Source organism: Barbus barbus, assembly GCF_936440315.1.
Source record: "Barbus barbus genome assembly, chromosome: 18".
NCBI classification, from domain to species: Eukaryota; Metazoa; Chordata; class Actinopteri; order Cypriniformes; family Cyprinidae; genus Barbus; species Barbus barbus.
The window spans coordinates 20,425,619-20,497,707 of NC_136746.1; the positions used below are offsets into that span (position 1 = coordinate 20,425,619).

Consider the following 72,089-nt stretch of genomic DNA (forward strand, 5'->3'; position numbering starts at 1 on the left):
TTATTTACTGTATGTAACGCAAGTACTTTATAAGTAACTAATTAAATTACCTAAAAATGAACAGTAATCCTTTACTTTTTCAGTGGATAAGTAATTTAATTACAGTAATGCGTTACACCCAACACTGATTAAAATGTTAGAAAAGATTTATATTTCAAATAAATGCTGTGATTTTAACATTTCTATTCAAAGAATCCTGAAAAATGCATTATTTTTTGATTTCCACAAAAATATGAAGCCATTTTCAACCACTAAACTGAATGCTTCAACTGTTTTCAACATTGATAAGAAATGTTTCTTGAGCAGCAAATCAGCATATTAGAATGATTTCTGAAGGATCATGTGATCATGTGAGCTGAAAATTCAGCTTTGCAATAAACTAAAATATTTATAGTTAAAATAATAATAGTTATTTGAATTTACAACATTTCACAATATTGATGTTTTTACTGTATTTATGATTAAATAAATGCAGCATTTGTGAACGTAAGAGACTAATTAAAAAAAAAAAACTTGACTGCAAGTGTATATTAGAAGTTTATTTTATTGTTTCAATTTGGTTGCTTTCAGAACAGCATCAAGCTATGTGGCGTTTGTATACAACCTGATGATCACGCAATACAGAATGATTTGAGAATGTGGAGTTCACATGGTCACTTTGTTTACAATTTTTCAAAACCAAAACTCAATCAAACTCAATTCAAACTCAAAATGTGAAACGTTTCAAAATTGTGTTTATTTTCAGGTCTAAATTAGATTTTTATTCCCAGATGTTCAATGTGGTCTCAGACTTTGGACCCCACTATATATATATATATATATATATATATATATATATATATATATATATATATATATATATATATATATATATATATATATATATATATATATATATATATATATATATATATATATATATATAGTCTGTGTGTGTGTGTGTGTGTGTGTGTGTGTGTGTGTGTGTGTGTGTGTGTGTGTGTGTGAGTGAGCGAGAGAGACCAATTTGGAAAAGAAAAGAAGAGCAAAAAGAAAGTGAGAAGCAAACAATCTGTGAAATGTCTGTCAAGAGACAGACGGTGTAAAACAACGTCTTATTTCTGACCTCTGACCCTTAAGCCTCTGCTGTACCCTATACTGACGTGAATCCCTTATTATAACACTCCTGTACTCAATTGAGCTTTTGACCTCAGCAGATCTGTGATCTTTCAATGTGCACATGCATCTTTACACATGCTCGAACAATAATAAAAACTATAATTCATCTCACTCCATAACCAAATAGCACAGCGATGACGTACAGGTTAATCTTGATCAACAGGCCACTGAGCAAGTGCTTACAGAGGAAATGACGCTCTAAAGCTGATAGACCTTCTAACAACTACCAGATTTCCTACAGCAGACCCAGACTTCAATTAAACCCTCACTTTTATATTAAATCATGTTACCCATTTTGTTTTCCTGCTTTCTGGTGTGTTGCATCCTTGATGTCTACATCATGCTTTGGTTAAACATAAAAGAACATGCTGGTTGACAGACTTTGATAATTAGATTTTATTGGTTAACAACCTGTAGACCAGTACCAAACCAGCATAAACCTAAATTCATTCTGACCTAACATGGTCTTCTCAGTGGAGTTGTTACTGTGTTTTTCCCTCCATTCTCCTGTTTGTGTAGAGATTGTAGAGTTTGTCGCCCCTCTGTGGCCAAATATTATAATTACCAGCTAGCAAAAGGTTTGTGTACAACAAACTGGCACAGATTCTGTTTTTTTAAACGTCTTTGATAAGGAGAGACCAGCTAGTCAAATTCATCCTGATTGGCATAACGCAGCGAGTATAAATACAACATTTTCCAGCAAGGTCTGAGGATAAACATACTAGATTTACCAACTAGTTTTGCCAGGAAGCATTTTGGATATAGGGTTATAGGAGCATGCATGTTTCCCCTCTAACTTGTGTAGCTGCTCAGATTGCTTACATCACTGTTTTGGCTGTAGCTTGCACAGCAGGGGATCATGGGATGGTGAGAATGTGGCTACATCATGCCTGCTTAAATCCATCTCTCTTTCTCTCGCTCATTCTTCAACACAAACAGTTAGAGTAAAGTACACCACACTCGTTACCTCAAGCCCTGTTGCCAGAGAGGGGATATAAACAGACAAAATAGGGACTGTTTGGACTGAAATAAGATGAGCGAGAATCAGATTCGGTGCTGCTACGTTCCCCAGCGCTGCTCCGCTTGGATCATCTATTAAACCCACTAAAGCTGGAAAAATAGAGCGATATTGATGTTGGAGAGTGAAGAAGAGAGCAGAGTGTGCAGGTGTAGCATTATGTCAGAAATACAGAAAAATGAGGGAAGCAGAAGCATGTGATTGAGATGAGATTCTTTTTCCCACAATTACTCATTCACACATTCTCGAAGTCAAACACACACGTACACTCCTTTTCCACATTTGACTTACACACACACCAGAATCCCTCCAGTTTTTTTACTGTCAAATATGATCCTTCCGCTGTTGTGAGTTTCAAGAAATTTAACTACCCTCCAAAGATTTGGAAACACACTAGGATTTTTAGTGAGGTTATGGACAATATTAGCATTAATCTTCATAATTTCATAATGTAAGTGCACATCACAGAGGATCTCACCTGGACCACCAACACCATGTCACTCTCCAAAAAGGCACAACAGCGCCTACACTTTCTCCACTGGCTGAAAAGAGCAAGTCTCCCTCTACCCATCCTCACCACATTCTACAGAGGCACAATTGAGAGTGTGCTGACCAGCTGCATCACTGTCTGGTACGTGAACTGCAGTGCTGCTGACCGCAAGACCCTCCAGCGGACAGTGAACACAGCAGCAAAGATCATCGGTGCCCCTCTCCCCTCCATCCTGGACATTTTCCTTACACGATGCTCCAGCAAAACCAACAGCATCGTGAAGGACTCCACCCCTCCCTCCCACAGTCTCTTCCAGCTCCTACCATCAGGAAGACGGTACCGGAGCATCAGAGCCCGCTCCGCCAGACTGCTCAACAGCTTTTTCCCCCAGGCTGTGAGAGCCCTGAACTCAAATCACCCTGCCCCCCTCTGAAACCCCGTGCAAACCCCTACCTCCTGAAACATGATTGTTCCCCAACCAGCTGCTTGACTCCAAATGTTTCTCTTTGCACATGTACAGTATTTGTGAAGCATTCCTATAGTTTTTATTTAAAGTATCTTTTAATTTTTCAAATGGGTGTTTAACATTGTATGTCTTATATATCAAAACATTATTTCTGCATTTGTAACTGCATTCATGTCCTGTATTAAACAGTGTGTAAATAATAAATAAATCACTCCTCTCTGAATTCTCTGCTAATTTCTCCACTGCTAAAAGGACATATTATCATGACAAAATTAACAATTTGCCTAACTCACATACTCTTTAAAACATTTTCCACCCTCCTTTGTCCTCCTCCTCCCCCTCCTTCTTCAACTCTAACAGCTGACGACTTTGCCACATTCATCGTTAATAAAATTACAAACCTCACTGCACAATTCTCCACACCACAAACTGGCAAATACATCCAGCAAACATACACTCGTTCACATCCTTCTCTTCACTCTCTGAGGCAGAAGTCTCTAAACTCATCCTTTCCAATCATCCTACTACTTGTCCTATTCCATCACATCTCCTTCAAGCCATTTTTCCTGCAGTTGTACCTGCACTCACTCACATCGTTAACATATCCCTTCATACTGGAGTTTTTCCCTCAGCATTTAAACAGGCTTGTATAACCCCACTTCTAAAGAAGCCCACTCTTAACCAAACTCTTTTAGGGAACTATAGACCGGTTTCCCTTCTACCTTTCATTGCAAAAACACTTGAAAGAGTTGTGTTCAACCAAGTCTCTGCCTTTCTCACACAGAACCACCTCCTGGAAAGCAACCAATCTGGCTTCAGAAGTGGACATTCAACCGAAATTGCCTTGCTCTCAGTTGTTGAAGAGCGGCTTCCAAGTCTTCATTACTTATCTCGCTGGATCTGTCCGCTGCTTTTGATATGGTCAACCACCAGATCCTCCTGTCAACCCTATTGAGAAAGGGCATCTCAGGAACCGCACTCCAGTGGTTTGAGTCTTACCTCTCAGATTGGTCCTTCAAGGTATCTTGGAGAGGTGAGGTATCCAAGTCGCAACATCTAGCTACTGGGGTGCCTCAGGGCTCAGTTCTTGGACCACTTCTCTTCTCTGTCTACATGACATCACAAGAAACATGGCTTTTCATATCACTGATATGCTGATGACACTCAACTCTACCTCTCATTCCATCCGATGATAGCTGCTCGCATCTCACCATGTCTAACCAACATTTCTTTCTGGATGAAGGATCATCACCTTCAACTCAACCTAGCTAAGATAGAACTGCTTGTAGTTTCAGCAAACCCATCGCTTCATCACAATTTCACCTTCCAGTTAGGCTCATCAAACATAACTCCTTCAAAAACAACCAGAAACCTTAGAGTTGTGATTAATGTTAAACTGAATTTCTCAGAACACATTGCTAAAACTGCCCGGTCCTGCAGATTTGCTTTATACAATATTAGGAAGATCAGGCCCTTTCTCTCAGAACATGCAACACAACTCCTTATTCAAGCTCTTGTTCTGTTTAGACTTGACTATTGCAGTGCTCTCTTAGCAGGTCTTCCAGCCAATTCCGTCAAACCTCTACAATTAGTCCAAAAAATTAGTCTGGTTGTTTGATGAGAAAGTGATGAAAGTTGCAATAAACGCATTTAAGAATGCATACAACTGTAGCAGCAAGACTGTTTTCTGCTGTGCAGATCTGCGCAAGAACTAATGACGGCATGGTTTAATGTTTGGTTGACCTATCAGGGGAAAGGGGCGTTTTATTCCCTCCCACATGCAAAGATCAAAAATTCAAGCTGTTTATTCATTTTCTAGCCCTGAATGTAAAAACAAAACAAAAAAATCAAGCATAATTCTTGTTTTTTTTTTTTTAAATCTTATTTTTCTGTTTTTAATATAAAAAAAACCTGAATGAACGGAAGATACCCTGATTTAACTCTAACACTCTCAATTCTAATTCTATTTTATTAAAAACACACACTTGACCCTCTATCAATTGCATATTTATTCTCTAACTGCTAGCTTTTCTTAAAAAACTAACACTAGCTTTCTTTTTTCTATTCTTTTGATTCTACCATCTCTTAAAAAAAAAGTAAAAAAATCTAGTATCTATCTACTCGTTTAAAAAAAAAAAAACCTTGCTACGTGTACTGCATTAGGCTACCCGAGACTTGTCATGTCACTTGCATGTTGTTGATCTTTTGTTAGTTTTGATTGCTTCTATTGTCCTCATTTGTAAGTCGCTTTGGATAAAAGTGTCTGCAAAATGATTAAAATGTAAATACATCTAAATGCCACTTCAGATGAAGCTTCTGTGTTTCCTCTGCATTGTAAAGATAAATTTTGTTGATACTGATTTAATTTGCCTGGTAACAGCAAATTTATTTGGAATGTCTTCTTATTCTAAATAAATTATTCCTTTAATTAAAAACAACTAGTTTGAGATTTATAGACCTATTCCAGGGGAGTCAAACTCAGTTCCTGGAGGGCCGCAGCCCTGCAGAGTTTAGTTCCAACCGTGCTCCAAGACACATACCATGTAGTTTTCAAATAAGCCTAAATGATTAGATTAGCTGGATCAGATGTGTTTAATTAGGGTTATATCTAAACTGTGCAGGGCTGTGGCCCTTTTGACACCCTTGGCCCATTCCATTTTTGCCTCCTTCCCACTGTTAAAATGTAACTAAATAATTTTTACTCTGAGTACATTTTAAATTAACTACTTTTTACTTTTACTTGAGTAGATTTTTAGACTGGTACTTTTACTTGTACTTAAGAAAAAGTTCATGAATTTAATAGTACTTTTACTTGAGTAGAATATTTTCGTACTCTTTCCACCTCTGTCTAGAACCCTCTAGAATCTCTAGAATCACTATAGTGTGAAGCACAGAGTCTTGACCTTTTCCTATAAATATGAGTTCAATCATGAAATGAGCAGGAAAACGATCTTACTGCCTAAGTTCACTTATAAAACACAGACCACTAGAAGAACATTCCTCCAACTTCTTTACTCCAGACCTCCCTGCTTTCAGGAAAAGCATTGCAGTTCTGCATGGTCACCTGTATATATTCCATCTGCAGATATGATCATCTTCCAATGATGTAAACACACACTGTAAGTAGTTGCTATGGCTTCTGACTCCCAAGGAAGCTGATGAGCTCCTGGCAGCATCTTCTCAGTACAGAAGCCAAGGGGCAATCAGCAGAACAGACCATGAAACACAGAGCTGAGATTCCTGAGGCCCCCACACACATTCACTGGCATGCTTCACAGGTTCATGAGCTCATTTACTGGCTGGTATTGGATGAGGATTTTAAGAGAGCCAGATTTAACATGTTCATTTCAGAGATTAATTAAACATGTAATGCAACAACTTAACACATTTATCAAATATTATTACTCTTTCATTATGCTTTCTTAAACACTCCAAGTTGCTGAAAGGTCTAGTACTAATGTGCAATTTTCTGTAACTTTTTTAGATCAGTAAATATTGTGAGAAGAGCTATTATTATATAATATAATACAGAAATATAATATAGAAGTATTATAATATATAATACTTCATTACATAATCTTAAAAATTTGGCTTTAAATGCAACTATTATTATTATAAAATATTATAATATTATTATTACTTAATTATATAATATTTTAAGAATATGGCTTTAATACAATTACATTATTATTATTATTAGAATTAATTTTAAGAAACATCTTGTCTTATATTATCACAAAATATATATCACTGAGAGGAGAGTCAAATCCTGGTCAGTATTTATTAATTTTAGGTGCACATATTCCAACATTCCAGATGTAACAACATCATTTCACAATGTTAAGAACTAGCTTTTACTCCAGAACTAGCTGACTAAATTCAGGCCTTCTAAAGGTTGATTTTGTAAGGCTGCATTTCACCAGTACTATAAACTATTCAACACCAAGCCTACAGTCTCCAGTGGACATTAAAGACAACATAGGACGGAGTGCTAACAGGGTCACTGTTGATCCTCATCAGTACTGGGCTCATATCTGTCAAGCGTCCCCTCTGGATCAAGAATCAGCTCCCAGTTGTCTATATGATTATGTTTGTCAGAACACAAACTGAAAACAAACTGATGCTAGACCAGCACTCTTCACCCTGAGAAGTTAAATGGGAGCACAAGAAGTGAGGAGAGGGGTAGCAAACCACCAAACACCATCATTATTCACAGCTCAGCTCCGGCCAGAGTCACTGACAGTCCATGACCACTTCAGTCAGCCAGCCCATTTGTTAACTCGGCTAAAGCTGGTTTTTATTAGCTACATGACAAACCGACTTCTAACTGTTTTAAGTATTTGGGTTCTTGGTCCTATGAGGGAACATTGGGCGGATCGTGGGAATCATGCAGATTTCAAGCTGGTTCTTTAAATGCTGTGAATGTTCAGTTCAGTTGATCAAACCAATCATAATTTAGTACTACTGCAACGAAGGGTGAAAACACTACAAAGGCTTTCCACAATTTCTGATGAAGACCAGCTACATGCTCTAAATGTGATCTCAAAGGCAGCCGCTTGTGACTTGGATGGGACTTTAAAATCTTACACACTGTAAAAGAGTAAAGACGTTAGTGATTTTGGCTGATATATCAACTTCTATTGGCAGATGTTTACAATAAGCTGTCAACTACACTTATTCTGAGAAGGTCAGAGTTTAGATTTAATATGGCCTTTGACCTTTCTAGAAATTACTCAAAAGTTGGACCTGCTTTCCTACGGTTTACTTCAGACTAGTGGTTTTTAATATGCTTGATGCCAAGGATGGCCAAAATGATGACCTAAAATATAAAGAAAACTATGTGCTTTCCTGTTTAAATACTCGTTTATACTGTACGAGAAAAAAGTGATTATAAAGCCATATTGTTCACAAAATTAAATAAAATCGCTTTTGTATTTTTACTGTATTGAAGCCAAAGCAAATTACATTAAAATGTTGTATAAAAATATAGACTGTTTTGTATCTTCTCTTCTCCACACTATTAGAATGCAGTGCTATTTTAGCATTATTTATGTATTAATATTTTGAATTCGCTTACATCTTGATATTGTTGTTTTCATTTTAGTTTGTTAATTTATTATGTGCTTTTGTTATTTTTTTTTTTTAATATTCCTATTTAGTTTAATATTTAAAATAAATAGATATTTAAAAATATTTTTTTTAAATATTCAAAAAAATTGTAATACACACGGATTTTAGATTTATTTTTAGAACTTATTTATTACAGTTAGGTGGCAAAGCAACATTTCTAATTTTTGGGATGTTTTAATGTTTTCAAGTGTTTAATCTAATATTTATGCTGTATTTTATTAAATTTTTATTATATAGAACTCTCTTGAGGACCCCCTGTGGGGCCCCCAACCCGCTTATTGAAAACCCTTGCTCTTAGAAAGACTAAGAAATTATCTTGTGTAGTATACTTATTTCATGCATTTAAGCATGCAAATAGTGTTTTGTCACATGATCATACTAAGAAAATATTACAACATTCTCACTACTCCGTGACAGTCATGTCCCCTCTTAATAATCTTGTCGAAATAAAACCAAAATCCATTCTCAGCCTCAGTCTCAGGTCAACTTGTAGAACAACCTTTCTCTCTCTGCATACACTACAAACCCTCATTTCTATGGCCTTAGTCACAAGTTAAATAAACGGCAGCTGCTGGCCGTACCACAGAGGGTGTTATGTAGCGGGAAACAGAATCAGGACTGATGACAGAAATCGGCCTCCATTTATGTGCAAGAGATTTCCAGGTGTGCCTCTGTGTGTAAGTGTGTGTTAATGTGTGTGAAGTGAGAGACACCCCCACAGGATTATGGGTAATTACATCACTGCTCTGAGTCTGAGAAAGCAGTGATTTGAGAGAACTCTCACTTTTAACAGAGATTAAAGTGTTGAATCTAACAAAGAGTACTGTATTCATTTTGTGTGGAAACACTTAAATACACACACATACAGTAACAAAATTCAAAGATGTAATACAATTTCATGTTCTGACGATATTAACCAGATGTTGGCTTACTGGCACATTAAGATCAATAACCCTGAATAAAAATTCTCCAAATGCACACACACACTCACACACAAACTGATATAGATTTACCAAGAAAAGCACAAGGACTATGGTCTATTATGAAAATGTGGGTATGTTTTGGTTGGTCATCAAGAGCATATAAAGTGTTCTGTTCATTTTAATTATGATCAGGTTAACCACTGTTAAAGTAGAAAAAGGGACATATTAAATAAAAAAAATAAAAAAAAGAGCTCAGTGTTTTAACTGTACAACCTAAACATCAACCCATCAATGCTGAATTCTGCCCAATAGAATTAGAAATGGTAGCGACCAGCAGTAGATCCTAAAAAAAAAAAAAAAAAATCTGCAATGATCATGGCCACTGACTTATCTACTGGTAAATGTCTAGGGTTATTGATCTTGCTTCATAATGTAAATCATGTGCAGTACACAATTCAAGGCACATGACAACAAGGCACATTCTTCACAATGTATTTCGTGTAGTTTTCATTACATAATTTTCCAGCTGATGCTGAGAAAACTTGAGACTAGTCCAGGGGTGTCTAACTCCGTTCCTGGAGAGCCGCAGCCCTGCAGAGTTTAGCTTGTTACCAGAAACAAACACATACCACAAAGCACAAAAATAAAACCCATACAGAATCACTTAACCTCTTGATTAATAAATCTAATCGCAGCAGGTGTAAAGGATTGTAAATATTTGTCTTTGCTCGAGACATTAAAAGGGACATAACACACGGTTTCTGCCAATCAAGTTAATCTTGATTACCTATAGAGTAATATTGCATCCTTCACATCTCCGAAGAGTCTTTAATAGTTTTATCAGATTTCTAAAAGAGAGATACAGCTTTACGCTTTTCTCCAAAAACAGTCAAGCTCCTGGAGGCATGTCGTGGGCGGAGCTAAAGAGTCACAAGCATGCAAAGCTTTTGCGTAGAGATCGTCTGCAAGCTAAGACATTGATATAAATAAAACCGAGACAAAAACTTTATTCACTTAAATTTGAATTTGTTTATAAATCATTCATCACTGAAATGCCAGGAACAAACAAACTTCCATAACCCGAACAAAACACGTTGATGGGCGTGCGCTTGCTCTCGCTCTGGTTGATGTGTGCGCACTCTTCCGGGAGAAGTGTCCAAACAATGAATTCTGCCCTTTATGATGTCATACAGAACTCTAAAAATGAACCCTAAAAGACATGTCTGTAAAATCACTAACACCTTCCAGAAAGCTGGGGTGATGCTCTGAAAATCTACTGTCCTCAGGAGACTTTGACACAGAATTACAGATGCTACACAGCAAGATGCAAACCTCTGACCAGCACCAAAAATAGAAAGACAAGATTAGAGTTTGCAAAAAAGCACAAAGGTGAGCCAGAAGAGTTTAGGAACTGTGTTTATGGACCGATGAGACAAAGATGAACCTCTCAACTTTACTGATGACAATGTATGATGACAGTAGCAGAATGAATTTGGAAGGTTTTTACAAAACCATCTTGCCTACCAATATTTAAGAAAATGCCACCAGATTCATTGGCAAGTGCTTCATATTGCATCAGGACAATGACCCAAAACACCCTGCCAGTTCAGTCAAGGAATTTATAAGGGCAAAGAAATGGAAAGTCTTAGATTGCCCAAGTCAATATCCAAATTTAAATCCGATTGAACATGAATTTCATCAGCTGAAGAGGAGAGTAAAGGCAGAAAAGGCTGGGAAAAGTATTTCAAAGGATGAGACCAAGAGTCTGGTGATGTCTATGGGTCACAGACTCACTGCTGTGATTGTGTGCAAGGGATCTGCAACTAAATAATAGCTTTTAATCTTTTATATCTGCCTTATGTTCAACTGTCCCAATACTTATGCTCACATCACTGAGTGGGATGAACTCTAAAAGTGCTGTTCTTTGTATTTGGTAAAACATGTATGTGTTGAAATGGCTAATAATCAAATGTGACATTCTGTAGTTTTGTCTCATATTCATCTTTTAATCATATTTGCAAATGTCTCCACAGCCAACAGAGCAATTTTGTCTTTACTGTTCCAATACTTATGGAGGGCACTGTATAACATTATGGTCAGATTGTCCCAGAGGTAGCTGACACAATGTTTTATACAAGTATACAAAATGAAAGTAAAGAATGCAAGCAGTGCTATTCAACTTTACTACTTTCACAAGTTTTACTTGATCAGCTATTAAAACTAGGGATGCACCGATACTGGTATCGGGCCCGATACTGAGCTCCTGTACTCGTACTCGTTAAAATGCCTGATACCAAACACCAATACCACACAGCATGTGATAAGTGCCATATTCAGACAAAGTAGTACAGACAACAGAACAACAGACAGCAGAATGGAGTTATTAGAGATTAAGGATGTCTACGAAGTATATGCATGCAATGAAATTAATGTTAAATATTCAGTATTGACGCCTGTATAGCTGATGTGCGCGAGATGATGGGCTAAGCAAAGCACGCTGAGTGGATTGAGCGCGCGGCGGCACAGATGAGCGAGCTCATCGAGTGAATATCCCTTTCTCACAGACATCACTGGATAGTTTGTAGTTCAGTCGGATATGTCAAAAACAAGTAAAACAATACACGAGTTACTTAACGGTAGGTATGGGAGGGAGAGAGAGAGAGCGTGCGTGCACTTCTGTTGTGTGATCTTTATTGATGTTCGCTCACTTGCCACACGCATCATTTGGCTTAAAACTAAATCGTAAATATAAGACAATTTATAGGGGTATTCACTATAAACCATCATTTATTTTCAACCTTAAGCATACACGACATTCTGGCGAAAGTGAAACTAACAGCTTATGCGCTATGTTCTGTACTTGTTCCTCTCATTCTGCACCAGTACAAAAACGTGCGCATGTTTTGCTTGCTTCATGAGTGATTATGCATTATATGAGTGGCTTTGGAATATAAATTGCAGCACGTTTCAGATGAAAAAAAGCAACGTTTATTTCTGAAAATATCACAGTTAGGAGATTTATAGCCAGTGGTTCCCTGCATTATTACAGCAAAACGCGTAATTACAGTACTGAGCCGCTGCAATGGAGCAGCTCTAATGCTATTAAATTAAAGATGATGTACCATAGAGCAAAAAAATTAACAGTCAAAGTAACAAAACTTGTAAAATACATTTTAATGGGCATAATTAAGTGTGAAAATAGATAGAAGATATTATACAGTCAAATCAAAATAAAGTAAACGGTGACATAACCAAAAATTCTTCATACAGTGGACTACCAGTAAAATTGGTACAAATTTGGGACAAAAAATGATTCAGACCGAGTCTGGGAAAAAACAGAGTCAGAGTTCCTAGTGTGTTGCTGTGTTAAATGGGGGTGAAAGAGGGGAGGGGGGGCAAGGACGGGAGGGAGTTCAGCTTCCTGACAGCCTGATGTATGAAGCTGTCCTTCAGTCTGCTGGTCCTCGCCTGGAGACTGCGCAGTCTCCGAGACTCCGAGTATTGATAGTTGTGTAAATATTGTCATACTAACAGCTGTCTGAATCATCCATTATGTACTGTGACGAGTCGGCTGCCTCCCCCCTTATTATCATCACCACCCCGTCCCGTATTCGCCGCCCTTCACCAGGCTCCCGACAGGAGTGGGTGTGTGAGAGAGGAGGGGCGCTGAAACAGCCAGGGCTGGCGGCGTGTGATGAGGCGCACCTGATGTGAATAGAGCCTCATCACCGCCGCCGTTTAAATGCCGAGCGCGCCTCTCCTCGGGAGACCGGTCTCTTCCCCGTGCATGCACGCTGGTGTCCTTGTGGGTCCAGGAAGGGAGCGTTGAGAGGATTCCCGCACCGCTAGAGACGCGAGCTGCCGGACCCGCAGTCCGGATAGAGCCGAGCACCCGTGAGACGGCTGACGGGCCAGGATGCCGGGCCGTCGAATCCCCCGGAAGGGCCGAGGACGGACGTTGGACGAAGCCGCTCAGGAAAAGCCGCCGCCACTCGCGCCCCGGTTCCGAGAGGGGAGCGCGTGCCGCCACCGGACTCCGCCCCTTCCCTGGACCCTTCCCTTCCGAACACCGCCTCCCTTCACGAACCCCACAGCACGACGAGGACACCAGATCCCCTGTTTATTTTGAACACTTTTACCCCCCTTTTGGACACTTTCTTTGATTATTTTGTTTAATAAAAATCTCTCAGAGGCTTGACGCCACACCCACTGTGTCTGTCGTTTGCTCCTCCCGCCACAGTACTTTTCTATCAAAGTTGTCTGACATTATCAAGCTGGATTTGTTCAGACACAGTTTTACTCTGAGTTCTTGTCATATTTTATTACCATTTTCTAAACTATAGCGAATAAACCGTGATAATGTGAGAAATTTTAAATTTGTTTGAATAAATTTTGGTTTGACTATTTATTTGATAAATGAAGTTAACCAATTAACATTATACATACTCTTTTGGTTTCTGTACCCAATATTTTAAAAATGTATAAATGCAATGAAAATATCAGTATCTGTACTCTGTATCGGCAAGTACCAAAAATAAAAGTATCATATCGGGCGAGTACTGGAAAAAGTGGTATTGGTGCATCCCTAATTAAAACTATTCTCATTATCAGCTGTCAGCTGATCTAACAAAGTTCTCACCTAAATATGCAGCCTGTGCATTTCTAGTACCTTCATACACACCCAGAGATATCTTTTAAACAATAAGAAGCCACGTCTACTAATGACACACCTTGGTATGTGGTTTTCAGCAAACCCATACAGCTGTCAAGCACAGGTGTGAATTCAAAGCATCAAATGATGTTGTGGCAAAACAATTATCACCAAATTATTATTAAAATGAATAGAGCAGAGCTAGGACATGCAAAGCATGCTCAGATAACTTTTTTCTTTATTGCATAAGAGAGTCATTTTTAGAAATATAATTGGTAGATGAAGTAACCTGTGGTCGCTGTATGAATAAAACATAATCCCATGCTCTATGGGCACTTCCATTAATAGAGGCTAAAGTGAAAGTTGTTTTACACCATGATAGACGCCTATTACAGACCTAATTTAAATACTAATTTTACATTTATGTATTTCATATGGCCAAAATCAAGGTATAACTTTAACATTATTTAATGATGTTACAAAGCACAAATCTACAATGATCAGATTGTTGTGATGAGGCCTGTGAAGTTAAGATCTGGGCCCATATTTATCAAGCTTATCAAAGTGCCATTTTAGTCTTAAGTGCTGAGAATTCATGAAACTTACTCCTACTTTCAAACATATGTATAAAAGCAAGTTATCAAATTTCTTAAAGCTAAGAATCACTCTTACTCTCCCAGTTATTTAAGACAGCTCGAGAGGTCTCTGAAGTGGTTAGGAGTTGCCAGCAGGGGCCTGTGATGAGGAGACAGAGACGTGCGCGAATCTTTCAGGAGAAGAAGAATGTTCTTGAAATGTTTGGCGACGAGCACTTAATCAAATGGTTACATTTCCTCAGTTATTCAAAACGATCAAAGAACATTTACATTACCAAAGAACATCATAACTGACTTCAGTCTAGCGCGAGTATTATATGCGATCTACACTCTGTGATGAATAAATCTCTTACCCTTTATTTACACTGCACGTGTCTGCGGCGCATTACAGCTCCACGGCCACCAGAGCTGATCAGCCGCGCCGTGGGAAGTTTCTGAAGCGGCTCTCTGCACTGTATCACTAAAGATAGGCACCTAGTCTATTTTTTGATGGATAATAATAATAATAATCGTCTCACTGTTGTCAAAGGCATCAGCAACAGGCGATATCCTTGACTATCGTCAATACACTATACTATCATCTATCAGCACCCTAAATTGAGTTATTGATGATGCTTCGCTTCCTTGCTGTAATGTACTCTTGAAAATTCTTTGTCAAATGTGTGTTGAATGTAAACTCCTATTAGGAATTTAACCATTCAATGTGAATTTATCTGAGAATATTCTTAATTAAGGAAATTTATTCAGTGATTGGGCCATGCTTATGTCATCATCCAAAATCCTGTTTGTGGCACAGAAAAGTGTTGTGAATCATCTCTAAGACTGACACTTAAGATTTAGTCCAAAACTTTGCTTAAATTACAACTGAGATGATTGATAACTAACTTTTAAGCGCAGCTTTGAGCCAAGAATGTTTTTTTCACTTAAGTCAATTCTTAGCAGTGTTCTTGATAGTAATTCTTAGAGGCTTGATAAATACAAGCCCTGGTCACCGAACACTACACCCAGGATCTTGACTGACCTAGATGACGTGTTTGTCATCAATCCTAGCTGAATACTGTGATGATGTGTTGAAGTGCTGGGCTAGATGGCTTGATTTAAACGTGAATTAAAGATGTTAATTCACGATCAAAACCTGTTTTTAGTAAAATATGTTTTACTAAAAGTGTAAAAGGCAAAATAAATAATGGGTTAATAAAACTATCCCCAGTAAGAATAATTATTATAGCACAAAGGACAATGCAAGTAATGCAATCCTGAAAAACAGGATTTACTAGACCAGTCAGAAGTTCATTTTTTAAATGAAACGCCTACTTATATAAATCACAAGCATTGTTCCACTGTCTATAAATATTGCAGAAGCATCAATTCTTCAGTATCAAACAAGACCATGAGCAATTCTAAGGCAAGTTTTTCTAATGTCACTCAATTGTCACATGCATTTGTGTCTTATTTAAACTACTTTTTTAAACCTTTTATTTGAATGCTGTCAGTTTTCATGTCTGTTTCTTGTATGAGATTAACGATTATCCAGATGTAAAAATCAGCAACCTATTCTTATATCAAGGCTTACATAAATAGTTCTGATAAAATTAAAACTTTACGAAATGCCTAATTTAAAGCATGAAATAAGTGTTTTGTTGTCCACAAACAGAGAAAACTTCAGTCAAGCAACGAAAGCAGGAAAGAGAAAAACAAGAAAACAAGTGAGCTCCCAAGTATGTTGTGTGTTCAAGTTTCCAATAACAACATCTAAGATAATACTGTTGTGTTCTAATATTTAAGAAACCTTAAGCATGACTTAAATATTTTGGCCCTTCTTAAACCACTCTGAATTTTTATTTTTCAGTGACACAACTGACCATTGTAGTCTCATCATGCGCGTTATTCAGACAAGAGACAGGGGAGACCTACCCTACAGGAGTTGCTTTTCCATTGGTCAAGGTAGCAGCAAATCATCTGTATCAATAATGCACTTTTACCTTGTAGATCCAGTTTGGAAATGAAAAGGTCTTTGGAATTAATTTCTATTATTATTAAACATTTGCAGATTTTTTTCTTCATATGCATCCATTTTCACTGAGACTGCTTTTCTCTATCTGACACAAATGAGTACTGTAACTTAGTTAAATCTAGCAAGAATATTAAGTCACCTATTTTTTTATCTGATATAACTATTTATTGTGTTTGGTGTATTTAATGTTTTTCACCACCCTGCTCTAGGCTCTTAAAATGGTGAATCAACGTTTGAGTGAGCTGGAACCACCCATTGAAGAGAGGTTCAAAATTGTGTTGATACCTAGCAGCAGTCAGGACACGGATCATCTAAAAAGAAGCATCGTAAACTACAGTAAGAGTAGAGGAGCGCTTTATACAGTAACTAGAAAGAAGTTCACCAAAACTTTCTTTTCTTGCATGGAACACAATGAATAATTGTGAATAATGAAGAATGTTTAAAGTGCTTTTTCTCATACAATAAATGCATGCAGTGACCATGGGATGTCAAACTAGACATTACGTTTCAGGTTGTTATTCACATTAAGATATGTGATCGTGGACCACAAAACCAGTCATAAGGGACAATTTTTCGAAATTGAGATTTATACATCATCTGAAAGCTGAATAAATAAGTTCTCCATTTATGTATGGTTTGTCCATTGATGTAAGGACATTATTTGGCCCAGATACAGCTATTTGAAAATCTGGAATCTGAGAGTGCAAAAAAATCTAAGCATTGAGGAAATCGCCTTTAAAGTTGTCCAAATGAAGTTCTTAGCAATGCATATTACTGATCAAAAATTAAGTTTTGATATATTTACAGTATGAAATTTACAAAATATCTTCATGGAACACGATCTTTACTTAATGTCCTAATGATTTTTGGCATAAAATAAAAATCAATAATTTTGAGCCATACAATGTATTTTTGGCTATTGCTACAAATATACCACAGTGACTTAAAACTGGTTTTGAGGTCCAGGGTCACATATCTCATGGGTCTGCAAAATGCTCAAAATATTTAATTTGTTTGAGAAGCGCAAACTTAAATTTAACAAAAGGCAGCGGCTATTTGCGATAGATGCTATTTACACTAAGTGCAAATAGCATATTTTCTTAGCGAGAGATGCTATTTGCACTAAATGTATATAGCAATGGATTCTATTTACACTGTTATAATAGCATGAGTTTCTGCTATTTATATACTACTTATTGCAAATAGTGGCAATTATCTGCACCTCAGTATTGCAGTACATTATAAAACAGTACGCAATAATAACGTATTGTGTGTAAATTAAATTAGTTCAGTCAAATTAACTTTTTTACGCATTTAGAACTTCCTTTTTCTTTTGAGTTGACAAAACTGACACATTTGAAGTAATTTGAACTGTTTCATTGTTTTGAGTTTTATTAACTAACTTCTTTAGACTTCGACTTAAACTCAAATTTAACAGAAACTGGGCTGGGATTATACGTCCCGGCATGCTTTGCCATGACACTCCAAAGGGAGAGTAAATGCTAAAATTAAGTGTTATAAAGTTTTTTTTTTGTGCAAGATTAATATTAATTGCGATATTTAGTGGTGTTTAATATTTTGCTATGATAATAAGAATAGTTTCTGTTATGTGTGTGTGGGGGGGGGGGGGGGGGTTACCATGGTGACAAGTGGAGAATGTGGCTTGGTTTGAGAACAGATATGTTAAATGTTCTATATTGCCATGCTCATTTAACAGTTGCATTGCTATGTAGCATGTGCACAAATTAGTAAGTTTGCTTCTATTGTATTAGCTTGTTAGGGTTCTACTAATAAAAGTTGATATTACATGGCAATTTTAAGTTAAATGTATGAATCAGCTTACTTACACATTTGTTAACTTGAAATATTTGAGTACAAAATAAAAGTTCTGCTTGCTTCAACTTTGAATTTCTTAATTTTGATGTAAATGATCACCTCAAATGTTTTGAGTTTTGCCAAATTATTCAGGTTTACAGTGTCTATTCAAATAAAGAAAGTTGTATGGGTTTGGAATGACATGAATGTGTAAGTATAATGATGACAAATAATGACAATGTTCTTTTTTTCTGAACCATCTCTTCAAGCTGTAGACCCTAAAGAAACTAATTTTAGTATAAATATGAATAAAATAAGATGTCATTTTATTCTACTACAATGTTGTGATGTTGTCTGTGCAGATCTGAAGGTTGAGATTGCTCATGAAAAACCCCTCCTTGATCACCTTAATGAGATCAAGCCTATTCTCTACCTTTCCACAAACGCACAGAATGTGAGAGAGGCCATCAGAGAAGGTGATGCTTCAAGTTTTTTCATTGGGTGCATGAAGTTATTTACAGTATAAAATACAACAAAAGTTACTTCTATAACTTTTAAATGAGCCATTCTTGTTCAGGATTCGGAGCAGCCACTATGTTCCAGAGTGATCACCATGAACACAGTGATGAAGTGTTACGCGTGGCCTTTGATGGTGATGGAGTCCTGTTTTCAGATGAGTCTGAGAGAGTCTTCAAAGAGAAAGGTCTAGAGGATTTCTTTAAAAATGAGCGTGACAAAGAGGGCACATCTTTGGCACTGGTAAGGCTATTGGTCTGAAACCACTTGTTAGTACAGCTAAATCTCAGATGGGTTGGCCCTTGTTATATTTCACATTCACAAGGCACACATCCCACATTCAAAGGAAGCTTCTACTGAAAGTTTAACTGTAAAAGTGGGTCTACTCTACACACATTGAGAGTTTAAAGTTGAAACTGTCGGTGATAAACGCATACCACATATGCTATAGATAATCGGTCAAATAAACTGTTATAGGCCTATGCCTTAAAATAATCGTTTTGACCAAACATTTAGTTATTTCATTTAACACACTGCAAAATAATGAAATAATTGTCTCGCTCTCTCTTTCTAAAAAAATTAAATAAAAAATAAAAAATGTGTGTTAATTTATTTTGCAGGGTCCTCTAAGAGAGTTTTTTGAAGCATTGGTAAATCTCCAGAAGAAGTTCAGTAACACAAAACAAAATCCAATTCGTACCTACTTGGTAACATCACGCGGCACAACAAGTCCTGGATTAAGAGCCCTACGGACGCTTCGGGAGAACAATCTGGAGATAAATGAGGCATGCTTTCTGAGTGGTGCCCATAAATGGCCTGTGCTGAAAGCAATCAAGCCTCACATATTCTTTGATGACCAGATGCCACATGTTGATGGAGCCCTTAAAAATGGGGTTATTGGTGCTCATGTACCCTATGGTGTGAGGAATGAGTGAGAATAAAGTCTTATTTGTAAATGAGCAACATGATTTATAATTGGCAATTGTTTCCACTAGTGTTTCTTAAGGCTTAAATTGTAAATGAAATTAAGACAAATGCTGATTTTAAGGAATTGTTGAGCTGGTGATTATATTTGAATGGTAAAATAATCAATAAATCATTACCTAAATGTCATTTTTTTCTTAATCCCTTTTGATCACCCATCAAGAGGGTAAATTAGATGTGGGCTGTAGATGCCCTCAAGGACAATGATGTGGAATTTGAATAAATAAATAAATGACTACAAATACTTTCAAACTTTCACAAAAACCAATGGTTCCTTAATTACAAAAATTCCCTTCAATAATAACAACAACAACAACATCTATTTGGGGAGACAGGCGCTAGTTAATAAGTCAAAAATACAATGAAATATAAATGCTTTTTTTATAGTGGCTTTAACATCTAGTTCAAAACCATGCAGATCTTGAAACTAAAACAAAACATATCATATTTTGTAAAAGCTGTTCAGTAAACAAGCAAACAATCGAATGTATTCAGATAAGAGTCAACTATATAAAGAATGAACATGAACATATTAACCTGAACCCTACTCTCAGAACAACGGTATTTATTAAGATGAGGTATGGGGCACATAGTAGTAGGCTATTTGTTCACTATAATTATAGCCTTCACATTATTTCTACACAACTATAGCTCCAGATTAATGAGCATCTAATCTTTAGCTTATTTTATATTTAGGCTGTCTGTGATATGTAAACACCTGATAAGTAAAAATACATCCGTCTCCAGACTAAATGAGTGTTAAATTGAAATGCTCTACTCTATGGTGTGCATTTACAACGACACTTTTAGAGCACTTTAAAATGAGAAACGGGAGCGCTGTAAATAGTTTTTTTATTATTATTATTAATTTTGCTTTTTTATATTATTTAAATTTACTGGTGGAAAAAATAAAATCTACAAAGTCTGACACTTGCCCGGGGAAGGTGACGTCACGTGGTCGCGTTGATTCTGATAGAAATTCAACTAACTTACCGCAGAACAACAATTCAGTCTCCTGCCACCATAACAATATGAGCAAACCTGAAGGGACTGAGAGAGGAGGACAGTCCAACTCCGACAACAGCGAAGAAAAAGACTGGGCAGCTGTCAAAGCATTATTTGACAACGCGAAAACAACGAAGAAGCCCCGTCCGGTAAGAGATTGTTTGTGTAAGTTACATGTGAATGACAGCAGCGTCTCCCGCATCCGATACCCAATCTACAATGCTAGCGACAATGCTAGAGAAAAAGCTTATATTGTACCAAAGATATATGCAGCTGCACATACATACAGGTAACTGACCACATAGAGCAGCTTGGCTGTCGTCTACTGCTGTTGTAAACATTTGCTTGCTTTTAACTTGCAGCCCAAACCCAGCAACGCTGTAACCATTGCGGTGTCCTCGCGAACGCTGTTTAAGATGGTGAAGGAGAGGCAGGTGTTTGAAGAGGAGGGGCTGGAGAGGTACGTCGTGCACCAGCTGGAGCTCGAGGACCAGCCTTTTACCCCAGGGGTCTCGTTTCCTTTCGTTAAGGTAACAACAGGTTTAAGTACTACAAAATGTTTTTTTAAACAATATGCATAATAGTGATACTACTATATTTTAAAACTGTCTGATCCTAACACTCACCCTGCCTCCAGCACCTGTCAGAAACCGGATGCCACAGGTAATGCAGCCGGACCTGTATATAGAGTGCAATGGTGGCCACCCTGCCTTTTCAGGATTTTTCCCATTAAGTTTTTATTTGAAGACTTTGGTTTTAGGTAAAATGTGTACAGCTTTATTGCTTCGATCTCATGAAGCATTGTGAATGACAATCAAATGAAAAATGATGGAGGAATATAAAAACTGTATTATCTTTTGGCATGATTTGTTTGTTTCAATGCTCTGAATTGGGTAGATTTTTTTGCAGAATCATGAGTAATGTAGTACTACTGTTATTTTTAATAATATTGATTTAATATATGAATATTTAAAAGTTAATACATGCATATACCATCAATTTACAATCTCATAGCTCTCAGTTGGTCTGCATGTCTTTTTAGATTATCATTCAAAATCAATTACTCGATGGAAAAAATGTGTAGTATTTTTTTATGTTCAGAACCCTACTGACTGATGCACTCTATAGTAGCACCTCACAACACACTTCAGTTCACATCACATAGGTATATTACTCCTGAAATCTCCTTTGGTTTTGATTACAAATGACACCACTAAAAACTCCACAAAAAGAAAGAAAGAAAGAACAAACCAACCTACACTGACAACACCTAGCACAGGTATGAACCATCAGATAAGCTGGTTATGCCAGTTAGGGCCAATTAAATGTTCACTGATGCAGATCTCGGGGAAAATATGTAGAGCAACATGGAAAACAAATGTGTGCTTTCACTTTTGTTCATGAATGGACTTAAGTCCTTTTTATTGCAGGGCAGGACTCACACACTAACAAACAAGACTCAAACATAAAATGATTGTGTCCTGTCCACTCTTTATGGTTAAATAGCATATATTGATACACTAATCTACCATTAATCAAAGCAGTATTGCCTAACGTGGATATCTTCAGATATCCAGGGCCATGCCTTTAGTATTTACTGTGTTACTCTAATCGACAGGCCCTGATGAATGTAAATGCTCGTTTGAGAGAACTATACCCAGACAGCGAGGAGCTGTTTGATATTGTGCTAATGACTAATAATCATGCCCAGGTCGGAGTTCGCCTCATCAACAGCATCAATTACTATGGTATGGAAATTAACTTCAGTAATTATGACTGTCGGCTCTCTGACTTGACTCTTGGTAATGTATTTTGCCCCGCCCCCAAACATATGATTCGACTATCGGCAAGATTCGAAAATTCAGATTCGAATATGAAAATCCTTAGTCGGGGACACCCCTAATGATCGATATCAAAGGCTAAATTGTAGGCTAGTGAATGTTCTCTAGTTGAATAGTAGCTTAACACACAGTAACTGATGCCTCGCAAATAAATAATGACATTAAATGTCAGCGAAACACTAAGAATTCACAACATTGTTTACAATAGTGCTCTCATTATAACGTTATGTAGGCTATATGACAGTAGTTATCAATAAAGTTCTGCATTTCTGTTTTGAGCTGCACGTGCTGAAGATGACCAGAAGAATGAAGCATTTAGCAGGTTTTGAATCAATGGGATTTAATTATTTATCTCATATAGAATACACTTCGTTATTTATACAACATACCGTTAATATTACAACTTACAGGCTATTTGCACAAAATGCCCCAAATGCACATTTCACGTAACAATGTGCAGAAACACGGCAACTAAACTCTAAAAATTCACAGCGTTTTATTATAATAGTATTCTCATCATAATGTTGTGCAGTCCCAGTCATAGTTATTAATATTCTGCATTGCTGTTTGTCTTGCTTGCGCTGCACGCTGAAAAGATAAGCACAGTAGTAGCCTACTACAATGAAGTGCTTCACTGCAGCGTAACTCAACCGAATACATCTTATAGGCTACGAAATAAATAATATACACATACATACATATACATATATATATATATATATATATATATATATATATATATATATATATATATATATATATATATATATATATATATATATATAACCTGCTGAAATGTTTTGAAATCACTTGTACCCTACCAGTTTTTCACTCTGCCTGTGTCGGTTTGAGTCTTGTTAAAGTTTTAAATCCATGCCGCCAAGATGCACCTCTGTCGGTCACGGATCATGCAAAGTGAAACTTAAATCTATTGAGGTGGTTAGATTTATTCACGCACGTTAAAATATTTAGATTATCATAATAGGCTGAATTTATGCTACAGTTACATGTTAGAGTTACATGAATTCTCTCTCTGCAGATCTAACTATAGAGAGGTTTTGCATGACGGGTGGAGAGAGTCCAATTGATTACCTAAAGGCCTACATGACCAACCTCTACCTGTCCAAAGATTCAAAGAAGGTACACGTAGCTATTGAAGAAGGTATTTTAAAAAATGTATGCATTGTGATCCAACTAGGATTTTCTTTTCACTGCAGAAGTAAAATTCTAATAAAAAAAGTCTAATTAGTCTAATAAAGTCTAAACTTGCTTTAAATGGCCATTTTCACAGGAATAGCAGCTGCCACGATGTTCGCCTGCAACAGTGAGAATGAGCTCAGTGACACCCAATTGCGTGTAGCCTTTGATGGAGATGCAGTTTTGTTTTCTGACGAGTCTGAGATTATTGTAAAGGAACATGGATTGGACACTTTCTTTAGGCATGAGAAAGAGTTTGAGAACAAGCCTCTTGCTCAGGTAAACTAAAACTGGGTAACAATTACAACTACTAGGGATGTAACGATATCAAAATCTCACGATACAATAATATTGTGATATTAAGTCTTATATATTATACGATATGCGATATTAAAAATAAAATAAAAAAGAATTGGAAAAAAAAACTAAATTTGTACATTTTAAAGTTAAATTATTCTATCTAATGCACTTTGAGAGTTCAAAATTAAGAGCTGCAACCCATGTTCTTAACTAAGAAAACTTAAGTCAGAAAAAAGACAGTGAATTGACTTGTACCTGAACTTTAAAGGGGACTCAAACCCCTTTTTATTTGTGATATACTGTCTCAGTCTAAATTACATTCACACTGGTGTTTTACGAAGCCAAGAATATTAGAATATACAGCAATAATAATAACAACAACAACAGTAATAGCCATATAATGTGAAACAACTGCACTGTAAAATAAATGAAAATGAATATTTCATAGGTATATTATTTTTTGCTTTACACTACAATTACAATACTTTCCTAATTTCTACACTTGAAAGAGATATTTTGAATTTGGACTGCTGTCAGCAATTCATACTGCACTTTTAAGCTTTTATGTTGATGAACAATGCAGTAGAGCTTTTATTTTGAAGGAAAACTTCAGCTTCAGTTAAAACAGGCTTACAAAAAAGCGTCAAATCTAGTGAAATGCTGTAATCATCTGCCACGAAAATAAAGCTGGTGGCTTTCACGTTTCCAAACACATGCTAGACTCACAGCACGTGCAATAAAGGAGTTCACTGCATTCGTTCACTTTGAACGGAGCTTCTGAGGCACAGAAAACACCAGATCACGAACTGATCGCCTGACTGAAGTGCGCGCTTCACTTTGAAATGCGCAGTGAAAACACACTTGATGAAGGGATTAAACCATATTGGGCTTTCGGTTTTAGTTCGTTTGACAGATACTGGCCAAAGCATAACGGCCCAAAACACAACTTTAAAGACCTTGTATGTTAGAATAAGAAGTTTAAATATTTTAAAAACTACACATTTTGCCCGGAAGACCTATCATTTCATATCGTCATGTGACCATAATAATATAGAGACAGTTTTGCTATTACGATATCACGATATTGATAATATCGTTACATCCCTAATGTTCAGTATTAATGCTGTTACTAATATTTTCTCCATCATGTCATGTTTGGAGCATGCAATGTCCTTTTTATCCTTGACTTGGCAATGCATCATCCTCTCTTAGGGCCCCCTGAAATGTTTCCTGGAAGCACTGGGTAAACTCCAGCGCAAGTTCTATGCAAAAAAACAACGAATCAGCTGCCCTATTCGCACTTACCTCGTCACAGCTCGCAGTGCAGCCAGCGCTGGGGCACGTGTTCTGAAGACCCTACGGAGCTGGGGCTTGGAGGTAGACGAGGCCCTCTTTTTGGCTGGGGCTCCTAAGGGGCCTCTCCTAGAGAAGATTAGGCCTCACATTTTCTTTGATGATCAGATGTTCCACATTGAAGGTGCCCAGGAGCTCGGTACAATCGCCGCTCATGTGCCCTATGGGATTGGACAGAAGTATCATAAAGGGAAACGCATAGATACAAGTGATGCAGAAAAAAAATGAAAAGATTTTATGATTATCAAATGCAAACATCAGAGTCCCAATTATTTAGGTACCTCATCACCTATCCAGTGTCTTACATTTAATCTATACAATAGCTGAAATATAAATGTTTACTTGTATTAATAATGAGCAGGGAAGTGAAGCACATGCATGAAAGTCTCTGCAAGCTATAGGTAATTGTATCTATTTATTTGGTTGCATCAGAGAGTTTTGAACCTTGATCTATACAGATAGTTTAAGTTAAATTGATTGCTGGAAATATAAATACAAAGAAGCTATGGTGATCAAAATGATCTAGTATATTATGTACTGTACAAATGTGTCAGCACTGTGAGGTTAAACTACATGCTGCAGCCCTTTCTTTTTCTTTTTTTAAAGAGAATAATGTGCAATTAGATGCATTTACCCATCTTTATGGCTTGATCTCTATGATTTTTTTTAAGATGTGTAATCAAGAATTTGATTAAGAATATTTAATTCTATCTCAGGAAACATACATTGCAACTATCTGTATTTTATTTATAGTGCAATATGCTATTCCTCAAGGTAAATTGAGCTATTTGTATCTACATTTAGATGTTTTGATGTAACTTCTTCTCTGCTGTACTTAGATATTCAGACTCAATTCTCAGGCAGTTTCCTTCACTGATATGTGTGTGTGTGTGTGTGTTGTCCACTACCAGTGTTCCTGACAGACCTTACCACAATAATAAATGAACTAAACCACTGAAATAAGGGTAAGAGTGTGAAGAAACTGATTGTATTTACAATGTATTACCCCTGAATGTTTATCATACGGTGTATGTATGTTTAATTTTGTTTTGTCCACAAAATGTAAAGATGTAAATGTATTGTTAAACACTGTGGATTTATTTTTTATGATAAATTAAATGTATGATCTTATTTGGTTTGTGGTTTACGTTTTGCACCTTAATAGAGCTATTTAGTTTGTAGTCCTAAAACACAGATTTGACTACAAACAGGTTTAGGAAAAGAGGTTTAGGAGTTTATGTGCTTGCCAAATTACACAAACGTTGTAGTCTTTATGTGGCAACTTTTTAGCACTTTTTATACATGTACGTGTGGTTATTCTCTCTTTTAACATTACTCTGTACTAAAGACTGTATTTTAACGTTAATAAAAAGATCATTTCAAAGCTTTCTATATGTTTCAAGTTATTCATTTATCTCAAATTGTAATCCCTGTTCTTCTATTACTTCGGATAAGTTACATGTGATTTTGTGATTTCATTGCTTGTAAATAACTAGAGTTGAGCCGGATACTCGGCTGAAACGAGTATCCGGTACGGATAAAGCACTTTTGCCGAGTACAAGTATCATACGAGTAATACGAGTCAATATCTGTGCTCGGATTGAATAAAAATTATCATTGGGTAGCTGACTGTGTCTGCGTTCTGTGATAGGCTAGTCACAGCGCCCCTGACACTGAGAAGAGAACAGCGCGCTCTCTCTCTCTGTCTCTCCCTCAGTCACTCAGGTTCGCGGGTTTTTTCCGTTAACGTTTAGGGTTTCTTCAGGTTTGTTTTTTACTTTGGTTTGTAGTACTTACTTATTAACCAGTAGAGTTTTGGTAAACGTGGGGTTTGTTCAGACGTGGTGCTTGGTAGAATGCGACTCGCGTCTCTGCCTGTCGGAGATTTTTTTTTTCTTTTTTAAACCGTCAGCTGGCTCTAACCAGTTTTTTTTACTTCACGTTCTGAGTGTCTGACACTTTCTTGCTGCATTTCATAAAAAAAAAATAAAGGAAGTAGTGGTATAAAACTATATTACAAATTAATTAGCTACACACACACACACACACACGCACTCTCTCCCTCTCTCTGCCGGTCATCTGAGTTTTTTTTTTTTTTTTTAAACCGTCTGCTGGTTCGAAGTAGTGGTATAAAAAAAACTATATTACAAATTTATTAGCTACACACACACACACGCACTCTCTCTGCCGGTCATCAGTTTTTTTTTTTTTTTTTTAACTGTCTGCTGGCTCTAACCAGTTTTTTGACTTCACGCACTGAGTGACACTTTCTTGCTGTATTTTATAAAAAAAAAATAAAGGTAGTTGTGGTATAATATTACAAATTAAGCAACCCATATCAATTGCATGCTTAAAATAACATACCGGTTAAAGCCCCGCCTATTTCAAGACAACCCGACCCACTTCCAGGTTAAATCCCGCCCATTTCCGGGTTAGGCCCCGCCCAGTCCGAGTACAGATACAGATACAGATAATTCATATGGTTAACAGATACAGATACAGATAATGCTGTACTCGCTCATCCCTATAAATAACCAAAAAGCAGTACACACGCGTTGCGTTTTAACCCGCTATGACTTCTGGGCAATGTAGTTCAATATAATATCCAGTTACTTCCCACATGCGTGATTGTTTACGCCTACAAACCTGCTCATGAACTGGACGTTGTTGATGGCCCCAGAAGTATCAGCAGTCAAGCCATTGCCCATTCTAAACATTTGGATGAAGGCGTCGATATGCTGCTGGGCAAAACTATTATCGTGACCGGGGCAAACAGTGGCATTGGAAAAGCCACGGCCGCGGAGCTGCTGCGGCGTCGGGGCCGAGTGATCATGGCATGTAGGGACCGAGAACGGGCGGAGAAAGCAGCCCAGGAGATCCAGCAGGAGGCCGGACCAGAGCAAGGGGAACTAGTGATCAAACTCTTGGACCTGGCGTCGCTTAAATCTGTCCGTATTTTTTGCGAAGAGATAATGAAGGCACTGCATCAAACCAAGCACAAGAGCGTTTGCTTCTCTTTTCAGATATTTAGAACACTGTAGTAAATATAGGCCAAGCATAGCACGCTTTGGTGGAATTGTTTTCAACTAAGAAGAAGTGTACAATAACTAGCCAAACAATTGTGCGCGAACTTCACGCGCTTTTATGCGAATGACATCACGCTCGAGAGGTTTTGGAAGAGCACGTGGCTGCGCGCGCATGAAACCCTTTTCTATTGGAATTCATTGACAAAAAAAAATAATAATAATCCTTTTGCTAAATTGTGTATCTAAATAATACTATGGGGGAAACGGGGCATAGCTAATAATTTTTTGATGTAGATATATTTTATAATCAGAATATAAACATTGTACTATTGTGTATGTATTGTTTTTATTTTACATATCTAAAACTTAAAGGTTTTCACTATTGTTCAGGGGGAAAAGATACAGTTCACTGAACACAGTTTAACCTTTTGTGACAGCATGTCCCAGTAGAGTGTGAGAAGAGTAAAACAATTATAGAACAAAAATGAATAATAATAATAATAATGAAACACCAAATATATAAAAACGTTTTGTATAAAATTGCCACAGCATTGTGTTGGCCAACAGAAATTTTGATTAATATAATTATATTTTATAGTCTGAATTTATGTAAACTGGACCACTTTTTGCCAATGGGATGACTGGAAAAATGTCCCAATTATCTTGAATTAACTAATATAATATATACAGTGCCCTCCAAAAGTATTGGAACAGTAAAGACAAAATTGCTCTGTTGGCTGTGGAGTCAAGACATTTACAAATATGATTAAAAGATGAATATGAGACAAAACTACAGAATGTCACATTTTATTATTGGGTGATTCAACACATAGATGTTTTACCAGCTAAGAAGTTCAGCACTTTTAGAGTTTCATCTGATGTGAGCACAAGGGCGTAGTTTTGGTTCAAACATTGGGGGGGTTGAAGTGGACCCTGGGTCATGCTCCCTGTTAAGGTTTATTTATTTGTTTGTTTGTTTGTTTGCTTAAATGTTTATTTTTGTAAAATGGTATTTTGTGCTATCCACTATAACTTCAATAAAGTAATAGGCTAGTTAACAATTACTTGTTTACATGGGATATATAATGTATTTTATATTATTTAGACACGTAGGCTATAGTTTGACAGAATGTTCAAATTCTGCACGCCAATCTAACTTAACATTTTCTTTTATTGATATTGTTTATTTCTTACTCCTTAACAGTCCATCAGGCTCTTAATGATTTAATCTGTGCCATCATTGGAATATCTGAAGGCCACGTTTCTCCATCGCTCATCATTAGAACCCATTGGCTCTCGATTCTGACTTGCTCTTATGAAAAAGTACCATAGTTCTTAACTGTAGCATTTGTTATAATAAGACTAGCCTATTAATCATTACCAGGCCAATAATGACTTTTTTATTAATCTATATTACATTTGTTATGAGAAACAACAGCCTTTAGAAACAATACATGCCACAGTTGTAATATAAATCTTTAGGGAAAAATCTATTCCCTTAACAGATTATCTATTATAAATTTACAAGTTAGACTAAATTTACCACAATGAATAAGCTTACAGTAAAACATGATAAATTATTGTAAAGGTGGTCATGAGTAGTTTAAAATTATTTTAATATATTAGTGCTGGTTCAAGATTATGTTTTCTCCTCTTTTCATCAGCCTTTTTAGTTTGTGCCTTCTTTTTAGTTATTGCATTCGATGATGACACACACAAACCAGGATGAAGATGAGGGAGCTGACTTTGAGAGAAAAGCAAGCAATTTGGATGCTAAAAGAAAAGAGGAAGTCAATTACAGCTATAGCAAAAACAAAGGGCATGGAAAAATCAAGAGTTTGGAAACCACCAGCAACTAGGGCTGGGCGATATGAGCAAAAAATCATATCTCGGTATTTTTTGGTTGATTTGCGGTATACGGTATATATCTCGATATTTATACACGTTTGTATTTGGATTAAACAAATAAAGTGAATGTAACCATAGGCATATATTAGTGTTGTCACGATACTGGAATTTCTAACTTCGATACGATACCTTGAAAAATATCGATATTCGATACCATTTTCGATACCACGGAGAAAAAAACTGCCACAATATTAAGGGGGTAATTTTTTTAATTTAAAGATAAATGTAACAAGTCGAAAACATGCGGTATATTTTACATGAACAAAAAAATGTCTTGAGGTACTGCATTTGTTGATTTATTTATTAATCTTTTATTAATCTTAGTTAAATGTTAATTGAAACTAACGTTTACTAATACATGTACTAATTAAAATCCAAAGTTCTATTTGTTGATATTCTCATTTGCTGCATAACCAAAATATTTCCAGATATAGGGCCCTATGAAATCCGTTTTATTTTTCCCCAAATTCCGTTTAATTTTTTTCTACATTCAATTTTTTCCTTTTTAATTTTTCTGGATTCCATTTTTTTCCGTTTGAATTTTTCTGGACTCTTTTTTTTTTTTAATGGTCAAATTAAATGCTATTAATCTAAAAGCATGTCTAATTCATTAAAATCATGAAAATTATACAATTTAACATTTCATTTATTAAAAGTGTAACAAAAATTACACGTTTAGGGCCGTATGAAATGTTTTATTTTTTTCTCACCTTATGTTTTATTGTTACCAAATTCTGTGTTTTAGCATGTCTATTATTTGAATGCATACAAACAATTTTTATTTATTCTTACAGTAGCCTTATGAAATGTGTTTCCCCCCTCAAAAATTCTATGTTGTGTATTTAAATTTTACTGGATATCAGATGAAGGCATAAAACAATTTTAATTAATTTATATTTAAATTAATGAAAATGAAACATTTATATTTTTGGCAAATTAAGGGGATTTACTATTAAAATTAAAATATTTTGTGATTATTTCTTTTTAAAAAATTAACAGTAGTAGTAAGTAGTAGTATTATGTACATTCTACTAAATAATAGTAATATAGCCTATTTCTGGCACACGGTCTTTAATAGGCTAAGTTAAACCGAACTTTTATTTTGACGGGTTGCCGTGAATACTTTTAAAGTTCTGTGTGTGTATGATATGATGCTAGTTTTACTCAAATTAAATGGTAAAATGCTCGTAAAGTGCCTTTCAGGTCAGTTCTGGAGATATTGTTGATGTATTTATGTCCTCATTGAGACGGCAGACGCTGAAATCACCGCGAGCGCCACATTAGTAAACAAAACCGCACGTGCAGCACATTCACACAGAGACGCGCAGAACATGCAGGATTCATATTTAAATCGACTTTTGCAGCTTAATATTTACAGATACTAGTCCATATCGCGATTTGATTTAAGTGTATGACCTACTTTTGATTAATTCATCCAAACTTTGACAAATTCCGTGACATTCCGCGTTAAACTGTAAATTCCGTGTTTATGACTGGATTCCGTGGCGTTCTCTGCATCGCGGAGATCATAGATCCCTACAGATAGCGCTCCTGCTGTGTTCTTTAACAACCAGAGCAGTCATCTTTCTATTCACTTCACTTTTGCTATTTAACCAGAGCGAAGGAGACGAGTGCTGTCACATGTGGTGCTTGTCCACGCGCCTTTGGAGAGAAGTGAAAGTGACAGCTCGGCTAGTATCGGTGTATCGATACTTCGGGAAATTAATATTGGTACCGTTCAGATATTTCAGTATCGATATTTATCGAAATATCGATATTTTTGACAACACTAGCATATATTATGTTAAAAAGGGGTTAAAATCACATTACATTCTAGCATAACATTGCAATCTAAAAACAAAAATAATGTTTTTAAAGCAGAAGTTACATTTACTAAACTAAAACTGAAAATAATAAAAAAAAGCACAGACTAATTGAGTAAAAAGGCTGTTTTGATGACCCCATTTAAGTCACTTAACAGTTAGTATAGCTATCATACAAATACTTGTAGGTTTAAAATTCTACATGTGTCACATTTATTGTTTATTAACTACAAATATTTCAGCAAACTGTGTATTTAAATTTTAGTCAGAATTATTTCAATGAAGTCTGTGAAGTTTAGCGGAGAATCTCAAAGCAGAAGGCTCATGCACTTCTGACAGCAAAATGGAAATATTTCCATGGCTTTCTAACATTTACAGATGGAGAATATACCTGTGAAATGTAAGTTATGCATTTAGGAAAACGGCGCATCTCAAACACATTAAACAGAGCGTCTCTGTCAGCGGCACACGCAACCTTTCTGTCAGAGCCGTCTTAAACTGAAACTAAACTATAGGCTTCTATATCTAACAAGTTTTTTTTAAAAAGCCCTTCATATAAAGTTTGTCACATGTTTAGAACAAATTGTACTATGTATACTTTCTCCGCAGCAGCTCAGTCTGTGTCCTCCACTATATTTTCAGATGCGCTCGTTTCTACTGTATATCAATATAAACGGTATTGCCTTATATCGTATCGCTTATAAAGAATATATCGATATATCTTACAAACTCCATATACTGCCCAGCCCTACCAGCAACCAACAACTACCTGATTGGCTGAGAAAACAACAGTAGTTGATGACAGACAAATCAAAACAGCTAAGAAAATGAACCCTAAAAGACATATCTGTAAAATCAGTAACAACTTCCAGAAAAATTGGGGTGATGCTCTGACAATCTACTGTCCTCAGGAGACTTTGACACAGAATTACAGATGCTACACAGCAAGATGCAAACCTCTGACCAGCACCAAAAATAGAAAGGCAAGATTAGAGTTCTCAAAAAAGCACAAAGGTGAGCCAGAAGAGTTTTGGGACTGTGTTTATGGACCGATGAGACAAAGATGAACCTTTATCTAAGTGATGGGAAAGCAAAAATGTGGCGTGAAAAAAGGGAACTGCAAATGATCCCAAGTATACAACCTCATCTGTAAAGCATGGTGGAAGTGGTGTCATGGCATGGGCATGTACTGCTGCCTCTGGAAGAGGCCCTCTCAACTTTACTGATGACTTAATGTATGATGACAGTAGCAGAATGAATTTGGAAGGGTACAAAACCATCTTGCCTACCAATATTCAAGAAAATGCCACCAGATTCATTGGGAAGTGCTTCATATTGCATCAGGACAATGATCAAAAACACCCTGCCAATTCAGTCAAGGAATTTATAAGGGCAAAGAAATGGAAAGTCTTAGATTGCCCAAGTCAATCTCCATATTTAAATCCGATTGAACATGAATTTCACCAGCTGGAGAGGAGAGTAAAGGCAGAAAAGGCTGGGAAAATATTTCAAAGGATGAGACCAAGAGTCTGGTGATGTCTATGGGTCACAGATTCTTCTAAAAGCTTTTGCCTATGCACGGAGTAAACTACCCAATCTTCTATTCACTCTGGAGCTCTCGCACCGACTCGAGGAGACCGGAGTGACAGTAAATGCTCTCACCCCAGAGATTGTGCGGACTAACCTGGGCAGGCATGTCCACATCCCACTGCTGGTGAAGCCACTATTTAACCTGGCTTCACGGGCCTTCTTCAAGTCCCCTGAGGAAGGTGTGCAGACTTCTATCTATCTGGCCTGCTCTCCGGATGTGGAGGGTGTTCGGGGAAAGTACTTTGCTAACTGTCATGAAGAGCAGCTATTAGCTAAGGCAACAGATGAAGAAGTGGCCAAGAAACTGTGGGACATCAGTGATGTGATGGTGGGCATCATAACCTGAAATCTCAAAGATTTAAGAATTTAAGTCACCTGTCCTTTATTATTTCAAAATCGACAACTCTATAAGAAAATAAATTACCAGCAAGTATTTTCTCTTGGAAAGAAAACATGCTAAATGTATGCTTGCATCCACAGGAGGGAGCTGTTTTGGCCATTCTTGTTCACTTGTGCTTTGAAACGCTAACTGTAAAGTTGCAACTATGTGTGTGTGTTTATATATTTTAAATTAATCCAGAGTTATCCTGTTCCCATGCTCCAGTTCTCATGCTGGTCAGGTTCATAGATTTCATAACTATGTGTGTTCACATGTGTTGATTAAGACTAAATGAGTTATTAACTGGAGAATCACCACAAATAACATAGTTTACAAAGACTAAACCCTTTCATTGACTGAAAATGTGTGCAAATAGTACTAAGAATTTCTGATCGCAATATTGTGCCTAAATTCTGCTCTGTTGTTACACTTTTCTGCTGTTGGGAGTGAAACAGTTAACTCTGCATTTGATTTGCACTTCCCATACTGAAGATCAGTGGACATACATTCTCAGTCAGAGTACTTAATAAAGATGCATTAAACAGAAGTACAGTAGTATCTCTGTTCTGATTATACATTACATTGTATAGTATGCATTTGCAATGGCGAAATGCTGATCTGTGATATTGTGATTGTATACTATACACACATTTTAAGTGTAACTGCACAGAGAAAAATATTTTAAGCTCAGGCCTTTATTTAAAAATAAATAAATAAATAAATAAAGTTTAAGGAGTTGTGTGTTTTACTCACTGGAAATAAAGGAATGTAAATAATTTAAATATACAGTATATATATATTATATTGTATATATTATATTTTATTTTACACACACATATATATATATATATATATATATATATATTAGTGCTGTCAAACGATTAATCGCGATTAATCAAATCCAAAATAAAAGCTTTTGTTTACATAATGTGTGTACTGTGTATATTTATTATGTATATATAAAGACACACACATACAGCATATATTTTGAAAATATTTACATGTTTTTACGTGTATACATTTATATTCACAAATTATATCATATATAAATATATTTAATATATAAACGTAACATATTTTTTCTTAAATATATGCATGCATGTGTGTGCATTTATATATACATAATAAATATACACAGTACACATATATTATGTAAACAAAAACTTTTATTTTGGATGCAATTAATCGTTTGACGGCACTAATATATATATATATATATATATATATATATATATATATTTATTTTATTTAATTTTTTACTCCGACAGTGAACATTTAAACATTTATTTAATTTTCATAGTAAGTCTCTGAAATACTGATGCATTTTGACAGTATTTCTCATTTATCTAACTATATGTGTGGTACTGCTAATTATAAACTTAATCATTCTAAATTCTGGGTGTTTATCACTGTAATCTTGCAGTACCTTTTGTTTTTGTGTTTTTTCTTTGAAAAAGGAAACGCTCAGGGGAGCTTTCCTGGTCTAATAAATAAATATCACGCTGTACAAATGACAGATTTTAACTACAGCTCAACCAGGTTCACGTAATTGACAAATAGTCTGATGGTTGTTTTGCGAGGCTCATTAGCAGAACGATTTTGGAATTAGAGCAATAGCCTGCTTTGCTTTCATAGTTCACTTATCATCTAATTAACCGTTCTAGCAGTTGTTACAGTACAATTCAACTACTTGCTTTCACAAAGAAAGTACACACACCTCTCACACTGTGTCTCTCTCCCACTTCATCATGATTGCCTTGAATGTTTTCTCTTAGCATTAGCTGTCTTTGTGAGAATGGTAGCAGCTCTGATGGGCTCGTAATGCTTTTCCCACCTGTGTTTGCTATTAGGACTTTTTCAGGATCATTTAGAGTATGTTCCGATCACCCAGAAAGCCCCTAAGATATCCCAACATTCATCTGATAGCTCCCTGTGAAACGGGAGGTCTCGGAGCGCTTGGCTGTAGAAGCTGGAGACTGTTTATATTTGAAATAAAGAAAATTGGGGAAATTATGAAAGTTAATGGCTTTAATGATGTGTTTCGAAGCGGTGCCACATCAGCGACAGAATGCCAAGCTGTTAAACAAAGTGATGCTTTGATTACAATCACATAAAGTTGTTTCACCTCTTTAATTTTTTTCTATTTCGTCCTGTTTTTCCTCCTCCTGAAGACAAAATATCACTCAACAAACACCCGAAGGTATATAGAAATTCATGGCAAAGCCCTTGTATCTTATCTCGTGGTTTGGCTTTAGGTAAAGCATTTCTCCGGTTGTGCTGTTTTGCTCACCTCAGCTCCGCTCCGAGTACAAACCTACAGCCAGCATCCTTTCCCACCGTTTGTGCTAGACATCCCGTCCAACTTAAACACAGAACTCCTCTCTCGTTTATTATCCTGCGTGTTTGTTTTCTGTGATAGAGGGAAGGAAGGGAGATACAAATGCATGTTATTTTTCACAGTAAAGAGAGTTTCCAGCCTCGTGAGTGGTTGAGCAACTGAAAGCACTGCCAGGCTGATGGCACCAGAATGTCTAAAACATTCAAAACAACTATATGTGAACTGAATATACAAGTAAGAACGTTCATTAAAACATAAACATATATAATATGCATTGCAGAACATACCTTTTATTAACAAACAGTAATGTCAATAAGACATTCTTCATCATATGACTCTTATGAAGCGGTTCCTTTTATGGATCAGTTTAAAATATTCACGAAACAGCCTGGAACCCACGGTTTGCTCTTAATCATATACCAAATATGTCAAAAACGCTTCCGTTAACGTTTCTTGTCTCATCACATAAATTTTGCCATGTAAAAAATGTATGTTTTCAATTCGAAATTTGACACAAAGTCGAGTGGTTTGTATCAGATCATCATATTACTGTCGGTCGTTTGACATTTTTATCGTAAACAGTAAAATATTAAATGTTTGGCTACTTACATATAGGCTACCTATCCTTCACAAGAAGTCGAACAAACATCTGGGCGACGCTTCGGTTTTGACCCTTCAGGCCACTCTTTCTTTTATTTGATTGGCCAATCACTTTAACATTGACAAATGCTGTTAGAAAGCTGAAGCAGACAAAAACAACTTTTAATTAAATAGCCTACATATTCACAAGTTTTGAAATATTGTTAATTAAATACATAAATTAAATACATAACTGGCTATAAAATCTAGAACATATTAGGTTTTTGGATGACGTATATTATTTTAACACAATGTTTTATTTTTATTTTTTTTACTTTTGTTAACCTACAAAAGTTATTTGGTTCCTAAATGGTGAATACATCATGATAAATGGGTGTCCTGACCTGAAAAACAATGCAAAAAATGCAATAGAAGGCTGTGATTAAGTGTTTTGCTAAAGGGCTCAATGATAACAGAGGGCCTGTGACTCCGGTAATTCCCCACTTTCTCGGACGCCCCTACCTCAGATCAAACCTGTGACCTTTGTGTTTTCAGCCAATCCTGAACCGTTCCTGCGAGTGACTGCATAAGAGCTTTCAAAACTTGAGAGAAAACACTTTCTATGAAATGAATACAGAGCTGCTGGCACAGAAGCTTAGTGACCAGTGAACAAAAACATCTTTTCAAATTATTTATTATTCTTTATTTTAGCAGGTAATTTGATTGATTGCTTCGTCTTCTGGAGCAGTGACCTGGCCATGGGTTCTGTGTGTACAGACGTATGGTAAAGTCTTTCCCCTGAGGTGGAGCCCTGTGTTTTGACATACTCTTCAAAACAGAAAGAGTTTTTCTCCGGGTTTGGAGAAATATTTTGGTATGCAGCAGTATAAGGAAAACATTTCAGCATTTTTCAGCATTATTCGATCACATTATTCACACATGGAAATCATTCCTGAGGTGTAAATCTCTTCATGGGAAATGTATAGATTTCCTGAAGCCAAACTTAAACTGATAACTCAAGACATTTCACAGATTGCACTAGTAGTGGATTTTGGATGGTTTCCTGGGGTCTGACCGTGGATGCTGACCAGACTGGTAAATCCAAGAGATTCTTGACAAAAGAACAATGTAAGGTTCAAACGCTCCCTTTGGGGGTAAAGCTGGAATTACACAACATTATTTAAAATGCAGCTCCTGAATAATGTCATCTATTTGACTTTTGCATGATATGTCGAGATTCACTCAGCTAATCCGTATTTGTTGTCTTAACAGATCATCTTGAAAATCAGATGCTAAATTATGGGTTCTGATTCTGACTTTGCAACTAACCTGACCTTAGAACTGCTACAACCTAGATTCAATAAAGTGGAAGTTACCACTGACAGTGTAAGTGATGTGAGTCAATGATGGACTGAAATTCAATCTAATAAAAAATGTAGCAAATCGTGAATAATAATGGATTATATATGACCACTGAGAGACCCTACTAATGAATGCTTATCGGCATCCAAACCTCTCATCAGAACAGCTGGGAGATCATTATGATCCAACATGGTACAGTAGAGATGAACCGTCACACAGACCTCTGAGCTGAGAGTGTGTGAGAAAAAAAATGGTCAAGGATCCAAAAATCATTTTACAGGAAACTCTTAATATCGCTCGATCAAGTGCTCTAAAGTGAGGTCCGAGCCATTAATGTAAACTCTGGGGCTCCATTTTGTCATGATTTACAAATGCTGAAGATAGAAATGTGGAAGACAGGAGGGGTGTTTTCTGTCCAAGTGCTTGTGAGAGTAAAAACATACGAATCCTCCAAAACAAGCACAACTTAAGTTTTAAATCTCACTCTGAATGGTTCGAGCAGTACATGAGAATGAAAGAATGGATTTCGGATTCTCTATGTGGTTTTGGTTGAGTGCATGACCAAGATGTTTGTAGATAAGAAAAGGGATGGACTGGTCATATTGTAGGGAGCCGCAGGACTTTTCAGGGTGGCCCAGTCAGCGCATGGGCAGGCTGCCGAAACCAAATTTATGTAATGCAAATATACAAAATTTTAAAGGGAGAAAACTTTTGTGCAGTTGTGGGTCTTGGAGATAGACAAAAACATGGGGTGGCTCAGAGTCGGATTCATACAGGTCAAGTTAAGCAAGGTAATTACAGGCACCTTGCAATTTAGTTTACCAAAAAATAAATATTTAAACTTTCTGTTGCATGTATATATACTTTTTAAAATATTTAGTTTTGTTAGCACAGCAAAAACAATGTAAGTGGCAATGTTGAGTCTAAAATGTACGTTACTAAATATTCTAATTATTATTTATTAAATTGTTTCATAAATGCAATATAACAAATGTGGTTTTTCCAAATATTTCAGCTGTGACTGGGCTGTAAGCTCGAGGCCAAACACATTATAATGTGATTCTTCCATCACGCAAATGGACTGCAGTTCCCCCATCAGTGCTATGGGTACTGAAACAAAACAAGGCCCCTACCTTGTTACTTTCCATATCTCAGTGCTACAGTGGCTGTGGCATTTTGTGTCAAAGTGGCAGATGACATCCTTCTGAAGGCATTCAATGTGACTGCAGCGAACTTTACTCATCCTGTGCGTGGCGATGCAAACCGTCTCTCAACAGGACATGAAACAGAGGCACTTCAAACCCAAGCAGGATCCTGGACATGGCCGCAGTTGCTGTGGGAATGAGCTCTGACATGGGATGAAAAGCCTAATGGAATGTTGCCTTGCACAGATTTAAAGCACATGAAAGCAGACCTGAGAAGAGTCCCATGTGCACGACAAGGAAAGAGAACTTTGAGCACTTCTTATGTCATGAGTTTTATTAAAATTCACATATTACATTTAAAAATGAATACGTTTTAAAATATGCATATATTTGTTAAAGTCACATTAAAACAGTCTTTGAAACTTTTTATTACAGCTTCATAAATTATTTTATTTTCTAATGACTCATTTAGACTATAGAATCTTATTTAAGGAGTTTAATGTAATTATAGTCTAATGACAGACTGTAAAATCTAAAACTATCAAAATAAAAATATGAATTTCAAAACTATGAAATTAACATAAACTATTCATTATTTATAATGAAGATTGCATATTGTAATTGTATCTCAGTTGTGCTGTTATTTCCACCACAATGATCACAATTCCACTGTGTACTAAGAGTGTTTTTAAAGGTAACTTAAACATTATGCTATACACACACACACACACACACACACATAGCATATGATGGGTAAAATATACAGTATAAAAAGAGAGAAAGACTGAGAAAGAAACCCATATGTATTTGCAATTATTGTCGTATTTTACTTCTAAATTGTACCAGCACATTGCAGAAGGTGCAGTCAACCCAGAATAGCAAATTATTCATGAATTATTTATTTTTTTCCAGGTAAGATTTGTGCATTCACAGTCATCAATGTGGCTAGGATTCCCCTTTTTGTGAAAAACAGTTTGGAACCAAAGTTTGAAACCACAATATTGTAGTTTAGTATCTCAAAATAACTCCATGAAATAGACTCATAGACCAACAGGCTCCTCTAAAAACCACAAAGTCTCTGAAAAGAAGCAATATCTGAGAGCAACTCAATGCGTGCGGCTTATCACACTGTGAGCCACTGCGTCCTGCCAGACAGAATCCACGTTCCACTGAAATCATGAATTACACCATCAGAAAAGCCAGAGGTGGTCAGGGCTGCAGATTAGGAGCAAAATTGGTAGCAGGTTTGAGGAAAAGCTCCCAAGCACCAGCTGTGGGTGGTCTTGTGTTTCTCTGTCGAGTTCCGCTGCACTACCTCGAATTCCTTGCGTTACCATATGAACTGTTTAGTGTTCAAAACTGTCAAATATTACCTTAAAAAGAACTCTTTTGTTGTTGTTTCAGCTTCTGTTGTCTTGGATGGAGCAGATCTCCATCATTCTGTAGAAGAATCTCTGTCATCTGCCTCATTCACACCTTTTCTTACTTTCCTTTCTCTACCGACTCGTTTGGCCTTTCTCTCGTTCTATGATTAATGTTCTGGTTATTTATCTCTGTCTGTCATCATCTCTCTTAATGTGTACCTCGAGCAGAATGAGAGAGTTAGAGACAGCCGAGCATGTTTGGCTTGGCCCCATGTCCTCCTCTCTTCCACCATCTCTCTCCGAAGCACCCAGAAGATTCTCCCGTCTGAACTCCTCGACCTTTGGCCGTGTTCACAACAAATTACCCCTCTCTGCCGTTTCTCATGTCCTTATTGCAGCTAAGTGTTGGGTGGCCATTAATAAAAAAAAGAGGGTTAAAGTGGACCTCTCGCTGAGTGATAGGAGCACTAAAGCTCAGATCAGCTCGGAGAGGAGTGCTCCTCATCCTACAGATGCACGCGGACACACATACGCTTCCCGCTCACACAGATAAGATGCACACAATGATCCCAGAGAAATCAAACACATGCCACAGAAAAGTGAGCTGTGCATTTTCAGTCAGCTAGTCAAAACTGACACACTTGCCTGAATTTGGCTAAACTGAATGCTTAATTGACTGATAGTTTTGAACAAAGTCTTATAGAGTACCAATGTTACAACAAACATTGAGACAAGAGCATGTTTTTATTTATTTCTTTTTACCTGGGAAGTTCTTATTTACAAGTTAGAACGTCATAATTACTGTGTCAGTTGCATGCAAATTACAATAGTAAGCTTAAGATTGAGATGTTTTTCTACAAAAATTCATTCCATTTTTTCTAAAATTCATTAAACTAAAAGGTTTTAAAACTAAAAATGTGTTTTTGCTCTTTTAGGCTTTTATTTATGAAGGTGCTGTAAACTTAATTGTTATGTACTCTTATCATAACTGTACAATACTATTGTATTTAGTACATGCAATTTAGCTAGTTTTATTGTAAATAATAGTAATAAACAGTAACTGACATCTGTATAGTAACTACAGATGTTGCATCCATTGACATGCCCCCAAACTCAGAAAATTGAGTCTCAAAGAAAATTCAGAATTTTCCATTCTGAATAACATCATTATTGTGCAGCTCATATGCATTCAATTTGTAAATACAAAACAAAATGAACTATGATTGGTCACTTCAAATGTCAGTCAAACTGCCATTTGCTGTAAGCGGTTTTTGACCAGACTGAAATGTGGACCTTATGCAGTTTAAAGATGTGGCCTGGGAGTTATTTATATGATGCAAGACAATCACATTTTGAAAAAGAAATTTACTCACACTCAGTCATTCAACATGTAGATGAGTTTGTTTTTTCATCAGAACAGATTTGGAGAAATGTTCTATCACATCTCTTGCTCACCAGTGGATCCTGTGCAGTGAATGGGTGCCGTCAGAATGAGAGTTCAAACAGCTGAAAAAAAAATCCACAAGTAGTCCATACCACCCCAGTCCAAAAAAAGCTGTGTTTGTAATAAATAACAAATCCATCATTAAGACATTTTTAACTTCAATCCATTGCTTTCAGCTAAAATAAAAGTCCTCTAAAATAACGCTTTCTCCAAGGAAAAGTTGTCACGTCTGAATCAGTAGAGCAATATGCACAGATCAAGCACCGTTTACAAGCGAAAACAGTTCTAAATTGTTCTGAACAAATATTTCAGTATATTTTGATGTAAGAATACAACAGGGGATGGATTTTTTTCACTGGAGCAGCCATTATTATGGATTTGTAACTTGGTCAGAAGCGACAATTTAAAGTTAAAACGCCTTAATAATGGATTTGTTTCTTACAAGCATGCATGTTTGCACTTCACAAAACACTGACTAACTGAAGTTGTTTGGATTGCTTGTGGATTATTGTGATGTTTTATCAGCTGTTTGAACTCTTGCTCTGACGGCACCCATTTACAGCAAAGTATCATTCGTGAGCAAGCAATGTAATGCAAAATTTCTCCAAAATTGATCTACATCTTGAATAGCCTGAGTGCAAATTTTCAGCAAAGTTTCAACAAACTCACTTAGAACTTAATACAATTTTAGTGTTTTAAATTAAACAAAATAATATTTAAATACCAGATATTTATCCTTTTTTTTCCTTTTTATCTATTCCACTTTTTTTCAAAAAAATCTCATCTTTTTTCTCATCTTTCATTCTTTTTTCTGATCTTTCTTTTTTTTTTCTTTTCGAAATGGAATGCATGCATTCATCCTGAAACACACACTTACACATATATTACACTGCTGTCTCTTTTGCACTCTCCAGAAATACACACATGCATTAATCTTCGTCTGCCTGCTGCAAGGTCTCCTTGGCATCCTGATGCACTGAAGCAGGCCTAATGTTTAAAAGGAGAACAGAGGAAAGACCGAGTCTCATTCGCAGATCACTGGAATTAATCAGCATGAGGAAACAGAAAGCAGAAAACACAGAGAGAGCCTCTGGGATCAGAACAACAGACCAGATGCCATTAGAGTCACTTATGATGGGACTCAGAGGATCTAAGAGCAGCAGGATGCGAGAATATGCATGTGTGTGTGTGTGTGTGTGTTTGAAGAGGAAGGAGGGAGTCTTTGATCCCTGACATCAGCAGCTTCAAACACTGGAACACTGCAGTACGAGTCTGTCAGTGTCTCTGTACATGAAATCCACAGGATAAACTGGTTGTTTTGCCCCTTAGGGAGCAGGACACAGCTGTTAGCTGCAGGTCTCACTGTATCAAACTGAGCCGCACTCACTGCTTATTTATCAATAATACTCAAGCTTCATCTTCTCTGTCACACTGAGCATCACTGAACTGTATTTATTATTAGTCACAGTTAGATTCAGTCTGTCAAGGGGTCTGACTTCACTAAACCACAGCAGCCTGCTTAGTGTCTCTGTCCCCAGAACACTGCACAGAGGAGCCAGAGCGCCATACATCACAGAAGACAGATGAGCGGAGAGGGAGTGCTCTCTTTTAATGTTTAACTAATAGTAAATGTGCATCTGGATGTGCTTTCTTTGGTTTACATTTGATTTTTAAATGCTCAGATTACCAAATACGCAGCCCCAAAATGTATTTGGACACCTAAGCCACAACTAAAAGGAGTTATCAAAAAGGAAAATTCTGTCATCATTTACCCACATTGTTGTTCCAAACCTGTATGACTTTCTTTCCTCTAAAGAAAATGATATCTTGAGAAATGTTTTTAATGAAAGTCAACTGTAACCCAAACTTTTTGATTACCAACACTTTTCAAAATATCTTATTTTGTGTTCCACAGAAGAAATATGCAAATGCAAATTCAGAACAACAGTCTTAAAAATAAAGGTGCTTAAAAGGTTCTTCACAGCGATGCATTAGAAGAACCATTTTTGGTCCCACAAAGAACCATTCAGTCAAAGGTTCTTAAAAAGAACTGAAAAACTGAAAGTTTTTTCAGATGTTAAAGGTTCTTTATGGAACCATTTAGACAAAAAGGTTCTTCTGTGGCATCGTGAAGCACCTTTATTTTTTAAAAGTGAACATGAGGGTGAGACAACAGATTTTATATTACTGGGTAAACTAACTCTTAAAAAGCCTAAATGTCTCTGCATTAGATTAGACAGTCTGTTGAGGACCCTATTAAAATAAGCAAAAAATAATAAAAATGTAAAAAGTTTTGACTGTCATACCATAAGTAGATGCACAGGACACGTGCAACTGAACACATCAGAATCAAAGAGAACCCATTATAATTAGTGATATAAACTGTGGATTCGGCCTGGCGTGACGAGACACCGACAGTAAACTGATGCCCTGTTCCATTTCCATATGCTTGCATTACTTCCATTACTTTGCATTAATAAAGAAAACGTTACGGAAGTGTTCGGTTTTGTCATTTTGCAAACATAATGAAAACATTGTTGTTATTGTTCTCTGAATGTTCCGAAACAAATAATAAGAATTAAGATTTCTTAAATGATTAAGACCTTAAATGATTCAGAAACAAATCTATAATCAATATATAATATATTAAAACAATCTATAAATATGTTTTTTTTTTTGTGCTATAATTTTGATAATGTTAAAAATACCAGCTATCAGTGTTACTAGAAAATAACAGCCAGAACAATAGGAAGAGAATGTTAAGCGAATGTTCCCTGTTAGCTGTAAAGATAATGTCCAACGTAGACTTATAACTTAATACATGATTTTATAATTTCATGTTTTATAAAATATAGACAGATCATTCACTTAAAGAAACAATGGCTGCTCTACTTGAAATGTCAGACTGTGGTTGCTTTCTCTGCACTTGCCGCACTGAGACGGGGGTTGAAAAGGTTAAAAAGGTTTTCACAGAGCTTTTCAGAAGACCTTTAAACATCAACAATTTCAGTCTCGCCAAACTGAGTTGAGATGTGTTTGTTACTCACGGTACATATACCACGATATATAGCTAAGTCTGAGAGTCGCACACTGTGGAAACATAAACAAGCAGCTAATAAACCTTTGGCTACAGCATGTAAAAGGCTAACTTCACTCTTAGCTTTCTAAATCCTTTATTCACTGAATAATTTTGCACACACAAAGAGTAAAAAAACACATGAACAAAAAAAAAAAAATCCAAAGCAATTAAAAGCTTGAATAAATCTCAACTGCATCGAACCTTGATTATCTTGAGAAACTGATTAATGTTTCAGTGTAGAACCTACCTACAGTTCAAGGTTAATTTATTTCCATAGGTTGTCAAGATCTGAATGAATAAATTGCTGCAATCAAATTCTACAGTGATTTTTTCACCTGCAATCACCATGTTTAATCCTCCAAATCACTCTTATTGACAGCTGTGTATCTTAAATCACAGATACCTCAGTTCAAGGCAAGCACCTTTCCTCTACAAACACATAGGATCCGGTTGCAGCCAAAGTAAATGAGGTCACTAACCACTTACAAAACAAGTTGGAGAGGCATGGCGATGAGAGGAACCTCTTCTCTCGTTTTGCTTATCTTTGAAGATTTATATCGGGGTTTTTTCTTTTTCTCCTTTAACGCTTCTCTGTTGACTCCTGCAGATGTTTCCAGTTAACGGAGCAGAGGGTGGGCATAGTGTCGGGCAGCAGACTGACCTCCCACCTGTGGCTTTGACCTTTGCCCTTTGCGAGCCAGAACACCTGATGACCCGACCTCTTTGCAAGCAGCGTGACGTCATGATTGCGGTAGAAGCTGAACGGAGCAGCTGAAGTCGATTTGATGTCTGAGAACATTTACTGTACACACACACACACACACACACACACACACACACACACACACACTCAGAGCTCATCTGTGCAAATCTGGGCATGTGGCTCCCCCTACAGGTAAAAGAAACAATGTGAAAATTACACACTCACGGTTTAAAATGGGTGAAATCAAATCTAGTGTACTATAGTGACCCCTTAATTTGTAAGGGGAATATGAAAAAGATTAAATATAACAGGAGAAGGTGATTTGTATTATTTTTGTAAATAATAACATTTTTAGAAGATGTGTTTTTAAATACATTTAAAGCCATTTTTACAAACATTTTCTTTTCTTTTTTTCACAAAAAAATTTAATGAAAGACACTAATCAGGCAATTCATCAAGATTAATATTATAAAAGACATTAGCCTGTATGCAACAGACTTTAGTTCACAGATATTACAGATATTTAATGTAATATTACACAGAATTTCCCCACACAATCAGCACAAAAAAGTCAGATACAGATACCATCTGGGTCTATTTATGTCTAAAACCAAATACTGAGAATAGACTTATTAATACAGACAATTCTGTTCACACACAAGCTGACAATAAAAACCGAGCACATCTTACCTCGTAACCAGACCCTGAGGTATCATAAGAACAACCTCTGTCTCTGTTCTGCCTAAGGAATGAAAATCAGATTGTGCAGATGGAAAGAAACACCTCATTTTTTCCATGAAATCATCACTCACGTATGTGCCAGAGAATTCAGATTATTTGTTTATGACATGAACAAGAACAAGACCCAAAAAAGGGTCTTGGCATGTTGTTGAGTAAATATGTGGTCTAATAAAGAACAGAATGACTCTTGAATGTGAGTGGCATGTCTGCTGGTCTGACACCAGTTTAACTGTGTGATGTGAGGGTAAATACTCAGACTTCAGCAGGAGAAGCCGGTCCTAGACCAGTGTAAACATGGTTTCTGTCTCTCCTAACAGGTTGGGATGGGCTCCAGGCCAATAGTATTAGCATTAAAGTGGCTGTAAAAGAACATGCTAGTCTAATTACTTGGATTTGGCCCAGTGCACCTGCAAAACTGAGCATAAAACACTGACAAACGCACTTATATATAATTAAACACACTAAACCTGCAAACACCCTTTGAGACATGGTATGTTGGGCTGAGGTATGTACTAGAGTAGCATGCATGTTGTTTTCCTTGTAATGTTGCAACAGTGCTACCATTCATGCCAATGTCAATGACACATTTATTGGTTTTTGAGCAGTGTCCTGTCAGCAAAATGCAGTGTGTGTTGTACAGTTTTATTGCTCTGAAAAATGGTTTCACACCACAACTGGCCGTCTATCAGTATCATTCTCTCTCCCTTTCCGTGTCTGATTTATTTTCTGTTTTCATAAGCATAAAATCTGGACCATCAGTTGTTACACTCTTCTGCTGCCAAACATTTAAACTCACAACATATGCAGCTAAATAGCACTCTTCCCTTTACTGTACAACACACACTAATTCAGGCCTGCACGTAAATACTCAACTATGAACATAAGTGCACACACGTGCAACTCTGCACAAACACACATTCCTTGAGATATAAACGCTCACACCTGAACACATACACACAAACACACACACACACACACACACTTTCTGAAAAGAGTGTAAAAAAAACAAAACAAAAAACAAAAAAAAAGGATTTCTTTCTTTTCGACTTTCTTGCTTTTCCTGAAGCAGGATTTTGTGACACATTGTCTGTACATGATTTCATAATAAGCCATTATTTATTATTGCACCGATTAATTATAATTGTGAGAGATTTAAACAATTCTAAAATATTTATTATTTAAATTGTATATAATATTTAGGATTTATTATTAAAATATTTACTTTATTTCACTTCCACAGTCTGCCATATTGGAAGATATTGGTCAATACTGGTCATTTGTTTAGGTCTATTTTTCTCATTTTTAATCAACTTACTTTTCCTGAAGCAGCACTTTTGCATCACTTTTCTGTGATTTTCTAAATATGATTTCATAATAAGCCAGTATTTTTCTGGCTTTTACATTTATGTCTTTTTTATTTTTATTAACTTATTTTTCTTAAGTGGATTTTGTATTACTTTTCAGCCATTTTCTGTATTTGATTTCATAATAAGTGAGTATTTATTATTGTGCTGATTAATTATTATAGGGATAGGTAGAAAAAAATATAAACTATTTATTAAAATGAAGAACATATTTATGATTTATTAGTAAAATATTTAATTATCATGTTTTATTTCATATTTATAAATATTTGTAGCTTATTGCTAAAGCTGACTTGAATTTGTTTTTACAAAATGCTGGCGCCTAGTAAGTCTCAAATGAATTGATGGCTCTTATAAATACTATACATTTTGCACATTTCCTTCTTAACTCAATTTCTGCAGGACAGGCAGAACTTGAAGGTAACACTAACAGTAAAATGATGAGTCAGGAAAGACAAAAAGAGATGATGACAGATTAAGAGTTCAGAGCAGTACATTAGCTTCAAATTGATGGAGGCCTATAGGCAGCTTCTGGTGCTTTATCTGACAGTGCTGCTGCAGTCTGTCTGCGTTTCACAGCGCTGTACTGTCATCTAGTGGACGTACATGATAGAAGTAACACAAGGGCAAGAGGATATTGTTGATGTGTTTCACTGATCGAATATTATCTTACCTTCAGCATATTGCTCAGGTTTCATCCAGGGGTTTCTCCTTTCTTTGCTGAGAGGAACATCTTCCCGGCACTGGTTACATGCTATCATTCCACCTCTGAGTACAGAAAAGATGGAAAGGCACGGTAAGAATTTTACATTTTTATTTTTTTGCTCAATGCATTACATACATGATTCCATTTGTATAATTGAATCACTTTGATGATCACTGTACCTACATATTGCATGTTCTTGGGTTTAGTTTGTGTGCCTTCCCCTGCCTTGCCAAGCACTCAGCATTATTAATCTCACCATGGCACAATGCCCACTCATTTTTGGTCAAGAAACAGTGATTGCTAATGCAGGATGAATGAACCATTTTCAATTAAATCAGTATTTGGGATCTTGAGGTCATTACACCACAACTGAGAGACTTTCAAACTGTGTAGGACATTGAAAGATAAAGTCTGCTCCTGATAAAGCAGTTCCTGCTCATGCAAACTGGTCCATGATTTAAAGATCTGGATGTGGGCCACATAGTAGTGTAGTTATTGACATAGATCATACTGTATAAACATTAATAGGTAATATCAAATATTTTAGTTTTAAGTGCACTATTGATTTTCAACATGTTTCAATGCTATGTGTTATAACATCACCTCTGAAGAAACGGAAGGACAGAGGGAAAACCCCGAGATTGATGATGCAGTTAAGTTATAATAAACTATTACCATCTGTGACATTTACTGCTTATGAGAATTCAGACCTGCAGCCACAGGAGATTTAATGGTAATGAAGCAGGAAAAATGAACTGATGAACAATTAAGCATAAATCTGGACTCTACAATGCAGTATTCGTCCAGAACAGAATGTGATGTTCTCTGAATGATTTAGAACATTGGCAGCTAAAACACAAAACTCAGCCATTACACACACCTTTATCAGTAATTTTATATTTTGGTGGTTTTAAACAACTCTCTCTCTCTCTCTCTCTCTCTCTCTCGCTCTCATATCAGTCATAGGTGAAGCAAATATCGTTGATTATCTTCTATATAACAAGGCCACATATAAGGTTTGGGTAGATTAGATGGAAACAAACAATCAGTTCTCGTGATCAATGTGTTGGATCCAGGAGAAATGGGCAGGAATAAAGAAGTTTGACAAGGGCACAGCAACTGTGTCAGAGTATCTCTGAAACAGCAAGGCTTGTGGGTTACTCCCAGAAATGTGCTGGACCAACCAGTTTGATCCACAACGGCTCAACCCTTGCAAACTAGTAAAACTGTTAAATTGTCTAATTACAATTGTTTATATGTATATGCATAATATATTTTATACTGTATATGTTCAAGTAACTCAGCTTTTCACTTCCAAGTAACTTTTAAGTAAACACATTATTCTTCTTTAGTATTCTTATTAGCTTACACAAGTGCTTATACAGTTTTCTCTTGCAAGTGCTGGGTTTTCTCTTCTTCTTCACTTTTCTGTCTGTCTGGGATTTAATTAGTCACTAATATCAGTTTTCAATTTATTTTTCCTTTCTATCTCTCTCCGCTGCTGATCTTTTTCTCTGGTTGTTAGTATGTTAAACGGCTCTCTAAAGGCTTCCAGAGTCAGTCACCTGCACTACAGCATGAAGTGTGGACTCAGCATGTAATAAATTTCTTCTGAATGAAAACACACCACAGAGATCAACTCATCCCATTAAAGTAGCTCCAGGGCTCATACAGCATGAATATATTATTCTCAGAGGAAAATATGCATCTACTGTATAGGAGACCAACAATGTTGTTTAAGATAATCACAATTTAATGATTACATTATTACGGAGCCTGGGAAGTCACCTGCTGGAAAAAAAAAACAATCCGTAGCGACGGTTTTGCAATTCGTCCTCTCAGTTTACAAACTGTACTCACAAATTCTTAAACTGTTCCGTCGGTTTAACAAATCGTGCCCACGGATTAGTACCCAGAAATTTCCAATCCGTGGTTCAGATTTTGTAAACCGTACCTTTGATTTTTTAATCCGTACCCACAAATTAATAATCCGTGTGTACACTTTCGCAATCCATTCCCACGGGTTTGTAAACTGTACTCACGGATTTGTGGCCCTGCCCCCAGTCTTTGCTAGTGTTGTGCCCATTTTCGACTCCCTACCAAATTATTACCCCCCCTCGTTGAAAGCGTTACCTGATTGCCTAATCCTAACCCCTCCCCCACACCTAACCCTAAACCTACCAATACTAGGGGGTAATAATCTGGCGGGGGTCAGAATTCGGCACTACTCCGGCAGATTCAACCAGGCCACCTAGTACACTGAATGGTCTAATTTACTATTAAAGTCCAATTATTTTTATTTTATTTTATTTTATTTTTATTGTTTTCTTAGGTTGGGGGGGATGAGTTAAATAAAATCACCAAAACAAGTCTTCATGTTAAGAATGAATATGCTAGTGCACAAAAACATTTCCAAAACTGTAAAAGGTTATTTAAAAATAAAGCATTCATGAATTATTTTATGTTAAACATATTACTGTCTTTTGTGCCCTCATTTATAGTTAAAAAAGCTTTTATCCAAAACGACTTTAAAAAGAGGAACAAAGCTGTAAAAAGTAATACACAATACCAGGTTAATTAGACAATAATAATAAAATGTTAAGATTATCACAAATAAACACAAGATTTTTGTCGTACATCATTCTTATAGAGAATCACTTTAAGCATGCAGTTAAGACAAATTGATATATTCCACTTAATAATGCACAATAAAACAATATACAATAGATTTGATAAGATACGATAAGATTTGTTCTTCTAAAATGAGTCCCGTGAGTACGGTTTACAAACCTGTGGGAACGAATTGCTAAAGCGTGTGCACGGATTAGGAATTTGTGGGTATGGATTAAAAAACCGAAGGTACGGTTTACAAAATCTGAGCGCACGGATTGGAAATTTGTGGGTACGGTATATTAATCCGTGGGCACGATTTGTTAAACCGAGGGAACAGTTTAAAAATTTGTGAGTACGGTTCATAAACAGAGGGGACGAATTGTAAAACCGTTCCCCTGCAGGTGACTTCCCGGGCTCCGTACTCCGTACATTATACATGCACTGAGGCACATCTTTTTTTACAATGCTGAGTGTGTGTGTTCATCCTGTGAAATCAAAAGTACATTATGGGTTTTATGGGTTTATGTTTTTGGTAAAAGGGACCAACACAGTCCTTTTTCTCTGTTATCATATAGCACTGATTTTAAAAATGTAATTTAATTTCTACTGAATATCTGCTATTATAGCCTAATGAAAGAGGGATTTGTATACACATCTGCACTCACACAGCTCAGTCCCTGTTTAAGGATATCTTTCAAAAACTCTATAATGACAACCATGATATTGCCCATGAAGGCAGTACTGTCACCCTAGATCAATGTGTAACACTTTTACCTGACAGGTGATCATAGAGTGTGGTAGAGCGGCAATATTCATTTTTAGGGTGCTGTAGTAATGTGCACTGACTTGTGTGTCCTGCAAACACACATGCACACACACATACCTATAGTCTCTTAAGCAATTACTCTGTGGGCTGTGAAGGTCAAGGACACTCTGATCAATCAAAGCAAAGATATATTAAACCATCCCACACACCTTTAATTTGACTATTTTCTCGTTGCTAATACACCTCTGTGTCATTGTCCAAGATGACCTCTGGTGTAATATTACATTTCCATTTTAATATACCAGCATGACATAATCACACACGTACACCCAGGAGAATGTGCTTCGATCTTAATGAGTAATCTACTGACCTAGTAAGCAGGACAATCGTATATTCTTCAATATTAACACAGAAAGATTGAAGATTATTCAGCATCACTATTATAATAATAGTCTTTGAGAGAGATGTCATAGCAGTGGAATTATTTGGTGACACAAAAAGTCACAAAATGTTTAATTGCTGGTTTTCCTTTTGAGATATTATTTGGGGTGTCAAATACATATAAATAGTTCAGTCATGAAACTCAATGGCGCAGGCTGACGGGTTGTTAACGTAACTAATGATATTCAGAGAGTTAAACGACTTGGCACAAGCTGATTGGTTCATGCTGCATATGCAGCCAATGAGCTTACTGCCTTGCATTTATATGGCTGGCTAGCATTCACTTGAGATTCCTGCAGCGCGCTTTCAGAGTTTCTCTGAAACCCTCTACCTTCCCCAGCTCCACCTGTATAGATCTGCTACGGGTTATTTTATATGCTATTTGTGCTGCAGCAGTGTCTTAAATACTCACGGCACCGTATCGCCATATGCATTGGCAGTAGCAAGTTCCTGTACTTGCTTGCAGCAGCAGCAATAATCTACAACTGCTGCAATAACCAAGAGCAGCAGCAATTCAGCAGCAGCGTAGCAGATCTATTCCACCAAGACCAAATACATTAACACTGTCATATCCATCACCATGATAAAATCTTCCGAGAGTTGTCATGATTGAAATACAATGTTTCATTTGTTAGAAAATCCATTGTCAGCAAACCTTAAAGAAATAAAAGAAATTCTGACGGCACCCATTCACTGCAGAGGATCCATTGGTGTGCAAATGATGCAATGCTAAATCTCTCTGAATCTGTTTCGATGAAGAAACTCCTAGATAGCCTCAGGGTGAGCAAATTACCAGCAAATATTCATTTTTGGGGGAACTATTCGTTTAACAGGCAAATTTACTGACAGATAGAAGGTGTTTCTGATGAGAAGTGTGGGCTGCTCTTTTTAGGCTGTCACAGGAGCAACATTTATTTCAGTGATATCTCTCATGTGGGACAAAAGCATATCAATTATGAAATATCACCTACAAGTAAGTTTGATATTGGTTTCTCAGCTTTGAGGAGTGATGGGAAGAGAATGAGAGCCCTGATATTAATTAATCTTCCTATAAGGTGGCAATAATATCTAAAAAAAAAAAAAACATGATATACCATATTATAGATGTATGTGTATATATTACTAGATACTTATACTTTACAAGCACATGAAGAGAGAGAATGCAAGAAAGAAATAGTGATGTTGCTTACCTTGCCAGTAGATCTGAAGAAGGCAGCCCATTAGTCAGTTCTGCTGAACTGCATTTATCCTGTAACACTTCAACACACACGCACAAACACAGAGAAAATATTACTGTGGGTTGCTACTTTCTCTTTACAAGTGAGAGAGGTTTGTACTGTGGGAGGAAGGTTGAGATAAGTCAGGTTGAGTGATAGAGTGGCTCTGTCATTCATCAGATGTTGCTGCTTTGTAATTTTTTTCTGTGGTGAAAAATAAGTCACTTACATTTATGTTATATATATATATATATATATATGCAGGTATGTATACTTAAGTCTTAAGTATATTCATATTCATTCAAGTATATTCATATTCCTCCAGAGCTATAATCACACTGAACACTCACATGCACTGATATTTTACTCAGTACAATATGCAATTTTTGTATCATATTTCTGTGCAATCTCCATTCTTAGTGCAATAGGGGGGTTTTCTATATCTTTATTCCTTCAGTGCAGTACAGCATTATATTCCAGTGAAATATCTTCACTTTTTGTGCAATGTTTTTATATTCTCATTCCTAATAGTTTTATTCAGAGCCAGAAGTCTACCAGAAGTCTTATTAGTGCAATAATCATTTTGACAAACTGTGGCTTATTATTTATTTATATATATATACAAGCAACTCTTTCTATGTTCATTTTCTTTATTCTTTTGTCTTAGCTTAAATATTTTAATTGTACATCACTTTGTATCATGTATATATATATCTATATATATATATATATATATATATATATATATTTGGTCTATTATGTACCATGCATCTTATGCAGAAGCTCTGCAATTTCGTTGCATCTTGTGTACAATGACAATAAAGAAATTCTATTCTATTCTATTAAGTCTTAATTTTGATAAAATAAAGAGAAAACAGAAATAGAATCTAAAGAACTTTCTCATCTCTTATTATTTTCAGACTGACAATGTTAATATCTAAAACTAATGGCAAGTAGGCCTAAATGTGTCAAAGTTCAATGCACAATGTAACTTAACTGTGAAGAAATACAGTTCTTTTAAACAAATAGGCTACTATAACTCACCCCAATAACACCATTAAACTATGTTTCCATGAAACATCGTTTGGACATAAATGTTATTGTTTTTAGGATCACCTTTTAAATGTCAGTCCAGAATCTTCGGGAATGACTGGATTCGAGTCGCCTGCCAGAGAGCAGCGCTGCATTTGCCTTTCTCGAGACATAAATAAGAGTTTAGCTCGAGCAGGGGGAAGAGGTCTTTTATGTTATTAAGATGATGAAATACGCCGAGACACTTCAGACAAACTGCATTGTAAGTGCTGTCTAAGTGCGCTAAACGAATGCGACAAGCGGGGACTCGTTTGAGAGGGGAGGTCGATGGAGTCGTGACAGCGATCGTCGTTTGCTGATTGCGTTTGAGTCGGAACTAAGAGCGGATTTGCCTCACGCGCTGTTATTTTCTCTCCGCTTGCGTGTAGATTTACTGCGGGCTGTTGCGCGTGATCTGCGCGAGGAAATTAAGAGCAGTCGATCATCTTTACATCTTCTCATATAGGAATAGTAGAAGAGATCAGAGAGCTGGGGACCCTGACTGTCTTTTTATATAGGAGGTAAAATCAACACCGCGCGCGCGCGCGTTTTGATGATCGTGCAGTTTTCCACATGAATAATGCACTGCCATTATTTTTAGAGATCGACCACCTCAGTGACTTTTTGCTGAGATCTGCAAGGATGTATCAAGTCATCACTCTCTAACGGGCATATACACCTCCCCTCTCTCCCTCTTTCGCTGTCTCTTTCTAGGTCATTACCATAGTGGAAATATCGTTACCGTGACAAATATCCCGGCGTGGCATCTTTTTTTGTAATATATTTTTTAAGGTCAAAGGTGTTCATGTATCTTGTTAGAGTATGGCTTGACTGCATATTTGAATGTTCTGATCTCCGATAAATGTTTTTGCACCCGTTTGAAACAAAGTTTCACCTGTAGCCTTGTGCATCAAAATCACTCTAGCAAAAGCTCGGTTCAAGTAGGGCTGCATCCTGAGGTGGACATCCAACTCCGCCCACATCCAAGTGTGACATCATATTGGTAGGTTTAGGGGTGGAGATGGGGTGGGTTTAGGTAAATATAAGGTGGGAGGAGTTGGATCTGGATCTAACCACGCTCCCTGGATCTTGTGGGCTGCAGCGAGATGCTCCTCGCTCGGTTGGTTTTGTATGGTTATAGCCTAAGTTAAAGCGTACTTGCACAGTCCGGGTCACGGCACCAAATGTCGCGGTCCTACTCCACCCGCTCCGAGCGGGATTCGAACCGCGGTCTCCGGCGTGGGAGGCGGGCGCTCTAACAAGGAGGCTAAAGGCCACGGCCTCGTCAGTCGCTAGAGCGCCACTTGAGATCGGGGAGTGAGGTTTAACCTGCACAGCACTTACCCGCTGGCCTCTGCTACACTCGCATAAACTAGAGTTGCAGGTAGCCTATCTGCAAGTGTCTCATCAGACACTTGTCTGATGAGTAATCATTAAGAGTTCAACATCACATGCATGATTCATCAGTTCTCTAACAGGAACCCTGTAGCGGTCAATGCTTAATTTACCACCATCTTACTTTTCATTAGTTTTTATGCTGATAGGAACAAACGATTGGATTGGCTTCACTCCTTATTGAAAATGTGCATGGATGTACAACATCCAAACCAAAGAACAAGCATTCAGTACAGACAGTTTCCACACAATACATTGGAGAGGAAAATGAAATTTAAGTGCATCATAATTTGTTGTTGCTAATAAAGCTAAAGTTGACTGATGTAGCTAATAGACCATGTCAGATGCAACTTTTTTCCTTTAATGGCCATTTAATGGCCATTTGAGTGAAGAAAAGCACCGGGAAGAGAAGCAAAGATAAGACATCGCTCACACCACTGTTCTATTTTAGTTTCTAAGGACGCTTGAACCCCCATGAGGCATCAGTAAAGTATGCTAATAAAGGTATGAGAGGAAGAAGAGGAACCTAACAGCTGTCTAAACCACTCAGCTGTCTAATGAAAGACAACTCACTCTCTCCTGAACAATATCTGAACACTTATGTACAGTATGAAAGAAGAAAACAAAGAACCATTTTGACAATATAAGTCTAAAGTGCACATTATATATATATATATATATATATCTATATATATATTTCATATATATATATATATATATATATATATATTTCATATATATATAGATATATATATCTTTATTTGACCCTCTAATTCTAGCACTCTCTTTTCTAATTCTATTCTTTAATAATAAAAAAAATCCATTGTCCTCATTAAGTCGCTTTGGATAAAAGCTTCTGTTAAATGACTAAATGTAATGTATGTATATATATATATATATATATATTTATATGTATTATTTATATTATATTTATTATTTATATTTATTATATATTATATATATATATATATATATATTATTTATAAACTGGGATCGCTTAGTTAGAGTTCATACTGAATTTAGTAGTTTCTGAAATCTATTGTGTTGTTCTTGTTGGATGGAAATCGCTCGTGAACTTTGATTTGTTACAAAACTGGACACCATTCCTGTCAAAAGCAATCAAACAAGGAAATTTATTTTTTGTTCCCTTTGCCAAAAAGTGTCCAGTTGCTGGTGCCAAGGAGGCAGAGAGCTGCTACTATGACATACAACTGAAGTCTGAGGCATCCTAAGAACTGGATACGGATGGAAAAGACATTTTTGCTGTGAGATGACACAGTGATTATAAAAGACAGATGAGGGTTGCTGTGCCCTTTTGTTAAAAATTCCAGCACTACTCTCGATCCATCCATCGATTTATCAAACTCAGGGACATCGTGCCCTAACCCTCCCCTCCCCCTTAGCTTATATTACAGGTACAAATTCATAATTTTGCCAAAAGCATAATAAATTGCACCATTGACAGTTGAATTAGTCTTGTCACTTGAACATTCCCCCAATATGCCCCCCAACCATGGAAAAGACCTTCACATATATGCCATAAATGTGTCTTAAATAACTTTACATGTCATCTCATGTCACCCCAGGGAAATTACATTAAATGCTCAGTAAAAGCATACAGGGACTGGGTTTTCCCATAAAAATAAATGGGGAAGTTGTGGCCTAATGGTTAGATAGTTGGACTCGTAATCCAAAGGTTGCGGGTTCGAGTCTCGGGCCGGCAGGGATTGTAGGTGGGGGGAGTGAATGTCCAGCGCTCTCTCCACCCTCAATATCACGACTGAGGTGCCCTTGAGCAAGGCACTGAACCCCCAACTGTTCCCCGGGCGCCACAGCATAAATGGCTGCCCACTGCTCCGGGTGTGTGTTCACGGTGTGTGTGTGTGTGTGTGTGTGTTCACTGCTGTGTGTGTGCACGTTGGATGGGTTAAATGCAGAGCACGAATTCCGAGTATGGGTCACCATACTTGGAAGTGTCACTTCACTTCATTATGGGAAACCATATAATAGTTCACCTAAACATGACAGGTCTGTCATTACTCACCCTCAAGGTGTTCCAAACCTTTTCTCTGATAATCTGTGAGAACAAGGAGAAAACACTGCTTAAATTGTATATAATGCACTTAGGTTTTGCATAACATGATTTTGTGATAATTCTAACAGATAGCTTTTTCCTTTTTTATATATATATATCCGATAAATGTTAATCTAGATCTGCTTTTAAGTGACGGGTGGATTTATATATTTTTCTCTTGAGAATATGTGTGTGAATTTACACTGATTGATAAACGTTGTACTACAAAACTTCATAACTCTGTTGTACTCCATAAACTTTTTTCAGATGCCATTTGGGTTTGTGTATGCTGCACTGTGTCCATTACAGTACATTAGCAGCTCAGTCCAACTGTCCTTTGATGTGCATGAAAAATCGATCAAGTCACAGTTGACAGCTTGTACAAAGATTGTACATGAATTTGCTTTTTGAAAGACAGTGAATAAAGTAAAAGGACAGAACAAATACAAAACCTTGACTAAAGCACAATAACAGAGAATTTTTTGCTCTGAAAGACTAAATTGCAGGTTTGTGGCTTTTAGTTCAGGTCTATTAGCATTCAGATTATGTACATGTTAGTGCTTTTCTAAAAAAGTTTAAAATTTATACGGAAAACTAATCAAAATATCGATGACTCATCCTGCACTACAAACATTTTTGTCCAATCAATTGCTCTGAATGCCTCACCATAATACCACCTGTCATACTAGCAAGTAGCAAATCTGTGACAGAATTCTATCCTGTTGGATATTTGGGGGACAATCACTCCAAACCAAACATTACATTAGGAAATACATCAAAAGAAAGACACTTCACTCATTAAACAACCGTTTAAATTATAGACATAATAATTGATGGTTGAGCTGATTTTTAAACATTGCCAGTTGACTGGTTGACGCATGCTGGATCATGTCAAGAGGGCCCATATTGGATCAGTACACACTCATTACATTAGTTCCATACACTTCTTTTTTTGGATACGACAAATGAAACTACAATTCAAACTTTAGTCAACTTCAAAAAAAGTTGGGTTGTTTACTGGAAGGACAGCGGATTGTGTTCATTCTTCTTTCGAGCACTTGAAGCTCTTCCAAACAGAAAACAATGAGGGCATCTTCACATGCTCAGTTACCTTGGTTACCAAACAATAACAAGGAGGAGGAAACAGCTGCTTTAGGCAGATACAGACTAGACTTCAGTTTCTCAGCCTGCTGAGGATCCATCAAGCATGTCATAAATCACTAAATGAAACTGAATAATTCAAAGCACCCTCTCTGACAGGTATCACCCAATTATGCAATATCACATTGGACCAGTGCTGTTGCAATGAGAATTGCAGATGTGATTCTGCCACAAGTATTATTTTTATAACATTTAATATTAAGTAACTCGTGAACAAATTTGGCCAGTTCGTTTACTTTTGTAAAATACCTAAAGAAGAATCTAAAACATCAAGAAAGTTTTCATATTTGTTATAAATTATACAAATGCACATACATATTGTGCATGGTATATTGGTCATCTGACATTCATTCTACAAATAGTGCTACTGTAATAACCACCAGAACAAAGGTTATACTTAGCTATAGAATAAGACTGGCTTTTAATTCTGAACATTGTTCTCTGAGCGCTATTCAAGCGGACCATTGAAAATCTATAATGTTTCATTTACAGCAGTGCAGAGCTAATCAATCCACCCTGCTGCTATGCATCCAAGAGTTTTTGCGAATAATTCTGTAACTATAGACGTACTGCATCAGATACTCCACAAGCCCCTTCTGACAGAGCTGAATCAGCAAATCTTTATGCAGGCTTGTTGCACAAACAGGTCAAATTGTTAGTATAAAGGAATTCATCCATTTAAAACCAGGCTAAGAATATTGTTCACCTCTGGGTAACCTTAGCTGGAGACTCATGGGGGAATTCACCAAGAATGAATTGCATTATTTAATTGCATGCACTATGTGTACTGTTTTAGTAGTCAATTCACTAAAGCAATTATGCTAATTAAGTACATGCAAAATGCAAATGTGTCCAAGAAAATCTGCATTAAATTCAATTCGCACAATATCACACATATATTAAATATCTATTTAGGATACTTTTTTAGCATTAGAAGTACTAGGAAAACTTTATTAATCACATTACAAAAACTGGTGCGAAAAGCTTAAATCTATGACTATTAATAGTTGGTAAGCTGATAAAATGAATTTTTAATTCATTAAGCTCATGGGTCGGAGTGTGTGACTGCTTCCCATAGATTTCTCTCTTTGGTCACGTATTACCTCTCTAATCTTAATGAGGGTAGCAAATACCGCACCTTCTCTTTCTCTCTCTAATATTGTGTAGCACAGAGGCGCCATATCTGTCACATTTACTGCCTCCAATGTTCACTTGCACCACTAAAAGCCATTCTAATTGACCCTGCAGGACTGAAGAGCTCAGAAATGCTGTTAAATCTGATCTAATAATCACGTGGCACCCATTGTGGGGCCGATGGCCTTATAACAACTATACAAATTTCTCTGGAATTATCTCAGAACATATCTGTACTTAAGTTAATGACTTAATTAGGCTTAATACACTTCCCAGGCTCATAGTTCTGCAGATTTCTAAGCTTCTTCTATGACGTTTGTTCTTAAAACAGACCATAGGTTTAAATCAGTTCTCAAAGAAGGCTGGTATTTACTGGTAAAATCAATTCTGCACAGGATAGGAATGATTTTTCAGTATCAGCAACTCTTCTAAAATGCTGACTATCCGCTCGACAAGACAAAAACTGTGCAATCATGTATTCTAGATACATATGCAAAATATGAGAAGCACCGGCACTATTTTTCCTTATTTCAAATCTTGGCAGTGGATATTTGGCAGATTGTCATGAAGGTCACTAGACCTCAAGCTATAGATGTTCTCCACATCTTTATACTTTATCTATGTGACAGGATAGATTCCGCTGTATGTAAGTCACAAAAGGAGCTGTTACATACACTTCTGTGTTATATGATGACGTATTCTCTCTCTACTGACAAATAAATAAATAAATATGGTTTGTTTTTACATGGTTCAAAATTCAGGGCAAGACCTGCTTGTTCAAAAGTCGTTAAAAAAAGGATTGTTCAAATTCAAAATGTTCTATGAGTAAAATTGACTTTCTCTATATCTGATCTTGTTGAATGGAGCCATTGACTATGGTCCTGAGATATTATAGCAATTATAACACTAAATTCTTTTTATGTTTATGTCTGCATTGAGATAAATACTAAAAAGGCCTGAGAATAGGCAATGATAATGAAAGAAACTCCCCTTGGAAATTTATCTCTATAACTATTCAGCAAAATGTATTTGAGGCAAACCCAAGGGGAGGGGGGGCAATAATTATAATTTCATAATGGAAAAAGTTGTATAATAATAAAAGAAAAGAAAAGAAAAAATACAATCAACCACATTACATTTTTGCAGTTGTCAGATTCATTATGTTCATTGTTATCATTTATATACAACATTTATATAACAATATCTTGTCCATGGCTTTCAAAAGTTCGGAATGAAAATATTTTTACATTTTTTTGAAAGAAGTTTATCTTGTGCTGAATTTACTTGATCAAAAACAGTAAAACCAGATATATTGTGAAATATTATTACAATTTAAAATAAGAGTTTTCTATTTGAATATATTACACCAGTCTTCGGTGTCACATGATCCTACAGAAATCATTTTAGTATGTCAAATATGTTGATGAATTTAAAGCCTTCAAGGACAACGGGTATTTGTATAAATCTTTACTTTGAACAAGAGGAGCTGGGCAAGCAGATTTATCACCAGCTTGATTCAGAAGGACTTGTGTTCTTTGTGTAGTGTGGTTTTAGGCCACATTGTTTTACTCTTGTAATTAGATTGTGCAAACAGCTTTTCATTATCCACGCTGAGTTCAATGGAAATGGCTTTTCCCTCACAATATCTTTTTTACTCACGCAGGTAAGCAGTGTCCCATTAAATGACCTCCTGCAGAAAGCCTGTGGTTGCTTGTGTCACAGGACAGTACAAAGAGGATGTGCACTTGTGTGTGTTCCTAAAAGAAAAACAAAACACTTGTACAATTAATAACTCAAAATGTTCTTTATCAAACAAGCAATTAGCACTGAATCAATCTACATCTGGCGGTTTTCACCAACTGGGAGGCTGTTCAGCTTGAATGAGGATGAAGATTTTGCTTTGTGCTGACTGAGACTTATTCCCACATGCAGGGTGATTGACAGCCTCTTATCTCCACACTATACAGAAAGACGTTTTTGTTCAGAGCTAATGAAGAGAGCGTTTCAATACATCTATGATTCAATAAACTAACACACACACACACACACACAAAAACAATAACAAAGCCACTAAATTGATCAAATCCATAACATAATGATTCACTCTCACGGAAGATGCTTCTCCACTCAGGCCAGAACTACATAAAAATTAGTGTTAATTATGTCTGGCTGCAGAAAACAAATAAAGCAGATTAAAAGGAGTTTATGTAATTGCAACTCTAAATCACCTTTCTGACCCAAATTACCCTCCCACACCTCTCATTTCCAGCCTGTTTAAAAAAAAACATCCAAATGACATACGGTTGTGTTTTCCGACTGCATAGACAATTACTCTGAAGATAAATGCAGCTATAATGTTTGGATGGGAATGTGTGTAAAATGGGGACAAGATATTGATTCTAAGAGAACAATGAAACAGCACATCAGCTCAGGCAGAGGTAAAGACACAGAGGGAGACCTGACACTTACTCAGCTCAAAAAAAAATAGGTTCGGTTTAGCATATAGCACAAATTCAGCAAACTATAATTCAAGGAGAGAGAGTGAATTCTGATGCCAAAAACTTAGTCTGCTTCTTACTGCAGTTGATTCTGGCTGACTTTTCATCAGAGTGACCAGCCACAATTAGTTTTGTTTTTACGTGTCATTCAGGTGCAGGATGGATGGATGGATGGATAGCAGGATGATGGATGGAGAGAATGGCAAAATGATGGATAGTTAGATGAACTGATAGACAGACAGATAGATCTATAGGACGGATGGACGGAAGATAGATAAATAGATTTCCCAATGCAAAGCCTAGTCCAGGATGAACAAGTATGTTTAATGTGGAATGTAACAGGTAAAATCTTAAGTATCTCTGGCCTAAAATCAGTTCATGCATACACAGACCCAAACACACTGACATTCCCAGACTGCCTCTTAAAAACTATTACAAACTACTGGGTATTTTTAACATGTGCAGCTTTTTAAAGAAAACAACAGCTCCTTTTTTATCTCTGATGAAAATTTCAGAAAAGTAAAGAGACATTAGGGATTTGAAAGCTAGCATAAGTGAATTTAGTGTCTCGCGCAGGTGATTTTATTCCATTTTCAAACAGTTATGTGTGCATGGGGAGAAGCTGAAGCGTTGTGTGCTCGTGCTGTGCTAGTAGTAATATTCTATGATATACGCGTATAGTTTAATAGGCTGAGGGGGAATTTCCTGGACAGCTACTTCCAATAACAACAGGATGGAAAGGTTGTATATAGAATGTTAATGCCCCTTTTTCCTCCACACTGGAATATTATACACTATTCACACTCTGTTTTCACACCTGAAATGGCCACGGAGTCAAACAGCCACAATAAAACAAAAATTTCTGTCTCATTCTGGTCCATTGGGTCCATCTCATTTCTCTTTATGGCTTCTGTCATTGCTTCGATGTTCTGTCATGTGAATACAAAAGAATATGCATTAGAATACAGCAAAAGAGCAGTACTGGAGGAAATGTGTGCACATGCTTGTGTTTAAGAGCTCGATTCGTATCAATATGCAAGAGCTTACACCTCTCTCAAAGCAACGACCCAGAGACCTTCACACATCTGATTCACCTGCCATTATCTCCAACTCATAAGTCTTACAGCTTACACTCCATCACACACACAGAGAGACAGATAGAGAAGGGGTGAGATATTGAGATAAAGAGAGAGTGCCTCAGGCACATGTGACAGTATCAGAAAATATTCAGAAGTGAAAGGCAACAAATAAGGAAAATTACAGAGAAAAGCCTGAATAGTGAGTCCTCAGCAGAGACAGATATATATATATATATATATATATATATATATATATATATATATATATATATTATTCTCCATATACAGCAAGTCAAATCCAATCTCACTTAGATGCAAAACAGACAATACACTTACATATTAAAGTCATCATGAAACCAAAATTCCTGTCTATTTTCATAATGCATGTTATAGATCTTATTGTAATTTTTACAAAACTGTTCTGTTTCATAGAAAATTTAAGTAGCATTAGTTCACAAAAAACACTGAAAATAATAGTGAAAATGTATAAATAATAATAAATAATGTTCTTCATAAAGTGTAGAAAATGTAGCGCAGTTCTGCCCAAATGTTAAGTAGCACAACTGTTTTCAATATTGATAATAATGATAAAATAAAAAAGTTTCCCGAGCAGAAAATCAGAATATTATAGTGATTTCTGAAGAATCGTGTGACTCTGAACAATGAAGTCATGGCTACTGAAAATTCATCTCTGCCATCACAAATAAGTAATACAATAATATACATCAAAAATTGTCTGTTGTGGCAAAGGGCACACAGTTCTTGGAATTGGCAGGAGTCAGACTATTTGCAGATTCACAAAGCAGATATTGGAAATGGTGAATAATAGAACAAAAAAAATAATAGAACAAAAGTACATGTCTACAAAGACAAATGGCCAATTGAACTTGATGATTTACTAAGGAGAAACGATCTATCATTGATTACATTAGTTCAGCACTTTTCTGTAAAACTTGTTGGACAATCACTCTATGCTCTGAGCCAAAGCAAATGCCCTCTAAAACAATGTGACCTACACAGTGCTCTGAACATTTGTTTTCCATGAAAATAAAGGTAATAACCTGTCAGAGCATTTCCCTTTAGGGCAAGAGAAAGGGGGGAAACAACATCAATGTTCATTTGCACTCCAAATCAAAGGGCAGGAATTCCCTTAATGAAAGTTATGTAAAAGGAGAAAGAGTCAGAAAGAGAGAAAGTCACACAGTAACAGATTTTAATATTTTTAAACCCTTTGAAGTATAATATATTTGCTAAGCTTATCAGCTGTACATTTAGGCTATATGAGAAATATGGATTTGCATACATGGATAAAATGGTTTCTGATCATTTACCGAACAAACAAATGAAGCCATCCCTTGTTTTCATCATTCAGAAATTTAATTTGCCCCCCCCCCCCCCCCAGACAAAACCTGAGGAGTCACATTAAAGCTATAAATTCTTAATATGAACCCCCCCATCCAAGAGTAAACCTGCTGGAGAGTGAAGAAATGTGCCATCCCATTAAATGCCTCACTGGACACCTGTCCACCGACCGTCCTTCTGGAGCATTTTACACTTAGGAATTACAAGCACTATTGCAAGCACATCTGAACCATTCTGTGACCTCTAACACACCTTAGAACAGCAAAGTTTAGCTCCAAAATAAGAGTCCAGTAAAGCTTGTGAGTGAATCCAACTGAACAGAGTAGTTACATTGCACCATTTTTATGATATGACACTGTGGCTGGAATCACAATATTTAGCCATGAGAGGTCAGATGAGGTTACCCTCAAACATCCTCAAAGCTCTGACAGGGCTTTTTGACTGGTCGATACATGGCCTGCTAGGGACCTGACCTGAGATGCACTGCAACCCAGAGCAGCACAGCAGCTGTGACTTTAGAATGAACCGACCAGAACAGCTGTCTCAATATAGAAAGAAAGAGAGAGAGAATAACATAACACAAATAAAACAATAGCGAATTTAAGCAACTTGAAAGAAAGAGACAAAAGTCCAGACAGGTAAAACCTTAATATGAAAGCAGGTTTAAATGCGGCTCACTTTACACAGCAACGTTTTCAACTAAAAACTTAAAACCTTTTATGCATTTTGGCCGTTCATTTACATGACAATAGTGTTTTAGGGACCCGAAAAGAAGTTTTTAAAAACCATACCATTATTGTCTCCATGTAAACTACAAAAACGTGAATATGTGAAAAAGGTGACGTCATGCGCATGCGTATAATGTGTTCAGTCTATAGGTGTGTGCGCAGGCACGTCGTGTTTCTTTACAAAGTGACACTGCAATTATTGGCCTGCATAATACAGCATTTTTAGTAGTTTTTAGCTGGGATTATTTTGACAACGTCGTCTGTATGCAAAACTTTTCAATAACACAAAGGAAAAACATTTTTGTTTTCAGTGCATCTTTTTTGAAAGTGAAAGTGACGTGACATATGGCCAAGTATGGTGGCCCATACTCGGAATTCGTGCTCTGCATTTTACCCATCCAAAGTGTACACACACAGCAGTGAACACACACCAGGAGCAGTGGACAGCCATTTATGCTGCGGCGCACGGGGTGCAGTTGGGGATTCGGTGCCTTGCTCAAGGGCACCTCAGTCGTGGTATTGAGAGAGCTGTACATTCACTCCCCCCACCTACAATCCCTGCCAGACCTGAGACTCAAACTTGCAACCTTTGGGTTACGAGTCCGACTCTCTAACCATGAGGCCACGACTTCCCCCCACTTGTGTAAACATACCCTTAAAGTTTGATAAAGTCTATTGTGAATGGCCATTCAAAAATCATTTTTAAGTACTCTTAAATTCTACATGAGCTAACAGGGAATGTTATCAGAACTTTGGCTAACATTTGGCAAACAACAGCTCTAGTACCATCAAAGGAACGTTAGTTATTGGTTCTCAAAATATCAAATTACTTCTACATCATTCTATTTAGTTGGATCATCTTCATTTTTTTAAATGTTACTGCTTGTTTCAGAACATTCAGACGATTTTCAAAAGTAACATTCCATAATTTATGCAAAATGATCAAATAAAATGTTCCCTTTATATTTGTATGATGTTTTTAAAACATTTAAAAAATAAATTTTTTAAAAAGTAGTAATTGTAGCAAAAAGTTAAAAAAGGAACATAATTTTGTTAGCTAGGATCAGGCCTTGAAAGCCTTTCTGAAACCAGATTTCAAAGTGCTATCATAAAAAATACTCAACTCAAGTTACATTTTCAGTTTCAGGTTTACAGTCAGAACAGGCTGATGTTTCTGTGAGCTCTGTTTTAATTGTTGGCCTCTGGGTCAAGTGTCATTAAACTGCAGAGGTTTATAAATATGATACTCATTGTACAAACTGATATAACACTGCTCTTACTAAATAAGCATTTTTAAAACACAGGTTTCAATACTGTAGCCACATTCTGAGAAAAGTAAAATAGATATTACACTCAATTTCCAATGTCTTGTCAGTATAACCTTTCATTTAGACTGCTGCACTATTATGTGGATGAACTATTGTCTTACACGCTGATCTTTTATTATGGCATCATCGATTTCACATTTACCTGCCCATAAATGTCCTGGGCAAAATATGCTGATATGCAATGGAATTCACAAAGTCTGGTTCTCCAAAACTACTTTAGTATTAGGCACATAAATCTTGAATAAATGTAAATATGCCAAGTTTATACGTACAATGTGAAACAGGCCAGAGCACACATTTGGACATGACAAAAAAGCCATTACTGTGTTTATATTTATGAACTCATTCCACAGAGGTAGAAAAAAAAACCTTTCAGAATATGGCAGTAGCTAACTAATCTCTCTTTCTGTCTCTCTCTCAGATTTTTAACAACTCTAGTAAAAGCTTTATCTCAATTTCAAACAATTGTTCACCGTAGCTCTTCATCAGTGCACACCTGTGTAAGATTAATCATTACAGACAACTGCAATCTCTCTTTCTCTCATCATGATCAGCGAGCCAGAAAAGAGGTTTTTATAGAGGTTTTTTACAACCTGAATTCCGGAAATGTTGGGAAGTTTTTTTAAATTTGAATAAAATGAAAATTAAAAGACTTTCAAATCACATGAGCCAATATTTTATTCACAATAGAACATAGATAGCATAACAAATGTTTAAACTGAGAATTTTTACACTTTTATCCACTAAATGAGCTCATTTCAAATTTGATGCCTGCTACAGATCTCAAAATAGTTGGGACGGGGGTCACATTTACCATGGTGTAGCATCTCCTCTTCTTTTCAAAACAGTTTTAAGACATCTGGGCATCAAGGTTATGGGTTTCTTGAGTTTTGGTGTTGGAATTTGGACCCTTTCTTGCCTGATATAGACTTCCAGCTGCTGAAGAGTTTGTGGTCGTTTTTGACATATTTTTCATTTAATGATGCGCCAAATGTTCTCTATAGGTGAAAGATCTGGACTGCAGGCAGGCCAATTCAGCACCCGAACTCCTCTACTACAAAGCCATGCTGTTGTAATAGCTGCAGTATGTGGTTATGCATTGTCCTGCTGAAATAAACAAGGCCTTCCCTGAAATAGACGTCATCTGGAGGGGAGCATATGCTGCTCTAAAACCTTTATATACCTTTCAGCATTCATAGTGCCTTCCAAAACATGCAAGCTGCCCATACCGTATGCAGTTATGCACCCCCATACCATCAGAGATGCTGGCTTTTAAACTGAACACTGATAACATGGAAGGTCTCCCTCCTCTTTAGCCCGGAGGACCCGGCATCCGTGATTTCCAACAAGAATGCCAAATTTGGACTTGTCTGACCATAGAACACTTGTCCACTTTGAAACATTCCATTTTAAATGAGCCTTGGCCCACAGGACACGACGGGGCTTCTGGACCATGTTCATATATGGCTTCCTTTTTGCATGATAGAGCTTTGGCATCTGCAGATGGCACGGCGGATTGTGTTTACTGACAGTGGTTTCTGGAAGTATTCCTGAGCCCATTTAGTAATGTCAATGGCAGAATCATGCCGATGAGTGATGAAATGTCGTCTGAGGGCCTGAAGACAACGGGCATCCAACAAAGGTCTTTGGCCTTGTCCCTTACGCACAGAGATTTATCCAGTTTCTCTGAATCTTTTGATGATGTTATGCACTGTAGATGATGAGATTTGCAAAGCCTTTGCAAACTGATGCTGAGGAACGTTGTTTTTAAAGTATTACACAATTTTTTACGCACTCTTTCACAGATTGGAGAGCCTCTGCCCATCTTTACTTCTGAGAGACACTGCCTCTCCAAAACATCACTTTTATTACTAATCATGCTACAGACCTGATGTCAATTAACTTTTATTAGTTTTATTAGTTGCTAGATGTTCTCCCAGCTGAATCTTTTCAAAAATGTCTTGCTTTTTCAGCCCGTTGTTGCCCCTCTGACAACTTTTTTGAGACCTGTAGCAGGCATCACATTTGAAATGAGCTCATTTAGTGGATAAAAGTGAAACATTTCTCTGTTTAAACATTTGTTATGTTTTCTATCTTCTATTGTAAATAAAATATTGGCCCATGTGATTTGAAAGTCTTTTAGTTTTAATTTTATTCAAATTTAAAAAAACGTCCCCACATTTCTGGAATTCGGGCTATACCCCAAATATCTGTATCAGCTAATGTGCAGCTAACATAAAGATGGTTACATGGAGTAGTGCAACAGTGAAAGTGGTGTAATTTCCATGTGAAATGTAATCACTTTCTTTATACAGCTTGAAAATATCAGTCCACTTTAACTGTAACTGAAAATTCTAATTCTGTCTTTTGTGATTCACAGAGGAAAGACATGCAAGTTTGAATGTGATGACAGAACTTTTATTTCTATAGCATTACAATGGAACATAAAAAACATTGTGGACAAAAATGAAAAATTATTTTATTGATATTTTATCCCATGTATGCTATTGCTATGTGCATCGGGACTCAGTTATTAAGAAAATGATAAGACACTATATGCAAAAATAATGTTTATTTGTTCATTAACCAATCAATTTTTAGGTGTTTTTTTTTATGAAACTTTGTACAGAGATGATTGTCAACCATGTTATGGAATATACTACAGAATGGTTTGATATATTATTATACTTTACACCATATGTGTGAAAACATTCTCTTTCTATGCATTGTATCTATACTGTATATTTTATCTAACTTGCACATTAACATGTTCTTGGGGCAACATGTAATGGAAAAAACAACTTGGCATAATTTTTATAAGAATATCTAATATTTCATAGGAATATTGATAAATAATTTCTTTCCCTATTCACTTGTTGTCTGATAAACATGCTGTATGTCTTGGTGTCCTCTATAGAGGACATGTATGAAATGCCCTGTTTTGTAACAAAGTCATATTCTGAATTAAATGGTAATTACAAAAATTTTCACAAGAGTGCTGAATTCAATCAAACAGTCATTTTTAAAGACTTTAAAGAGGGAGTTTTCATGATCAAACGTAAATAGTGCTCTTTACAGTCCAGACTTAAAACTGTAATATGTAAGATCTCAGAGAAATTTGCTAAAATCTTCTACAGAGGAAAAAAGTCTATGGCTGGGTCTCAGGAGGATATCTTTAATGTCCATTTTGTACCACATTGTCCATTTTAGGACTACTTCAAACATTAAAATCTTCATTAGAAGTTGCAACTTGTTTGTCAAAGTAATTTAATACTGGAAGTGATGAATTATTCTGATGTTGTCACCATATTCTTCAGCATCACTGGCAAAGAGAAGCTTCTTCTGAATAATGAATTACAGTCTCTATTCATGCTGCTGTTTACACTCTGAGTAACGAGGAAAGCAGAATGAGATATTAAGACATGACTGCTGAGATGTATTTCTACTTCACTTACTGACAGAATTTATGATTCATATTTCCAAAAAAAAGAAACTAATGCAGTCTAATCTCTTGCTCCTGTCCTAATTTAACACAATCAGCAAAGAACCATTTAAAGTTGACGTGTATAATTATTTCCATGTTAAAATACTTTAACCCCTTGAACCTGACACAGTAACACTGGATGAACCGGTGGTGTAAATTTGGGCCTGGACTCTTTGGACAATTTATTCTACATAGAACATGCTTTTATATGCTTTTATCTGATTTTGCTTTTATTTGTGTGGAATCATTCAACCCTGACATCAACAAGTTATCCAGCATTTAGTGTGATCCAGGACTTTTCATGATTGTCTACAGCAGCCATACTACTGCTGCATTATCATTCGTGTGCTGTAAAATATGCTTTAAGAATCTCTAGTGCAAATCAAACTGAAACATAAATCTCGTCTCATCAGTATAAATTTGACAGACAGAACAGTAACGGCCAATTAATCCAACTAATTAGTGTTTGTTTTGGTGAATCAAAGATTTTGTTCATAAATTAGATCCATAACTCTGATCAAACAAGCCTTATTATCAGCCCTCAGGGACAGAATTAATGTATCTTGTATTTCCTAATCTTGAATTAAAGCCACTCTGAGACCCTAAAAGCAAATATAAATTCTCTCTCTCTTTTTTTTATCAAAATATGATGTTTGATTGACTGCACTGCAGTGCTCTATAGTTTTACTGGGTTTGTTTACAGCGAATTGTTTCAATATTATGGAGTCTT

The 72,089-nt window shown here is 36.5% G+C and overlaps 3 protein-coding genes across 4 annotated transcripts; all 3 read left to right on the forward strand.

Annotated features, from left to right (window-relative positions):
- The first annotated feature begins 15,790 nt into the window (after positions 1 to 15,790).
- Positions 15,791 to 19,889, forward strand: LOC306884078 (cytosolic 5'-nucleotidase 1A-like). 2 transcript variants are annotated; one of them, XM_079439733.1, is made up of 7 exons: positions 15,791 to 15,837; positions 16,087 to 16,138; positions 16,282 to 16,376; positions 16,656 to 16,782; positions 18,624 to 18,737; positions 18,839 to 19,020; positions 19,398 to 19,889. In XM_079439733.1, exons 1-7 carry the CDS (start codon positions 15,823 to 15,825, stop codon positions 19,710 to 19,712), a joined length of 900 nt encoding a protein of 299 aa, XP_079295859.1. In that variant the 5' UTR covers positions 15,791 to 15,822; the 3' UTR covers positions 19,713 to 19,889. The 2 variants fall into 2 exon arrangements, with proteins under 2 accessions (XP_079295859.1, XP_079295858.1); XM_079439732.1 differs by having other exon boundaries at positions 15,796 to 15,837; positions 16,087 to 16,150.
- Positions 19,890 to 20,792: 903 nt separating this feature from the next.
- LOC306884526 (cytosolic 5'-nucleotidase 1A-like) lies at positions 20,793 to 26,847 on the forward strand (the record flags this gene model as incomplete). The annotated part of the gene is made up of 6 exons (XM_079440458.1): positions 20,793 to 20,915; positions 21,129 to 21,296; positions 22,385 to 22,514; positions 23,647 to 23,769; positions 23,899 to 24,083; positions 25,317 to 26,847. 6 exons carry the CDS (start codon positions 20,793 to 20,795, stop codon positions 25,683 to 25,685), a joined length of 1,098 nt encoding a protein of 365 aa, XP_079296584.1. The 3' UTR covers positions 25,686 to 26,847.
- A 1,345-nt stretch (positions 26,848 to 28,192) lies between these two features.
- Positions 28,193 to 34,150, forward strand: LOC306884195 (retinol dehydrogenase 14-like; the record flags this gene model as incomplete). The annotated part of the gene is made up of 3 exons (XM_079439916.1): positions 28,193 to 28,494; positions 29,989 to 30,010; positions 33,767 to 34,150. 3 exons carry the CDS (start codon positions 28,193 to 28,195, stop codon positions 34,148 to 34,150), a joined length of 708 nt encoding a protein of 235 aa, XP_079296042.1.
- Positions 34,151 to 72,089: the final 37,939 nt, after the last annotated feature.

Bases quoted from the DNA above. Each gene is read 5' to 3' on its own strand.
- LOC306884078 (XM_079439732.1), top strand. The intron at 16,377-16,655 runs GTAGCAGCAAAT...ACCCTGCTCTAG, and splicing joins TTGCTTTTCCATTGGTCAAG to GCTCTTAAAATGGTGAATCA. The intron at 16,783-18,623 runs GTAAGAGTAGAG...TTGTCTGTGCAG, and splicing joins AAGAAGCATCGTAAACTACA to ATCTGAAGGTTGAGATTGCT.